The 72,089-nt window shown below is 40.6% G+C and overlaps 3 protein-coding genes across 3 annotated transcripts; all 3 read left to right on the forward strand.

Moving 5' to 3' along the window:
* Window positions 1–5,947: 5,947 nt before the first annotated feature.
* On the forward strand, window positions 5,948–39,949 carry LOC308321351 (alpha-protein kinase 3-like). Its single transcript, XM_080772197.1, has 18 exons — window positions 5,948–6,298; window positions 6,830–7,064; window positions 11,359–11,397; window positions 12,156–12,277; window positions 13,164–13,281; window positions 13,416–13,686; window positions 14,063–15,745; window positions 24,712–26,905; window positions 28,039–28,186; window positions 29,048–29,175; window positions 30,230–30,265; window positions 31,383–31,480; window positions 33,391–33,567; window positions 34,124–34,212; window positions 34,366–34,583; window positions 35,486–35,534; window positions 35,804–38,348; window positions 38,390–39,949. Exons 2-17 carry the CDS (start codon window positions 6,919–6,921, stop codon window positions 36,084–36,086), a joined length of 5,799 nt encoding a protein of 1,932 aa, XP_080628323.1. The 5' UTR covers window positions 5,948–6,298; window positions 6,830–6,918; the 3' UTR covers window positions 36,087–38,348; window positions 38,390–39,949.
* Window positions 39,950–48,234: 8,285 nt separating this feature from the next.
* On the forward strand, window positions 48,235–60,329 carry sec11a (SEC11 homolog A, signal peptidase complex subunit). The gene is made up of 6 exons (XM_080786205.1): window positions 48,235–48,403; window positions 51,601–51,710; window positions 55,855–56,004; window positions 56,384–56,503; window positions 59,137–59,194; window positions 59,892–60,329. Exons 1-6 carry the CDS (start codon window positions 48,341–48,343, stop codon window positions 59,940–59,942), a joined length of 552 nt encoding a protein of 183 aa, XP_080642331.1. The 5' UTR covers window positions 48,235–48,340; the 3' UTR covers window positions 59,943–60,329.
* Window positions 60,330–65,065: 4,736 nt separating this feature from the next.
* On the forward strand, window positions 65,066–69,373 carry nmbb (neuromedin Bb). The gene is made up of 3 exons (XM_080759994.1): window positions 65,066–65,274; window positions 66,431–66,612; window positions 68,575–69,373. Exons 1-3 carry the CDS (start codon window positions 65,091–65,093, stop codon window positions 68,629–68,631), a joined length of 423 nt encoding a protein of 140 aa, XP_080616120.1. The 5' UTR covers window positions 65,066–65,090; the 3' UTR covers window positions 68,632–69,373.
* Window positions 69,374–72,089: the final 2,716 nt, after the last annotated feature.

The following is a 72,089-nucleotide window of genomic DNA, read 5'->3' on the forward strand; positions in this document are numbered from 1 at the left end:
CTCTTTACTCTCTTCTCCCACTGTTCACATCACACAATCGATATTTATATCTTTTTTTCAGATAGTTTAAAATAAAACAGACCAAATTATATAAACATCAATAAACAAATCCCTCCCACAGGAAAAGTAAAAAATAAATAATATAAATATAAGTACTTTCTAATTTGTTCTTAAGCAAACAAAATGAAACATGTGACAAAGGCAGCCTCTTTGTCAGCGATATAAGCGAGGCTTGTTACTGCACCTGTCCGTCTGTCTGTGAGTCCCTCCGTCTGTGAGTTCCTCTGTCTGTAGTGTTCCTCTGTCTGTAGTGTTCCCAGATTGTGAGAGAAATTAGCAACCAGGTCTATGAAAACAAGTCCAAAAGAAGCGACTAGGCTATTTGAAAATACCAGATCTACAAGCTCACAATGTGTCACATCAATGTGACATGTGAGCTTGTAGATCTGCCTTTTTTTTTAAAGTGACAAATGTGGAATATTTTGGAAACATTTCAACAAATCTGGTAACCATAACAAAAAATGAAATAAAAACGTGATCACTAATAACAATTCTGTTATGGGATTCTCTGGCACGGAATATTTGTAGAGGGTCCTTGGACAAATACATTAATATGGGTCCTTGACATGGAAATCACTGGGAATCACTGGTTTATTGGAAACAAGCTTATAATAAGCGGACATGGCAACACTGTCTGTCCACAGATGCTGTTGTCCCCTCACCCACCACCCCCCAACCCTTGGACATTACCACTGTAATGTCCCAGCAGGCTTAGAACAGCATGTTCCACTGCAGCCTGTTATAGTTGTAATAGTGATTTACCGCATGCCATTAGGTTATCTGTGGCACAGGCAACACATTGTTGCTGTTGGCCTTTTTATGTATTTCCCGCTCATAAATGTGTTTACTTATGCAACAGTGTGTCACACAAAAGTTGCAAAAATAGCCCATCCACAAGCTCAATGCATTGCTTCACCTTAACCATAACTACATCCATATGAACTGCCTTTATGACGTATTGGTACAATAGTTCATATGGTGTGTATATTGTACATCTGTATGTCCAAACCTGTTCCTTTTAATCATATTTATAAAATGTATACATAACCTACTCTATACCATACAAATGTACTAGTTATATTGTATTAACATACTCTACCATATCGATGTACTACAGTAAGTATAATTGTATTAACTTACTATACAGATCTACTTGTAATTTTGCATTAACATGCTCTACAAGATTCGTTAAAATCACATTTTACTCGTTAACGTAATTCCCAATATTCTATTTTCAAACTAAAGAGGATTGAAGTGAAGCAACAACTATAGGCTTAAGTTTTTCTCTCTCTCACTCAACTGACTGCATGTTCTTTAGTTTCATGACACATCTGGATGTATATATTTTTTATCCATACTAATTATTGGTATAATGTTCTGCCTCAGGGGACCATGAATGACGACCAATGGAACTTGTGAAGTAGAAAAGCTGTCTTATTCAGTGCACAGAAGTTACTCATCACACCTGTTCCAAATGGAGCATAGTGGAATTGCCTAATTATACAGAAAAAGAAAACACTGATAGAATTTCCAGCCTTCATCATAACAAAAGGCTTTTATCAGGCTTTTTTATTTATTTTTCAACATAATTATTATAAAAATGTAAAAAGAACCACTTACGTACAAACTTACGTGAGGTGCTGGAGTCCCAAAGGGATAATGAAAAGAATAAAGGGAAGCTCCGTACACTCCGATCTGTGCACAATCAAGGTATTTCTACTGACCACCTTCAGGGATGCCTGAAGGTCAGTAAACAGAAAGCTTGCAAAATTAAATATCTGCTATTAAATTGATATATTATTACCGATTATTACCAATAACGATATTGCATTTTAAGGCCGATATCGGTCAATACCGATGTGATGACCTAGTAATTGCCCATCCCTACGAAGTACTAGTTATTGTATTAACATACTCTACCATGCAAATGCACTAGCTATTGTATATAATCTACCATACTGATGTAGTAGTTGTATACTAACATGATCCACCATACAGAAATATGAAAACATTTTATTTTTCTTCATTAAAATAAGTCCTGGATTACAGTTTTAACTGGCAGCAGCAGTTTAGGCCGTAGACAGTGTTCTTTCAGGTTGTGTTAACAGAGGTGTAACAGAGAAGCAGGACTCTGTCAGTGGACGGTTCATGGCTGCATATTGAAAGGTCACAATTTTTCTTTTTTTATGTCCCAAGAGATGGTGATCGTTGCCACTGTGGAGAACTGGAGATGAGATTACTTTAGGCATTGCATATTAGCCGTCTGCAATGCCTGCTTCTCAGCAAAATCCTCGCTGTGAATTTAACTCTAGGTCTACAAGTGGAATAAAATGGACTCCTAAAGAGTCCATTTTGTTCCATGTTACACTCTTTGAGTTATAGATGCACTCTGGACAATCCCAGTGTCCAGGAACTAAAATAACAGTGTGTGTGTGTGTGTGTGTGTGTGTGTGTAAAATAATCTAAACTAATACTGAAACTTTAAATAAACAAAAGTGAACGGAATCTGGCAAACCCACTCTTGAACCACACTCACTCTTACCGGTAAACTAAAATTGATGATTTATTTTTTACAAAATAAAAACAACACACTTAATAGTGTAATAATATACAAAGACATAATAATTTGCTTTCTCAAGGGCCAGGGTAACCACCCTATGTCCGATGGAGAGGCGTGTAGCATGGTGTTAGTGAAAGGTGATATGCATAATGCCAGAGCTTCCAGTCACGTCATCTGTATCCTTATCTATTAATACAATGTTATCTTGAGGCAATAGCAACATCAAATCTGCTCTCCACTCACCCACTTAATCTTATCTTAATTAGAGCGGAAATATGATACAAAAATAAAAATAGATATTTAATCAAAATCATCCAAAACATTTCTTCCAGGTAATTCCCATCAGGGGATAATCTGTTTCCATCTGGTTCTGTTCTCTGCATCTTCCACCTGTACAGTATGTCATCTCTCACAGCATCCATAAACCTCCTCTTTCCCCTTCCTCTTCTCCTCTTGCCTGGCAGCTCCATTTTCAGCATCCTTCTCCCAATGAATGTACCCCTCATCCCTCCTCTGCACATGTCCAAACCACAACCTCACCTCTTGCTTCATCCCAAACCTTCTAACCTGGGCTGACTGTAGTTATTTCTGATCTTATCCTTCCTTGTTACTCTTAATAAGAATCATATCATCCCAATGCCCCTCAGTAAAACTGAGGCTGAAGCTAACTACAGTAAGTAGTTGCTAGGTAGTAGCATGTTTTAACCACTTAAGCCCAATGTACTTTAGTTGTATAAAACTATAGGTTTGGGCTGCTATGCGGCCCTCACATCTAGAGTTTGGGCTGCTACGTGGCCCTCACACGTTGAACCGTAGATCCGACCAATATTATGTCTGAGTCACAGTGATGGGGTCTTTGCCAGAGTACCGTTTGTACCCAAAAAGCCAGAACAATGACCTGCACCCTTCAAGCAGCGACACCTCGTTGGCTCAACCCATTCTTTGCCCGTATTGACAGGGACAATGACAGTGAATGACACGGTTCCCTCACAGTGTGCAGTGCATGCTTGGCAGTGTGAACGCCACAAACGCTGCGGAGCGTGATGGAACACCTGGACGGTGTTCTCCAGGACTGTGCTGCTGTTCAGCAGGCGGACGTGTTTACCGCCGTTATCATCACTGTTATTAGCTACTGTTTCACATGCTTATAGTCAGTCACCATTGTTTCGGTGCCTAAACATATAGCATCCATCATAAGTGCCCGGTTGCATTGACACCCATGGTGACGAAGTCCTTTGAGAGAGTGGTCTCTGCATACCTATATTAAAATCACCATCCCGGCTACTTTAGACTAAACAATTGGCCGAGACCTGGGACACATTTTGGGAGTTTGGGACCAAACCCCATCACGTTTTGTCCAAAACACACTTTTTGCCACTACTCCCAAAACATTTTGTCCTAAATAATAATCTGGAGTGATCAGTCAGATCAGTATCAGTCAGATTATCATTGCCTTACAATGATGATAATAATAAACTTTATTATAGAGAGCTTTTCAAAACAAAACAAAGTGCTTTCTAGTGGCATATAAAAAGGCAATACATCAGTTAAGAGGCACTTACTGGAATAAAACAATAGAAATGAAGCGTTACAGCATTACACAGAAGAAATAATAATAGGATGGATGTCTCATTACTATGAAACAAGTCGTATTGGTAAACTTGTTGTTTAGTCGCCATATCAGCCTCCTGCCAGCAGTGAAAGTTCACCGAGAGACACTCATGATAGATGGATGGAAATTGGACGAGAAGAAATATGTATAGAATTACAAAATAGGCGTGCAGCTGGAACCTAATGTAGGCATGTGCAATCTGACGAGAGTCTTTGTAGTGTAACGTGAGGAGGAATTCTGATTGGTGTATTTGACACTTGATTTACAGGGAACAGATTCAGGGGAGCTGGAATCTGTAGTAGTACTGCCAGTTCCAAGTCTGTTGAGTTGTCGGCATGCAAGAAAATAAAAATTCAAGTTAAAGGTAACAAGGAAAGCATTTTGATTGACACTCAGCCAGTAGTGGAAGAAGTATAGGCCTACTCACATTTTTGTTAACTTAAGTAAAGGTAGCAATGCCACAATGTAGAGATCTTGACGGCTTGTGTTCAAAATGTTACTTGAGTAGAAGTACAAAAGTATTGGCATCAAAATGTAGGCCATTTACAGTACCAGAAAGTATGCACTCGTTAGTACAAAATAGGGCTTACGGCTTACGTTTTCAAAGAATTGTAGTGGAGTAAAATGTCCAATATTTGCTCTGAGATGTAGTGGAGTTTATTATAAATCTTTGAACAATGAGCATACTAAAGTAAAGTAAAAGAGCCTCAACATTTTAGTCAAGAACAGCACTTGAGTAAATGTACTTTGTTACTTTCAACCACTGCACTCAACCCTGTACTCCGTTGGTCTCAAGTAGGCAAGAAAATTGTAAAATCTATTGAATTACTCATGAAAACATTGCCATTACACAGTGCTGTGTGTGTGTGTGTGTGTGTGTGTGTGTGTGTGTGTGTGTGTGTGTGTGTGTGTGTGTGTGTGTGTGTGATATGAGGGGCCATAGCTGCCTGTGGGATTAGACTATATAAGGCTGTTCTATTTCTATTGCTTTTCCTCTGTGGGTTCAAAGCAATTGTACTGTAAGTCACATGACAATGCAAGCCAGAGAGGACTACACCCTTCTTAAAGTGGGGTCTGGGGGGCTTTGAGGGGGTTCCAGGGGGTCCCCAGCAAATTAGTCAATATAGCATCAAAATAACCACTTTAAGCCTACATGTATAGGCTATTTTCTAAAAGTTGTGAAGAAATTAACATCAACGTTACAGTATATGGGGGTCTCTAGCTGGCATACATTATTTTCAGATTGGGGTCAGTGGCCAAATACATAATTTGGGGGTTCTTGACATGAAAAAGTTCTAGTATTAGGCTACTTCACTACACCCTCTTATATGAAGGAGATGGATGACATCTTACAAAGACAGTACAAAGTAAACACAAGCATACTGTAGCTCTCCCATCTTAGACGGATGTCTTTTTAAAGGTATTACATATATTCTGCACAAACAAAATGCCCTGAAAGCCTTAGTCTAACTTAACACATTTATGTTTGGAAAGGAAGGCGCTGTGTGACTGGACACCAGCACGACTGCAATGAATTTACTGCTCTTATTAATGGACTTTTAAGGGTGGTGTCAGTACTCTGACTGACAGGCTCATATGAATCTTTTATTACCGTCCATATCCAGAGTTTAGGAGGCAGTTCGCTGCAAAGGATAGACCAGGGAGAGACACTTTGGCCCCCCTCGAAAGACTCATTTGCTTCCCAGAGGGTGTTTCAGCAGTAACTTTCTAAATCCCCTGTCCCTTGATTTGGAAGGGCACCAAATGTGGGATGACCTTGTATTTGACACAGAGATTATTAGTATGGATTCTTCTCTTTCAGATAGACTTCTTCATTGTCCTGGATTTGTCTTTTCGCTGCACAAGTATTGTTCTTGATCAAACGGTCCGAAGGCTGTTTTTGGGAAGTGTGATGTGCTCTCGTTGCCTATTTGTAGGCCGGCTATAAATAGTCAGACTGCCTACGCATGCTTGTGTGCTTTGATTGGAAATTGCCGTGCCCGGAGGGTCCACGGGCAGCGGGGGTCTGATCTATCAGACGGAGGACACAAAGAAATTTGAGAACGGTGAGTTAACTGCAGGCAACTTTTGGAAAAATAATTTGTTCAACAAATTGTATCGTTTGAACTCCTGGCTGAGTCATGAAGTAACTAAACAGTGCAGCGGAACGGGGAATAGATTTGTTTTGAGTTGACAATGCATCTCATGTGCTGTCCTGACTTGCTTTGTCTGATCTAATTCTTCTCTGACTTGCATTGTCTGTTCCAATTCTTCTCAATATGACAAAGGATGTTTGTATATATGACAACTAGCATCTCAACATTTTGGGTATGCCATTATAGGTTTAAATTGTCAGAAGAGTCCTTTACATTTGACTTCCAAACATTTAAATTATTATTATTACCTTTTTAATAGCACATCTACAAGCTTACAATGCATCGCAATGCAACGTGTTTTGAGGTTATAGATCTGCTATTTTTCTGTCATACAATCAAGTATATAGGACTTAGTGGTTAACCTCTCATGTCCATATAATGCATTATATCTTAAAAGTCTACTCTTTTGTCACTTTAACCCCCTCTTTGGATAAAATCAAGCCGGAAGCGATAGAGCTGCATTTCTGTGAGGAGCCTCTCTTGGAAAGCTTTGATCCATTCATCGTGAGTGTAAGTTCATCTGGTGGAAAATGAGTGCCAGGAGAATGATGCCACGCTCCTATTCTGGCGATGGGAGATCCAGCAGCTCCTACAATGGGGATGATGTCAGTGGGAGTAGCCGGCCCGCCAGTGCTGCTAGCCGCAGCTACCTCTCCAGTGTCAGGCCCGAAAACAGGTAGACTTTTCACACAAGAAGTGTACAGTACAACCTGTGTTTGTATTACACAGAAATACCCAACTAAACTAAAATCACTGACAGTTCAACCTGCACAGTACCTCCATCTTTAAAACTGGATTCATTTATTTTACCCTAAACCTAACCACAACCATAAGCCTAAACGTTACCCCTAAATGCCTAATCCTCACTCTCACCCCAAACTGTATCTTGTTCTAATTGTAACCTTGGGTCTAAACTTCTTTGTTGAATAGATAAACTGCATTTTTCATGTGGAGAATGGCATTTTGGAACTCACTAGAAGTCCATATTTTTTCCTCAAAAGTAGCCTATAGTAAAAACCTGTACTTTAGACAAACATGTCAGTCTGCAGGATTTAAGTGTTTTTCTTTGTTTGTGATCTCCATGGTAACCTGGGCAATGTAAACAAACACATTGTTGATCGAGTTATGTACAGGCTGACCTCTGGACTTCATTTCACAAATAACTTCTGCTTTTATATGGAAAAGAGCTCAATATAGACCAGCAAACTAAATCACATTTTGTGTAAAGAAAGATTACACACGAGCATAATGATTCAGTAAACTCTTGGCTGCAATACATGTGACAGAGAAACCTTTCAGACTGTATAATTACAGTACTTTACTAATATTTCCTAAATATTGCTGCATTAATCACATACCAATCTGAGAAGTTAGAACATCGTCAAAATATAAAGGAAAACAGCACCCTCTTTTCCTTTGAATTTGTCAACAGTCTCGAGAGACATACATACACATTTTTTCCAGAAAACAAGGAAACAGGATTTTACAATGTACAAGTTACAACTTTACAAACATTTTGTCAAAGAAACCATTGCATCATGGAATAATACTAATACTTTCTACATTTGTCACAAAACGTCCCATGTCCTTTGATACACACCCACAAGCATGCGTCTCTAATGGGCCTTTCATTCCGTTCATTTCTCACATGATGATTGTCATCGCAATCAAACCAGTTAGCAGAAATAGCAGGAGCATGACTGGCTGGATTACTGCCACGGCTGATGTCACTGTTTCCCAGCGTGACTGTCGCTGTCTAGTGCGAAGTCTGATTTGTAGTTGCGGGCCCGGCGGAAATAGCTGTGTGAGCTTGTAAATCTGCTATTTATGGCAAGGCTACATGATCGCCTGATAACGTTTATTTGGGATAATCGCAATTATTTTTGCATAATCATCAGAATCGCTTTCTTTTCGCAACTATTGAACATTTCCAATAACGGCAGATCTAAATACCCTGCTATTCCTAAAAAACAGCGAAGGTGCACGTTTACTCTGTGGTACTGGAAAATCCATAATAGAAATGTGATGGCCCTGACCCACCTCCTTCCCCAAATAGGTAATCGTAGCCTTTCCAAATTCTCATTTTGCCAGATTCACTATCAAATTAGCCTCACGTAGCGTAGTCAACCAAATATTTCATATAGGGTCTGGATATTTCATAACCTTTAATATCATAACATACCGTCTATCAGCGTCTCCGTGTCTAGGATAAAAACCGGAAGTTGTTCCGTCAGTAAAAAGGCTCGCCCTCGTTGACTTGAACGATAGCCGAAATCAATCCCAGATTCCGATTCTAATCAAAACAAGCTTTTATTTATACAGCCGATTCCGGTCGCAGTTAATAACAAAGAATGGATTGCTTATCCGCGAGTTAACTCCGGTTAAGGCCCGGGGTAATGTTTTCCCCTTGAATAAGGCACCTCACTTTAAAATACCCATGGCAGATGAATGGACAGAGACTGAAACAATCGTGGCAGTCAATGTGTTAAATAGAGCACCGAGGTCTGACGTCAATATCGGCAGAGCTGGGCGTTAAGTCCACAGTTTCAAAATATCCTGATTCCTGGTACCTTCTCTCTCTGCTATTGTCTGTGAGTCTGTCACTCACTTTCTCCTCCTCTCCTGTCTGACCTTAACCAAACTTGTAGGAATATTACCTGGTGCTGAATATGGTTCTGCTGTGTCGCCCTCTCTCTCTCTGTCCTGCTATCATTGAGTGACACCAGCTGACTGTATTTAAAAGTTCATTATGTGACACTGGCACACTGCAAAATAAACATGATCTCCACAATTAATTGTAGCCTAAATAAAGCGAGACACGAGACTACAGCCCCTGCCCCCTATTCAAGAACGGTGGCTTTAGTTTTCAATTGTTGGAAAAGCCACAATATTAGTTACACTAAAAAGACTAAAGAATACTCTGTGTGGATAAATCACTGTGTGACGATCATTTCCTTGTGGATTAGCCTATACCACAATATGGCTTGGAATTTGCAATAGCAATGGCATTGAAAATGAACTTAGATTTGGAGCTGGACTGTTTCTGATAGGAAACTGAGTAAGACAATGGAAAATGATGAATGAAATGCTACGCTGATGTATAGGCTATGAACTAGCTCTGGTCCATAGCTCTAATGCTGTTGCATTTAGAACTATGTTACTGATGACTTCCGGGGCTCGCATAAATGCAGACCAGCCTCTTTAGCGTGCTTCTCACCAATACAAAGGCGGGTTGTGTCATTAGAAAGCCTACTTTCCTTAGTGGAAGCACTCTGAGCCCCCCACCACACGTATAAAAGGTACTTTTTGGGCAAAAAGGGATTATTATTCCACCGGGGAAAAAAATATTTTAGTTACTCCACTGCGCCCTCTACCGATATTGCCCAGAGAAAACCCACATAGAGAATATTTTGCCTCCTGTGGAAAAAAATCCCTTTCTGGCCAAAAAGTACCTTTTATACGTGTGGTGGGGGGCTCAGAGTGCTTCCACTATAAGTACTAGGCTTTCTAATGACACAACCCACCTTTGTATTGGTGAGAACTTAAGCAAAAACGTTTTATTTACGCTAAAGACGAGAGGCTGGTCTGTATTTATGCAAGCCCCTGAAGTCATCGGTAACATAGCTCTAACTGCAACGGCATTAGAGCTATGGATCAGAGCTAGCTATGAACAATTGTTCAAAAATGGTCCACAACACTCTGCCTTGTGCGTGCCGTGCCTCTCTTTGGAAAGCAATTGAATGGACTTGCTTGTGTGTTGAAAAGCCAGCTTTTTTTGTTTGGTGGGTTGCAGGGCGGGAAAGGTCGTTGATTTACAGTATATATATTTTTTGTGGGGTGGGCGGGTCATTAAAAAAAACCTGACCCGTGCATCACTAGTTTGAACATTTGTATAGCTTGTTTTGGCCATATTTATTTTGAGTATTGGTATCGCTCAATATGTCAGTCATTTAAGTATTTTGTCATCTGCCCTTTTTATGTTCCAATGCATTGGTCAATGCCAGAAACACTGTGAATCACAATTATTTCTATGAGTCACATGTCAATTAATCTACAAATAAAATTGGTGTTGCACGTCGAAAATAGCTGTAAACTCGTAGATCTGCTATTTACAGTATGTGACCACGTATAAACGGAAGGCTTCTGTGTTTAATCATGGGTGATATGCAGTGGAGGGTAAAAGTTGGATCCCTGAATGGTGAAGTGACCCGACACTGAAAGGGCTGTCAACAGGCAAAGATCAACTGGCACAGGCACAGGAAATAATTATGTTGAATCGTACACATTCAACTCACTTAAAATCACATCATTATGAAAACACACATACATTGTGGTATGCATTGGGGTTTTCATGATCATAAATTATTGTTGACGATTAACTGTGTTTTTGGTGTTGAACATTAGGAACATACAGTATACATTTTAATTACATTCATATTAGCCTTTTAACCAAAACTGCACAGGGCAGATCTGACAAATAACTTAAAATATACAAAGAAATTACTGACAATAACCTTATATTTCCTATATTTTTGAAAATATATGAACATCTTTCAACAGATGAATTTATTGATGATTTATTTGTGCATGTAAACAATTTGGACAATTATGCAAAAATAATAATTGCGATTAGTGTGGTGATCAGGCAATTATGTAATAATTGTGACAGGCCTAATATGCATATGCTAAGATTCCACTCTTATCATGTCATTGTGTGTTGATTTGTCTGCATGTATGCATGTTGTGACCATTCAATACATTGCATCATGTGCACAGATTCATAAATGGAGTGTGGGTAATGAACGTGCTCAAACAGTCCATATGAATGTTCATAATTCATATTCAACCAAATACAACATGAATTTGGCTGAATTTAAACAGTCCATATGAATGTTCATATTTCATATTCAGTCATAACCAACATGCATTGTGGCTGATGAGTTGCTTCTGTTTGCTTCTTTTCTGCAAAGCTGTTCAGGTCACAGGTATTCTCAATACAGGCCAACAAGGTAATGTCATGTGTTTGTTCACAAATCCATAAATTAATACTTGGACGGAAAGCATGAGTGCAAATAGCAAATAGTGGTTGATTTATTTTTGTACAGAATTTGGTGGACTGGTTCGGGTGTACTCATTATTTTTGAATAGACCCTGTGTTCATTTTGGGAAGTATTACACAATGAGAGTAATATCATATGATGATTATTTGTATATTATCTAAAAATGGTGTCTTCGTTATAGGAGGCCTTTTGTTTCTTTTAGTGACACTTTAAAGTAATTAGACCGCATTTTACATCAAAGCTCATAGTTCAGCACACTTCATTATATCACAGAGGTCAGTCACAGACAGTGCACACAGGGAGCGTTCATGTGCATCGGCCGGTGCCTTGTTCAAGTGCACTTTAACAGCACTGTAGTGTACAGTATAGATGTAATGGCAGTTATGCCACACATACATGTTATTCACTGTAGATGTAATAATAACTTGAATGTATGTGGCATCTTTCAAAAACCGAAGATCGCTTGGATTTCACCAATTATAATTTTAATCATATTAACCCTGGTGTCAGTATTTTGGACACATTTTGAAACATTTCCAAATATATACTGCAAATAGCAGATCTACAATTTCACAACATCATGACAACGTAGGCCTATTGCTTACATGGTTAAATGAAGCTATAGCAACTGCATATACCCTCCTGTCGGCAGTGACAATATATCAAAATCAAGTCAGATAACACATTGAAGTGTTTTTTCTTTGCAGGAGCACTCTGTGCAGTGTGATGGCCCAGTTAACAGAGGAAACCCAGCCGTCCTTTGAGATAACCCTGAAGTCAAAAGCTGTGTCTGAGAGCTGCAATGTGAAATTTACCTGTATGGTCACGGGTAAGCGCACTGCGTAGCCTATCATTTGTTTTGTTTATCAGTGGTTCTCAAAGTGGGGTCTGGGGACCCCCAGGGGTCCTTAACAGGGTTCCAGGTGCTCCCCAGCTACATTTGTTAATATCAAATCAAGATGAGTTAAACTGCTTTAAAGGGGAAAACCACTCATTTTCAACATTGAACTATGCCATTAATATACGTTAGAGTTGTTATGTGGACATAGCCAGTAAGACGTCCTGAGGGCGAGAATCGGCGTGGCCCTAAAGTGCGAGGTCACGTGCACGCATCTGCCTGCTGAGAAGACTGCTGGGCGATCGCTGGCGCTTTGGCATGGGGGTTCAGCTCAACATATTGAATGAATTCTGTACTGGCCATGTATGGAGTGTGTCTTCAGTGTACAGGGTTTGATGAGGTCAGATCAACATAAGGAATGTCAGAACAGGTCAGCTCCATATATGAAGATCTATGGCTGGCAGCGGGGGCAATGTCTTGAGTGTACAGGGTTTGATGAGGTCTGGCCACATTCAAGGCTATTCATAACCTTGCCCCCCCATACCTGTCTGACCTTGTCCATGTCAACATTCCCACCCGGCCTCCTCCATCCTCCCAGCCCGTCTGTCCTATTTAGCCTAGAACTGGAGGTCTAGAACTTGGGGTCTTGTGATCACAAAGGCTTGCAATGTACTGTACATCTTCTTTGTGATGTCAGTGATCACATGAGGGGGGGGGGGGGGGGGGGGGGACTTTTTATTATTTCCACACAACTCTAATATATTACTGACATACACGTAGTTCAATGTTGAAAATGAGTGGTTTTCCCCTTTAACCGCTTTGAACCTAACCATCATCATCTGATTGTTTTGCATTTGGTTTTGGTTTTGTTCACCAGGTCATCCCACCCCTCGGGTTGTTTGGTATAGAGATGATGTGCAGTTAGACAGATACTGTGGACTGCCTAAATATGAAATATTCCACGATGGACAAAACCATTCCCTGCACATATTCAAGTACGTTGGAATGCCCATATGTTATTTGATTGTAGCACTGAACTTTAATTTAATTTATAGTACAGTATATTTTCACATTGTTTCTGTCAAACGTCAACTATCAGTTTTAAATGACCCTGATGCATTTGTCTTAGTTGCTCTGTGGATGATGCGGCCATCTACCAGGCATCGGCCAGTAACACTAAAGGCATTGTGTCGTGTTCCGGCGTCCTGGAGGTCGGCGTCATGAGCGAGTTCCTGATCCACCAGCGCTACTTCTCCAAACTCAAACAAAAAGCAGAGAACAAGCGCAGGGATCTGGACCGTAAGGAGAACCAGCAGGAGAACCAGCAGGAGAACCAGCAGGAGCAGCTCCGAACCATCAGTCCAGACCGCTACCAGAGGAAACGCCGCTCTCCCATGCAGGTTTGATTTGAATTTACTATAGCTTTATGTTGAACATACAGATCCAATTCAATAATTCTATCCATTTTTCCATTTTCAGATTAATTTAATAATAGATATTTATTATTGATGCATTTAATAACCACTTAAGACCTATTTTGCACTTTGTCTGACAACAGTGTCATGCGAAAATAGTGAAAATGGACCATCTGCAAACTCCGATCTTGTAGATCCCATATTTTCATTAACCATTTTGAAGATTTGCGTCTAGAAAGACGCAAATCTTTGAATGGTCGATGAATCGATCATTCATCAAATTGCTGCCCAAATAATGATGAACATGTTTTATAATCGATTACATTGACTTGTTAATTTAAATCTTCCACCCAATACACAGGTTACTCAGAGCACGCCAAGCTCCACAGAAGATGAAGAGGCAGAGGAAGGGATTCACTTCCCGGTTTCTCAGGCTGAGGTCAGGCTAAAGGATGCCAGTAATGTGGAGGCAGAAGAAAAGCTGACCCACGCCACCAACGGGACCGCATCTCCCATCACTAACGGGCAAACTCCTAACGAAAACGGCAGCACGTATGTATATGACTCCGTGCAGAAGACGTTCACCTCCCACCAACCCAAAGCGCCCTTCATCAAAAAGAAGATTAAGATCTCCAACAGTGCCGATGGCATGAAGCCTGACGCCCCGGTGGAGATGGTGTCCGTGGCGAGACTAGCGACGGAGCAGGCCTGTGAAATGTCGTCTCTCAAGGAGTCTTTACGACCTCAGGGGCCTTTAGAAGAAGTTATGGAAGTAGAGAGCGCTGTCGTCTCTTCAGCCTCGGCCTCAGAGAAAGAGACAAAACTGCACCAAATAACGGCAGCAGCAGAGACAAAAGCACAGTCACCCACCTGTGAGCCTTCGGAAAAATGCAGAAATGCAGAAGCTCCTTCACTAAAGAAGCAGGTTTCTGAGCCTGGACCTCCTGTATCCCCTGCTGTCGCTTCCCCTACATGTCACACATCCTCAGGGACTGACAGCACACAAACTGCAAAGCCTGAGAAGGGAGTTGGGAATACCGAAAGCCTCAGTCTTCCCATTGTGTCAACACAGCAAGCATTGCATCCCGTAACCTCCCCCAAGAACTCAAGTAAAGACGTGGTAAAGGAGGTTATCACTGTAACGCGACGAGTGGAAGTTACGGTCATGGATGTTGATGAGAAACCTTTAGTTTTTGAGCGTCAACACCACACCACCAAGGCTGAGAATATGAGGGTGGATACAGCAACCCCTCATGCACAGCGGCCTCCTGAAATGTCCGTTAATGGTACTAAAGTTCACAGGAACCTAAAGTCAGCTGGGGTCTCTTCTGCTTCTGCCTTGGACAAAGAGACAAAACAAAATCAAAGAACAGCAGCAGAGAAGAAAGTACGGCCACACCTCAATGCGCATTCAGATAAACAAAAGGCATGCGTTCCCGGAACTGAAGCTCCTTCACAAAAGAAACACATTGCTGTGCATGGACCTTCTGCTTCTGTATCCCCTGCTGTTAAGTCCCCTACGCGTCACATTTTGTCGGGGACTGAAAGTAAGCCAGCTGCAAAGCCTGAGAATGGAGTTGGAAATGTAGAAAGCCTCAGTCCTCCCATAACCTTCCCAGAGACCTCAAGTAAAGACACATTAAAGGAGCTAGTTGCTGTAACGCAACAAGCATCACATCCCGTAGCCTCCCCTGAGATCTCAATTAAAGACACCGTGAAGGAGGTTGTTGCTGTAACGCGACAAGAGGACGTTACGGCCATGGAGGTTGATGAGAAACCTTTGGTAACTGTGTATGAAAACCACAGTGCTCAGGCTGTGAATGTGAGGGTGGATGCAGCCACAGCACATCCACAGTGGCCTCCTGAAACCTCAGTCAACGGCGCATCGGTTCACAGGAGCCTAAATTCAGCAGGAGGTGGCGATGCTGTGCTCAGCAGGCCTCCGTGTGAACCACAAGATGTGTGTGGAGATCAGCTGTCTGGGAGGGAAAGCAGCTCCGGCCAGAAGAATGTGTGTGTGTCTGGGCCATCGCCACTGGGGAAGGTGAGTGGCTTTGTTCCCATGAGCTCATGTCATGAGTGCTTTGCATTGCCAACACAGGCCAGATCAGTAACACATGCAGCCATCCTGCTCCTATTTATAGCCTCTACAGTCTACACGTAATGCCCCACTAATGTGTATATCGTCACTGTCGGGCATGCCTTGTATGTTCAAAACTGGATACAGGAAATGGAAAAAAGAACCCAGTGGATATGTAGTTATTATTTAGTCACAAGAGCTTGTTATACTTGTCATTGGTTATATATTTAAAACACACACACACACACACACACACACACACACACACACACACACACACACACACACACACAAAAAGAGCCTAAAAAGAATGAAATGAAATATAGAGATATTGGGTTTCTGCCTGACAGTCATGTCATGACATGCATGCTGTCCCTATTTATAGACTTTACAGTTTACACGTATGCCCCACTGTGTTACAGTACATATCACTGTCAGGCAGACACCTTGTATCTCCATAATTGCAATGTTTAATGTTTTTCTTTTATGCTTTTTAGTTTGTTTTCTTTTCATATATTTATGTCCTATTTCAGTGGTTCTCAAAATGGGGTTGAGGGACCGTCAGGCTTTCTTGAGGGGGTTCCAAATGAACTCTTACAGCTCTGTAACTCTGAGACTGTAGAAATAGTGGCCAAAATAAGCTGAACTACAATGTTGTATATAGATCAGCTATTTTCACAAAATTGGAAATGTTTTCTCCTATAATGACATGCTCAAAAATAGGGAAGACCTAAAGTGGCTAAGGGTGTATTTAAGAGCTTTGTGACTAAAACAATTTGGACATAATTTCCACTGGCACTTACTTCATAAGAACGAAAATTCTTTGCATGGATGCACCTGGGACGTATCCTCAGTGATGTATCCCAAGGTAATTGGGGTTTCGGGTCTCGCGAACATCATATCCCTCACTCGGGTGACCCAGCCGGGGTGATCAAGTCCCGACTTATGTCCCAGTAGCTACCCTCGATTAGACCCCCTAGGGAAAGACCAGGGCCATGCACACAATCAGTTGGAACCACTACAGAACTACTCTAGTCCCTCATGTGGAGGGACTAGGCTCTGTGGGTTGCCTCCTGTCCTCATGTGGAGGGACTAGGCTCTGTGGGTTGCATGCCTCCTGTCCTCATGTGGAGGGACTATAGGCTCTGTGGGTTGCCTCCTGTCCTCATGTGGAGGGACTAGGCTCTGTGGGTTGCCTCCTGTCCTCATGTGGAGGGACTAGGCTCTGTGGGTTGCCTCCTGTCCTCATGTGGAGGGACTAGGCTCTGTGGGTTGCCTCCTGTCCTCATGTGGAGGGACTAGGCTCTGTGGGTTGCCTCCTGTCCTCATGTGGAGGGACTATAGGCTCTGTGGGTTGCCTCCTGTCCTCATGTGGAGGGACTATAGGCTCTGTGGGTTGCCTCCTGTCCTCATGTGGAGGGACTATAGGCTCTGTGGGTTGCCTCCTGTCCTCATGTGGAGGGACTAGGCTCTGTGGGTTGCCTCCTGTCCTCATGTGGAGGGACTATAGGCTCTGTGGGTTGCCTCCTGTCCTCATGTGGAGGGACTATAGGCTCTGTGGGTTGCCTCCTGTCCTCATGTGGAGGGACTAGGCTCTGTGGGTTGCCTCCTGTCCGGGCCCCTTCTACATCTCACCAGGTCCACTCCTGCTGTGCAGACAGTCTGTATGGACATTATTGTTATGTGCTCTCTCAGCAACAAGGCAATTGGCCTGTCAATGGAAAGCAAAATGGAACAGATGGTGTCTCAGTGGATACATTGATGATAAGTCTTCCCTCTATAAGCGACCATATCTATTCTTTGAGTTCCACATACTGCAATTTATAATAAATTATGAAAATGTATCATTGTCTGGGCAGCTATTGATAATTCAGAAACCAAGATCAGCCAGTCCAAACACAATATGTAGTGCATAAAAAGGTGAAATGAATGAACAAGCACTCACACTCACTGTTGCTTTATGATTATGAACTGTTATTTTGAACTGCTTATGTGATCATCGTGAACCTAGGCCATACATGGGTAACTGGCGGCCCCCACCCTCACTTAATGCCGCCTGCAGGTTAATATCGGGATACTTACTGATATATTATTGATTTCAGCTGAAAGTTTTGCGGCTGTTGGGTGGATAATATTGAGGGAAAAAAGACCTGGGCCAGAGCCCTGCATGACTGGAGCACCTCTTAAAATTATTTACATTCCATTCTAGACATGGTAAGACTTTAAATAGCCCCCTCTCCTAGTGAATATGCCCACCCAGCACCCATGGACCATGCCAGAGACGTAAAACCTTGTTTATGCTACTGTACGTCGTACGACGGTGTCACATGCCGAAAAGTTGCCGATTTAGAAGCTCATAAACACATATTATTGACTAAAACTAAAGCTATTTTCTCTATAATTTGTTATTTTTTTATAAAGCCTAATTCTGTTTAGTTTTTTCAATTCTAGTTTTAGTTATTTAGTTAGTTTTAGTCACCTATAAGAAGAGCGTAAAAGGGGAGTCCCGCACACTGGCCCTCATTTATCAATGTAACGTACAAACCAGCTTATATTTGAGCCCAGGAATGAGCTTATGCCCACGTCCAACTTCCAAGTGGGATTTATCAAGCGATCCTATACAGCCAATCCTAGTGTACATTCGGTCTGAGCTTTGATAAATGAGACGGCTGAAACCGAAACCGACCATCATTTAAATAACACGCCCTTAAATATTCTCGCCCAGACCAAACAAAATATGGAAAGCCAACAAGAAAGAGTTTCCCCTGCCCACCTCGCTGCCTGTCATGTCCGCGCACACGCACACACACACACACACACACACACACACACACACACAGGATTACCATGTATTCTGTGACGGTACAATCTTTATCAAGTACATGAATGACACCAATCACATCGTCATGAATGGAATACATTAGTATATTCATTTAACCCATTACAGAGAAGTGTGCAGTGTGTGTTAAAACAGTCATGAATCACAGGCTGCCATGCCACCACGTTAATGGCAAGGCAGTCTTAATCTGAAAGTTTATGGAGTGATTGGTGAATGAATGCATAAACATTAATGGATGAAGGCTGGTGTGTGCTGGGATAGGATGATTATACTGTATCTCCAATCTCCCGGTGGCCCAAATAAATCCATAGCGTGCGATCACCTGCGCTGCAGTTTTGGAGTGCAGGTTTTTATCCTTAATCCAGGTTGCACATTATAACTCCAGAGGACGTATAGCTACTGTAGGCCTCTATAAGTATGGATCGAGACCTCACTGAAAAGATTACAGTGGCGCCGGTCCCGACTCCCCAAAATGCTCTCGCATAAGCGCTCGTACGTAGGTCTGATACAGATCTGCAATATTCTCTGAATGACTATTAAAGCACTTGATTAAATGCGTGAATGATTAAGCACCTAACTTAGCATATAACATTGCAAATAGGCTATATGCTTGCATGTCCATGTATGCCTTTATACAATGTTATATTTTTACAGGGATTAATTATTAGTGTGTTAGATTATACATTTTGGAGTGGATACATGTGTCCCGATGCCTGTCAAATTATTATACAATGCTGCTCTGCATTTCTACAGGTGTAGACAAATCCTACACACGCTCAGACGTGATGTGATATCTGAGCAGGCCGTACGTCAATGTCACGATAGAATGATAAATGTCAACAATTTCCCTGATCTCGCCGTACGTTCACTATTTGGTTTACACCACTTTGATAAATGAGGGCTACTGTCACTTCACAACTAAAAATCTTCAGGCATTGCCTAATGAAGGTCCCAGTGACCGAAGCGTTGTATCATGCATAAACAATTTTAGTTGTTAAGTGAAGACATTGTGTGGGACTCCCCTTCTAAAGTTCATTACTCCAATGCACCTGTCCATTTAATTTCAGTAGGTGTGCAAAAAGACTAAGAACCTTGGATGCACTACCCTACAGTATGGGCAAAGAGACTGACCTTTGATCTATTTCCTGGCTTACTGTATCTCATGTGTGGATGGTATGTGACACATGGGACAGGGAGCCTCTGGTGCTATTGTAACTTAACCAGAGATTCAGCCCAGCCTAGGAAAGCAGTGAGGCACACAGAGATTTAATTAATTAAATGAATTAGCCAGGAGGCTAAGCTTGGGAGATAAATAAACTGTAGACTCATATTCAAAGCTCTATAGTTTACAATGTTTACTTGTTATTATTCAGTGTACCAAATACTACAATATGTCCAATAAATACATGTAATAAATATGTGCAGCGAATCCAATAATTTAAACGGTGAGCAATTATACCAATAGTGAATCAACCAAAATAAAGTGCAAATGCGATCAACAAAAGTATCTCTCAGCTCACCCTGCCTCCAAGTTCAAACCAGCCATCAGGTGAGCAGGTGAGAGCCATTACTTATAGCCGGTGGAGGCCACCCACAGTGGCAACTCCCATCAACTGTGGTGCCTCCACCCATTTATTGCACAAATACAAATATTAGCCCTGTTTGGCTCCTACAGTTTGTGATACCCAGAGTAATATAGTAAGAGAGTGGCGACACTAGCGTTGACTCCCGTTGTAACAATGGAATGCGGAAGTGCTCATTCTAACTCAATGGGATAATTCCAGCCATAGGAGCAATGTTTGGAACTATAGCCCGGGCCATAGGCACCCACTTTGTGCCTCCCCAGTGTCTCATTAGTGTCCCCCCCATTGCCTTTTTTGGGGGGGGAGCTTATCTTTATTACGTTCAGATTTCCTGCTTTCCTGTCCATTAGTGACATGATTTATCCAGGGTTGAGTCCTTTGTTTTTAGTGGAGCAACAGCATTTAAAATGTCAGCTCACTCCTAATCTTCCGCCGTAGTCTGAAAACCCACCTTTTCAGTCTCCATCATGGCCCGTATAGCACTTACCCTAGCCCCTTAGATAGAACTTTATGTAGACTTAGATAGCATTTTATACAGACTTATAGCATGTTACGTAGACAGCACTAGAATTGCATTTTATGTAGTCATACTGTAGCACTTCTTAGTAATAGTTAGCCAGTTAGGATGGAATATGAACTATCGGACAGATCCGTCTTGAGCACATGACTATAGATACTGTGTAACAATTTGCGGGATTTTTGGACAAAATCTGGAGGAGTAATATAAAAAAAAGTGTTTTACAAAAGTTGGTCTCCTTGTGCGGACAGATGGACGCATTGACGGACAAAACATACTCTTTCCCCATGCCTTCGGCCTGGTGGAGACAATTACATATAGGATGAGTTAGTTAGTTAGTTTCATTTATTGTCCACGTGTGGAAATTTGTCTTCGGTCTCAACAGTAAAAAACAGTTACAACAACAGCAACAACACTGGAGTAGATTTTAACCTCTGGCCTTTCACCTTTAACCTCCAGAGATGTATATAGTTACAACTTTGAATCTAGTCGTGTTTGTTTGCATGATTATTTCCATAAATTGTACCAACCTCAGGAATAAATACACATCAGAGAGTTATAATTATCAATTCGTTTTAATATAAAAGCCCTATAAAAGCTAATTTACAATTATGTTTGTACTCCTATAGTCTACAACATTATAAATGAGCCTATTACAATAGTAATGAATCAAATATGGATAAGGACAATGTTACCGACAGAGTTCCACGAATTAGCCACCGGTAGACCTCTGGACTCCTACGTTACTAGAGAGTAAAGATTTCATGGGATACCGAGATATTTATATATCCAAGGTGTGAATATAGTCCAATCAGAATAGTTCATTTCTTCATTTCTCATCTGTCGCGTGGGCCCTCTTCCTTAGAACTCTGCTCCCTGTGGGTGTATGTGATGTGTTCAATTAAATGTGCTAGTCATTATGAGATCATCTTTCTCATGTGTGTGTATGTGAGCTTTCTTAAAAATGCCAGTCATTATGTACTCTTACTTGGATCAACTAGCGCGTGTGTGCGTGTGTGTGTGTGTGTCCTGCCATTTCATTGTTTGCACAGTCCGGTCAAGAGGTCATGCTGCCCCTGCTTTGGGGACCAGAGAGAGAGAGAGAGAGAGTGTGCACACATACACGTGCGTGTATGTGCGGGGAGAAAGATGCTTCTGCCTATAATATCTTTAATTGTTTACTAATTCCATGATTTTAACTTGAGTGAGGCCTGGTAAATATGTATTAGTATCCTATATTAATACATATCCTTTTCCTTTTATGATTACCTGTTTATTCCCTATATATAAGGTAAATACTTTAATAATAGCTTGAGTGGTAAATATACCTTGGTAATACTATCTAGAGTGGTATTTATACCCTACATATTGTAATAATTCCTCCAACACTTACACAATTATTTTTCCATGGCAAAAAAAGTGCAGGACAACAGTGGCAAATACATTGAAAAACAACATTTCTAGTGAGAAATTGTATCATTTAGTGCCTTAATGGCATTTGGGATGAAGGAATTTAAAAAAAATGTTACGGTTAGCTTTTGGTACTTTGTACTGTCTACCAGAGGGAAGTAGTTCGAACTCCCTGCAGAGTGGATGAGAGGGGTCATTTGCTATCTTGACAGCTGGTTTTTTTCAACAAATGAAACATATCCTGGTCTAACTGGAATTAATTTGTATATATAAGGAGAAAAGTAAGGGGGATAAGATAGTCCTCTGCGGAGCACCGGTGTTAAGCACGTGCAGTGATGTATCATTAACACGGACCTGTTGAGGACGGTCATTGATTGATTGATTTATTAACAGTTTGCAGAATTACAGTACATTTCAAGTACAACTCAATACAACTGTTAACTGTGAGTGGACGACACCATAAAGCATTACAATTGTTTACAATAGGGCCCACCATTTTCAATTCATCAAAACAATTAGAGACGTACGAATATACACAACTATATAGTCAAAACAGGAAATCATCATAGGGGATGTAAAAAGGGAAAAGAAACATCAAACAGTGAGGGGAAAAAGGGGTGGGTGGGGTATTCAGATTTAACGGGGGCCAGTTTTGAATGGCAGCCGTCCGTAGGTTAAACAGGCTGATAGTTGCATCATCAGTTCCTCTCTGACTTTTATAAGCAAATTGGAGATGATCTAAGCTGTTAGAAACCATCACTGTGATTTGTCTGCTTATAACTCTTTCAAAACATTTTCCCAAAATGGAAGTAAGAGCAATGGGCCTGAAGTCTTTTAGTTCAGTGGCTCCAGGCTTCTTGGGGAGAGGCACAATACAAGACATTTTCCATAAATTGGGCATTGTTAGAGAGTCAAGCAAATACTGGAACAGCATCAACACAATACCTTTAAGTTCATGAACATTTTCTTTCAACACTCTGCCTCTAAGGCCATCTGGCCCAGGGGCCGAGTTGGGCTTAATACAGGAAATGCTAGCTACAATTTAATTTTCACTGAGTGTGATGGGGACATACTCCAGAATGGACCTACACACACTATCACGCTCAGCACTGAAGTCATTCTTATCAAAACAGCTGAAAAAGATATTTAGATCATTAGCAAAAGATGGAGACGGCCGGGTGCGACAGGACGGTACGCTTCTGCTTAGTTTCCCTGCCCATCATCACATTTAGACCTTCCCATGCTTTCTTGGCATTCCCTGAAAAATATTGTTACTCAACTTTATCTTTGTAATCTATTTTTGCTTGTCTCAGTTTAGATCTTAATTCACATCTTTTTTCTCTAACTAACTCAACATTTCCATTTTTAAAAGCACGTCTTTTCTCACGAATGCAACCCTTCAGATCACTAGAAAGTTGTTATTAGGGAATATTTTGACAGATTTAGTTTGCATGATTTTCTTTCATTAAACAACAGATAGGATGTAAAGGTGTCAATCAGTATCTGCAAAAAGGTGTCAATCAGTATCTGCAAACCATAACTTTTAAACTAACATATTGTAACTAAAAACAGGTCTCTGGCACAAAACATTTTGAGATGGGGTTCCTCAGCCAAATACATAATCATTGTGGGGGCCCTTGGCATGAAAAGGTTTGCACATAAGCATCAGATAAGTGCCTGGCAGTGAAAGGGTTTAACAAAGGGTTGAAATAAGTTTTACAAGCAGGAGAGATTCATGAGTTGGACATGAGAATGTGACAACCAACATGATAAGACAGACAACAAGGTCGAGAGTATGACAGTGATGTAGGTCAAATCTAATCATGACCATGAATGCAATACTGGGTAAAATAAAATTCTCCATCAAAGATTTAAGCTCTGAAGCTCTAGTCTACTGTATATACTTTGTCGTTCGAAAAAATGAAACATACTAAACTAGAAAAAGTAACCCTCGGGGCAGAGGTTCATTGATGGCATCCAGGGAGTGTGTGTGCAAAGTTTGGCATTGATCGGGTTAATGCCAGTATTATAAATACAGTCCATAAAGTCAGCGTCCCTCCCTCGATGCACGCACCATGGCTTTGATATACAGCTGTTCATTTTGACATATCACTGATTGAAATATCCATGCTCATGAAAAATAATCCACAGTTTACAGGCCAAATTTCTATTCTGTTCTGTACTTGTGCTGGACTGCCTGGACATGTGCATGCACCCGCTGCTTGTTTGTGCCTCAAGGTTATGCACTGGCTTATACACAGTTGTGGAAGTGCTTTCACCTTAGCTTACATGAGCATGCCCATTTTTTTGTCCATTTCTTTATATTTCTACTCCACTACATCTCAGGGGCAAATCTAATCAACTACAATTATTTGAAAACGTTAGTTACCAGTGTAACCAGTTACTAGATTTAGATTATTACAAAACATGCATTAACAAATTAAGCTCGATTATACTTTGCCTATTCAAAAATAGCAGATCTACAAGCGCACAATTTGTTGCAATGAGATGCATTGTGAGGTTGCAGATTTTTCCTTGTAACATAGTATTTCTACATTGTGCTGAATCTACTCCACCACAGGCCCATACACAGACGAGCAGGAATGATGCACCTGTCAACATTGAACCGCAACCCGTCTGGCGAGAGACTGCCACGCAGCCACTGCAGAGGCTGCGACAGCAGCGAGAGCCCGCGCCAGATGACAACCAGACCCCTGCTTTGCACCATCCTGTCCTCGCAGCCTCTGACGCAATGTCACAGGGAACATGGGCTCATTCCAGGAGATCAAATGGAAGCCGTTCAGTCCCTTTTACAGAGATACAAAAGTCACCCCTCGAAAGCCCCGCGGAGGGCGAGAAGACCCCAGGGTGTAACGTTTCACCCACTGTCCCGCAGTGTCATGTTGAGAAAGCTATAAAAGCCGTAGAACAGACAGAAATACAAGTTGACGAGAAACTAGTAGAGGGTAATAAGTTAACGTTACAAGTACATGGAGACTCTTTGGTCCCCCCTGAAAAGAAAGCTGAGATGGAAACTGACTTGCCACTAAATACAAGTGAGCACGGTAAAACAGAAAGTACAATAGGCGAAATGGGAAAGGAAGCCAGTGATATTTCCATGGCGGATGTGTCTAAAAGTGAAATGGATGAGAATGAACTTGTGTTAAAATGCCCGAAACTGAACCCAGAGAAACCAAGCATCCAAAAGACAAACTTGTTGGAGCAGCAAAATGAATTCAAGGAAATCCCAACACCCGCTGCCAAAGTCATATCCATAGCCGAACTATTGAGAGCGCAAATGACAGCTCTCAGCTCCTCTGTGTCAACTATGTCACCAATTTCTGTTGAAGATGAACAATGTCCCACTACACCCCAAGTACAAATAACAACAGAGAAAAGGCAGGAATTAGCAAGTGGCTACAGAGAATGTAGACTGTCACTGGAGGCAGAAAAGCCCAAACCTGACAGGGTAATGAAGATGAGCATTGATTCTAGTCCTGCTTCAAACATAAAATCTGAACATCTTCAGGCTCATCATGGAATAGTTCAAGCAGAATGTGAGCCCATACAATCCCCAAATGTCCCATCTCCAAACACACAGGATTTAAAAATCCCTCCTATCGCTGTCACAGACGCAGACAGCACTTTAAAAAACGCAATAATACTTCCTGGCAGCACAGCAAAGGAAAATGACAGCGTCATGGACACTGACCCGGATTCTGTAGCATCTGCACTCGTTCCCCTGGAAGCTAATCCTGACATTTGCCTTTTAGGGGCTGAAAATGTCCAAATAAATGTTACTCGCTCGGCTCCAAAGCAGCACACTGCGGATAATGTTTCCCTAACTTCAAGTCCGTTGGTGATCATCGCCCCAGAACACAGAATACCGCCGCCAAACGTCGAAATAGAGATGAGTTCTGTGCACTCACTGAGAGTTTCTGTCCTAGCAACAGAGACAAACTGTCATAGCAAAGACACAGAACTTCAAAATAAAAATGCTGCCCAAAACACAGACGTTATCAATAAAGGCCATTCGACGAGCACCACAAAAAGCGATCTTGGCACTGAAATACATGTGCTTCATTTTCCACCTTTACAAACTATACATTTGTTGGTTACGGAAAGTGTAAGTAAGGATGAATTGCAAGGGGTGAATGTTCAACATATCCAACAAGACAGTTATGTATCAGAGGCCGACAGATCTTCAGAGATTTCTTCTTTAACCCCCGATACTGAAGATAACCCACTGTTGAGGAAGGGAAATGGTACACCCCCCATCCCCTCTGCAACACCGCAAGAATTGGCCTCTGGTGCCCGACGCAAAATCTTCACTCCTAAACTGCAAACGGAGGACAGTGAAACGGTGTCTCCCTCAGATAACCAGCCTCAGAATGATGAGGCTTCCACCAAGAGCAACAAGCTTTGCCTCGAGAGAGACATCCCTGTGTCCCCGAGTCTATCAAGACGGTCACCTCTACTTCACCCCGGTCCAGAGAACATCCCTGTGTCCCCGAGTCTATCAAGACGGTCACCTCTACTTCACCCCGGTCCAGAGAACATCCCTGTGTCCCCGAGTCTATCAAGACGGTCACCTCTACTTCAGCCCAGCGGCCAGCGAACACCTCCCACAGAGAGGCGTTCTCCTCTGCTGAGCCGTAGGAAGATGACCGTGGACGTTGCAGAACCACAACCAAGCCAAGAGTCCAGTCAGCAGATACCCACTGTCCAGAAAGAGGAGAAACCAGTAGGGAAGGACAAGCAAGACCCATTCAAAGGTAATATATATCCTCCGTGGGTGTCTTGAAAGGCCCTACTGTATATACATTTAAGCTATTATTATTATTATTATTATTATTGTGGTTGTTGTTGTTGTTACCCTTATTATAAAACTGGAAATAAATACATTTACCATGATGACATTATGATCCTTCATTAGTCCTGCATAGTTGGACAATCAGCGATCTCCACCTATAATATGTGCAGAGGAACAGAGGAGAAAACCAATCCTGATACACTCCCAATATGAAGTCTTTCCATTGGTTCTGTGATGCTGTACATATCATCTGAGCAGATATTATCTCTCTCATCTGGCCTATAGTTATTCCTGTGTTTAAGAATTTAGATTTTCAGTGAAAAAAAGTTTGTTGCTGTCCGGAAGAAACAACCTAACTCAATGTTTTAGTTTATTTTTCTTTATTTTTTGAGGGCCTCCTATGTCCAGCTTTCCGTGTTTGTGTAAACACATACATTGAAGACAAAAGTGAGGACAGAAAAGTGAAGACGCAAATTGTGATTGGCTAGAATGACATTTGTGATTTGATTGCAATGCAAATGCAATTTGCATTTGCAGATTGTATTTATTTTTCAAAATTTGCAATTGAAAACAGCTTTTATTGTTTGAAGCATTGCCAGACAGTGCTGTCGGCTGTCAAGGCTGCGGCCTGCTACATGCTGTGAGGAAGTGGTCTTAATTAACAAATTGAGTCATTATCGGGTGCAGTTTTCTTTGGCTGACCTTCAGTGGGAAGTAACCCATCCTTCAAATCCTCCACATGGCCTTGGATCATTTGCTTTGGCGCTGCCCTGAAAGCGACGCATGCTGTGGCTGATTAATTGGACAGGCTTAACGGACGCATTCATTGCACATTAAGGAAGCTGATAGCTTAAGCCAGATTTATACTTAGTTGCACGCTGGTGTCGCACAGAGAAAATAGCAGATCTACAAGCACACAACGCGTTGTAGTGTGATCATGTGATGCGTTGTGAGCGTGTACATCAGCTATTTTTGCTACATGGCATGATGCGCCACCGAGCATAAATCAGGCATTAGAATGTGGATGAAACATTAGAAAGAGTATTATCTTTACCAACACTGGGGTGTCCCCCCCTCTCTCCCTGCTTCTCGCAGCTCCTCAGGTCATCCGTAAGATTAGGGGAGAGCCGTTCTCGGACGCCTCGGGACACTTGAAACTGTGGTGCCAGTTTTTCAACGTGCTTGCTGACTCCACCATCAAATGGTTCAGGGATGAAGTGGAGGTCGCTCAGCTTGAAAGAAGGTACTGGTGTGAGCTGGAGTGTGGTGACTGCCTGGTGAGATATCATATCTTCACTGGTTGCTCTCTCCATTGTTTAGAAATTGGTATTCCAGAAATTAGCATAGGCCTATATGCCTACAAGCCACTGTCTGAGGGAAACCACCTAACTCCATTTTTGAGGTTTTAGATTTTTTTCTTTTCATTTTCTTTCATAAATCAATGCTATTAAACACCCTTTACGTCTGTGTGTTGGTTAAAAAAAATATTGAACCAATAAAGTATTTAAAAGTGCTTCAGACAAAACCTTTGAACTCCATTGGACCCTCAAACTGTCTGCTAAAGCAGATAACTCGACCAGATCTCCCCCTCTGGTCTCTCATGCAAGTATATATAAAGTCACAATACCAACTTTGATGAGGCAGTATTACATTGTTTTAGTATTACATGGCCTCTGCCCGGGCTCTGCACAGGACCCCTGCCCAGGCTCCATATATAATGGAGCTGGCCTGTTCTGACATAACACTCCATATTTGGGCAAGTCTGACACAGAACTCCATATATAGGAATATAAAGGGACACAGACAGATGGGTGGAACGGGTACTATTACACGGGTACAAAAATTATTGCATAGCCGGGTGGGGCATGGATCTCCAACTTCTCTGTGCTCTACAGCCAGGCACCGGTCTAGTATAGATAATTGGATTGTTGAAGGACCGCTTTAAGGACTTTAGATTGGTTCTGCAATGCGCATTTGTTTTTGTTTTAACTCTCTAATTGTTTCCACCCATTTAGCGTAGCCAATTATGTTTACCACTTTTTTCTCCCAATTTAGTCAATATGCCGATTACTGTAATTATACGAAACATCTGTTTATTTCTCAGTGCCGGGGATGAGACTCCAGTCAATCTAGCCATTGTCCAGGCCTCCAGCAGAGATTGTGGGGTTTATGGGTGTTCCATCACAAACCAACATGGAACAGACTCAACAGACTTCTTACTGAGTGTGGACAGTATGTACTCATCCGTTGGCCTTCTCCTACCAAACCACTCCGTTAGAACACATCTCCCCATGCACACATCTCCCCATGCACACAACATCCTGCACGCTAACCAAATCCATATGCACTACATCGCTTCCCCACAACTGTCATATTGTTTCACTGTGATGCAAATTACATCACAAATTCCCCATTCCCGACCCCTCCCCTTTTCACTGCACACACACACACACACACACACACACACACACACACACACACACACACACACACACGTCCACACACATAAAAAGGGTGCAGCAGCACAGTACAGTATGGTACAGTACCGTACAGTATGGTACAGCACAGCACTGCACACTAGGGTACAGTACTGTACAGTATGGTAAGGCACAGTACTGTACAGTTCGCTACAGTACAGTATGGCACAAGGGCACAGTATGGTATGATTCGATAAAGTTGAACAGAGCTGAGCTGAGCTGAGATGAGAGTTAGAGAACAGAACAGAACAGTAGAGTACAGTACAGTACCGATCGACTACAGTACAGTATACTATTCTCGCTAGGTTTCTTGTGTGATAATAGGATTTATGTATTTATTTTAAGTCTGAAAATAGGCTACACATTAACATGTATTTAACGTGTTATTGGAAAGATCACGATTGTGTAAACAAACAAACAAAACAAATATTTAATTATGGTAGTGCTGTCAAACAGATCTATGAATCTATCAAAGCTGCAGCATGGACAACTCATAGTCACTTAAATACAAACATCTTTCCACATGTAGGCCGGCAGTCAACAAACATTGATAAGACAATCAGCTAGCTAGGTGTGCTTGCTTTGAAAGTCTCTTCAAAGCCCAAATCATCCAAGTTAAGGAAGGCTTTGTCAAAAACAAAAGGTTTTATAATAATTCTACACTATTTAGTGGGGTTCCATGTTTCATCTCTCTCTCTGTCGGCTAAGGGGATGGTGGCCTGAAAAACATTGAAGACCGCTGGTTAATTTAAACAAACATCCACACAGTTTGTCTCATTGTGTTGTCTCTCTACCTTTCTCTACTTCAGTCTTGGCTGGAATGTTCCTACGGGAGGAGCTTGGAGGTAAGATGATCATGATGGTTTGTTTAATTTGTGTTTATTAGGTCTGTAACATTATCAAACATTAATTTAATTGCAGTGGTAGTAAAAGTAGCTGACCATTTGGTTGCCCTACTCGTAGGATATTTGTGTTGCCCCCCTCCCGACGAGAGCACTGCTATTCCTCATGCAGATCGGCTATTTACACTGTTTGTGAGAACGCACACACAGCCGCTCGTCATTACACGGCGGAGCCGCAGAGAAATTTGTTCTTTTGAGGGTCTGCTTGGCACCTTTTGGCACATTTTGTTGCCCCCCTCTGTGTGTTGCCCTACTCACAGCGCGTACTGCGCGTATAGGTAGCGCCGGCACTGGTAAAAGTAGCAATATCACAATGTAGAAAATCTAGAAATACTATGTTAGGAGTAAAATTATTTTACTACTTGAGTAAATGTACTGGCTGGCAACAACAGCACCGTATTAATTGTACAGAATATCCCATTTCACACTCAAGTTTTAAAAACTGGTCAAAATCTTTCCAAAATAGCAGATATACAAACAGGTTGTGATGTGACACATTGTGAGCTTGTAGATTGACAGCTGAATAGACAGAGTATACATGTATAATAGTGCTTTCTTGCTTAAAGGTAGGGCAAGTGATATTTTTTGGTTAAAACAAATAAAATAACTTATTAAAAGGTTAAATCACTATTCTGACAGTAATGATTGCTATAGTGTTTGTTCAGTAACATGTCTCTCTAGCTCTTTAATAAACAGAAACTACATTTTCATTTACAGTAGGTGACAAAATTCCAGCCAATCAGGAGAGAGTAGCCATGTATCAGCTTAGTTTTGATAGTGTTGCAATACCAATTTTGTCTGCTCATTTCTCTGTGACTCCTGTTACTGAACAAACACTAGCAATGAGTACTATCAAAAAATATGTAACACTTAATTTAACCAAAGAAAATCAACTGTAGGGCCTACTTAACCCTATACCTTTAATGTATGTTTTGTAATAATAATCTAAATCTACAGAGTATCTTGTAACTAAAGTTTTGAAATAATTGTGGTAAAAAGTACAATAATTGACACAGTGCAGTACTTGAGTAAGTGTACTTGATTACTTTCCACCATGCAGTTGGGGAGGAGATTGAAATGACACCACTGGTGTTGAACAAGGGCGTGGCCTACGGCGGCATTTGGGCCAACAAACTCTTCGGCCGCATCATGATGCAGGTCATTATAGTTTTTAATTATTCATTAGTTTTTAATATTTATTTTGTTTTGACTTCATTTTTCAGTTAGTTCTGGTATTTTAGTCTATAGTTTAGTTTTTATTTTGAGAAAAGGCTTTGGTTTGGTTTGGTTTAGTATTTTATTATTTTTAGTGTTTGTTTTATTTAATTTTATTGTCTCCACCAGGCCGAAGGCATGTGGAGAGAGTATGTTTTGCACGTCCGTCCGTGTGTCTGTGTGTCCGTCCGTCCGTCCGTCTGTGAACAGCTAATCTCCGGCACCGTTAACCCAGTCGATGCCAAATATTGCACACACACCCCCTGGATGCCAACGATGAACCTCTGCCCCAAAATGTCCAAAACGGCCTGTTATAGCGCCACCAGGAGGCCGCTTTGTGCAAAACAAGTTTTTGGACAGTACACCTACAGATTTTGTCCAAACATCACGCAAATTGGTACACAGTCTCTCTAGACTCTAGAGCCATTCAACGAAACGACTCCATCCTGGTTCTTCAAAGTTCGCAGGTGTGCTCAGTTTCAAACAAAATGCTGCAAATCATGAACACATCGTGTGATTCCCCAGAAATGTTGCAGGCACATTCCCACTAGACAGAGGAAGAAATGCCACATGAACATTTTCAACTCAGCCTCATGGTGGCGCTATAACTGGCCGAAAAATGTATTTACCTCTAACTGCACGGATCTGTGGATAACTTTGTATGCCAACTCCCTTGAAGCCAAGGAAAAACCTTTGCCTGGAATTTTTCACATCTGCTCTTTATAGCGTCACCAGGAGGCCAACATATGTAAAACACATTTTCTAATATTACTCCTTCAGATTTTAGCCAATTTCATGCAAATCGGTACACATGCTCTCCATAGTTATGTGATCAAGGATTCTCAATTTTTGCAATTAAAAAAAAATATATATAGGCCTACAGTATATATATATATATATATATATATATATATATATATATTTATTTATTTTATTAACTAAAATGTTTTTTGGTTTTCAATTCCAGTTTTTTGTTATTTCACTAGTTTTATTTAAAGCGGGACTGACACGCCCCTCGGGAAGCTATTAAGGCTATTAACGCTAGCATCTAGATTGTGACGTACTTACGGGCCAGCTCAATTTGACCAATAAAATTGATCTTGTATCTGGTCTAAATGTCAGAGCGGCTCTTCATAGCTGGGTAAAAGTTTGGTGGAAAAAAGTATTATTTTTTTCCAAAATCTTCGTTAGAATGATACCGAGTTGACGTGTAAGTTTTAGGGAAAACTGTTGCATAATCGCAATTTCGCGTGACGGGTTCCATCGTACCTATCTTGTCTATCTGTCTCCCCCCCGCTGACACGCCCTCAGCCGGCTAAGTGCTGAACAGGGCTCACGGAGCCCTGGAGCTTCACGTAACGTTACCACTGCCTGTGACTACTCTAGCAAAACTGCGCCGGCCTAACCTGAGTCCACCCCTCTCTCTCTCTCTCTCTCTCTCTCACACACACACACACACCGATATAGGGGCGATCTCTCTCTCTCTCACACACACGGGGGACTTCGCAGCCAGTGTGTGGTGGGCTTCAGACGGACTAGTCACGCGAAATTGCGATTATGCAACAGTTCAGTTCAGTTCAGTGCAACAACTCAATGTCATTGTAAGGAAGATTTCCGAGCAATAAAATAATTTTTTTTATTATACTTTCACCTAGTATGACGCAAAAGGTTACCTCAAAACCATTAGCCTTTAGTGCGCTAGCCACTCAGCTCGGCTAGATGCTAGGTCACGTCAGAGCCTGAGATATAGTCACGTGTCGTTTGAAACTGTTTTCATTCAGACCACGTGATGTACCTTATCAGCAATGTTAATCTCGGGCTGTGACACTCCCCCTTTAACTAACATGATGCAGGAGTCCCACATTGGAGAAGGTTGTTCTCGCAAAGCCTGGAGGGCAAAGGTTATCTATGGTCTGGAGCCTGTGTTCGAGTCCGGGACCATGTGCATCATCAAAGTATGCAACACCATTACATACGGCGGGAAAGAGGAGAGACAACTGCTAGAGAAGAACCTGGAGGTTGTCCAACAGGCAAGTTAGAAATCTGTTCCACTGTTCAGCGTTTGTTGTTTGTTGTTCACGTACCTAGTTGCTGGAAACCTGTCCAAAATAGTTACTTCTCAGGAAATGTAAAAAAAAAAAAAAGAAAAGAAAAAAGAACTGTGTTCCAAATGCCACAAAACTCTTGTTACTTTTCATTGGTTCAATGTTTATAAATCCCAAAGACGGACTTAACCACTTTCATGTTCAAAATGGGCACGTTTTGAGCATTGAGACCCTGATGCCGGGTAGGACAGCTACTGGTAGACAAGTAGTACTGCCTGAAGGAAGCTTATAAGCATAATGTTCCACCAGGCCCAGCAGGCATTTCATCTTGGCTGTGCAATAAATGTTTGGTCTCTCGTGGGAAAACCGAGTTTGAATCCAGGGCAGGATATAAACGTTACGGATTGCAGCATTCCTCAAGACTGGAGTCAATGATTTCATATTTTATTATTTTATCATTTTGAATACACTATTAAAACACTATAAACTCACCTGTGCCAAACCTTACCCTAATGACATTCCTCCAATATTCTACAACCAGGAATGCAGGATTCAGAACATGGCTCGTGAATACTGCAAAATCTTTTCTGCTGAAGCCAGGGTGATTGAACACTTTGGTCACACACTGGAGTGAGTATCATAGATTTACTCCTGATAATAATAATGATAATGATAATGATGATGATGATGAGCTGAGCGTGGCTATTTTCTGTGGGCGACACGCATGATGTGCAAAAAGGTATAAATGAGGCGTAATAATAATTTTCTCACCTTGTCACACAGAGTGATTCCAGTCTATCTGATGTACCGGCCAGCAAATACTGTCCCCCACAGCACGGTAGAGACTGACCTTAACGGACTCTACCAGAAATACTGTGTGGTGGATGCCACAGGCAGGCTGGTCATGAGGACAGGCTCCGAGGCAGAACAGAAGTGCTGCACCCTGCAGCATTGGATCCACCAGTGGACCAACGGGAACCTGTTGTTTATTCGGCTGGAAGGTATGGTTGAGAAATGTTAACTGTCCAGAGTACTTGGGTTTGGACACATGTAAGGAGTTAAGGACTCTCTGGACTAATGGAATAGGGTACAAAGTTTATCAAATTAAATGGCATGTAAGTGATTTGTTTTTGTTAAAATAAGTGTGAAATATCTTTATATTACCATAGTAAATATTGATATCTAGACATAGAGTCTTCACTCTTCAGTACCACCAGGTGTCTGCCCATCTCTCCAGCTCTGTAGTGAACAGAAAATACATTTTCAAGTCGGGATACCAATTCCATCCAATCAGGAGAGAGAAACAAACAAAAGACAAATGTGAAGCTGATAAATGGGTGCTCTTTCCAGATTGTATGTAATTGATAGTCCACTGATAAACATTGATTAGCAATGATTACTATTAGAATATAGAGCTATCGTTTTGTTTAACGAACAAACCTATAATTTACCCTAGCCACCTTCAAGTACAGAATGTTTTAATTTAGACAGATGTCTACACACCCATAGACTACATGCAGGGTTCATCAGGGATTGTGGCCACGACCTGATTATATATTTTTGTGTTAAAATGTGTCAAAATTATTCAAAATGTTCCCACATTTTTTTCCAACGATTAAAAAAAAAATAGCCAATGTATAAGTGGGTAAACTATTTTTTATTCCATATTTAACTCATTTAGCTGGGGATCCTCTGGAGCCTCCTCAAGGACCCCTTGGGCTCCCGGGCCCCACTTTGAGAACCCTTTGCATTAGGGTATTCTAAGAAGAAATGCAAGCCAAATGTTGATGGAAATGACGTGTGTGTGACTAATGGGTGCAGGTCTCTGTAATGTAAAATAACAGACGTTTTCATCTGGGGGAAAAAGAAAGTTATAACATTGCTGTGTGTGATTGTCTTGCAGGTGTCGACACCAGAATTACGAATGTTGCAATTTCAATCAAATCACCAGGGTGGGTAATTTTTTATTTTTTAGTCAACTGTGAATACAACACAGAATATTGATAATGACTCGTTACACACACACACACACACACACGCACACACACACACACACACACACACACACACTGTGTAATTGATAATTACACAGTGTGCAATTTACATTATAGTTTTATTACAAAACAACAACAGCTGGTATACGTATAGGGTCTAAATGGGTTATATGAGGATAACATTGAAAATGGGTGAAGTGCTCCTTTAAGTAATACCATCATTGCAGGTATCAAGGTCTGCCCGTCGCTGCAAACCCCAGGGTCTTTGAGCAGTTCACCTCCCAGCATCAGTGCAACTATTACTGTGGTCTGCTGGGCCTACGGTCCCTGAAGGCCCTGGAATCCCTGCAGACGCCGACCAGGGCCAAGGGCCCCTCCAGGAGCCCGCTGCTCCAACGCAAGCTGACTGCCGGCTCCTCCAGCCCCCAGCCTGGCAGAAAACATGCCGGCAGCCCCAGGCTGCCAAGGAAGTCGGAATCGAATCAGGAAAAGACTGCCGCTAAGCAATAACCCATGCTGAGTCACCTATGGATCGTGTGTTGAGTCCAAATAAATGGGACTACATACAGTACTTTAAAATGGTCCAACCTACGTCCAAACTTTTTTTCGTCTGGCTGATCCGAAGAAAGTTCTGAGAGTTCTGAGTTCTGAATAATGTCATTTTGTAGTTATATACCCTGTCCGAAATAGGTTTGGCTGTTCGGTATGAACCAGGCTTAAGTGTCTGTTGCCATCGAATGCCACAGATTTTCTCAGTAGATCGCTATCTTGATGAAATGTTACAGATTTTCACAGTCGATCACTATCTTGATGAAATATGGTTTGTTTTTCAAAGACTTGAATCCATGAACTGGATCCGTCATGTCTTGGCTGGCCGTGTGAAGCTGGGAGCAGGGAGCTAGTCTAACAGAGAAGGTTGCTGACCCCTCCACAGAGCTGGCTATACCAGGGCAGAGAAAAAGGTCATATTAGAAGAAAATTGACTTAAGTTATTAACTTAAACTACCACCATTCCTCGCAGTCGTCACTTGTCACTAAATGTAGCTTGATGATTACCTAACGTGTTGCTTGAAGTGACAGCCACTGAAGACGTCTCTTCACACTGCAGAAAGTTGAAATTACTCTTGTGGTTAATCACTTGAACCCTAGCGTCGCTCTTTTGGGGCCGAACATTCGGTGAACATAGCAGATCTACAAGTCCATAACGTATCACGATATGACGCGTTGTGAACTTATACTATATAGGCTATATTTAGTATTGAGTGAATACTGGAGAGGGCTTAGTATAGACTGGAGCCTGGCAGTGACTCCGGTCACCTGGGGTTTAAGTTGTTAAAACGGCTATCTGCAGAGATTGAACTTTTAAAATGACACATGAGCATCATTGTAGGGTATTATTGTGTCAACTTGTGCTGCGATTGTGCTCCATGGATATCAAGGGCAAAGATAACTACTGATGGATGGGTGGAAACCCTGGATGTACAAAACGGTAACTTTTCCATTGGTTCAATGTTCATAAGACGCATACACACGCACTTTCACTTCCAATATTTTCCCAAAATAGTGAAAATAGCAGATCTACTGTCGTAGCGACGTCCTGACACGTCACTCATCCCCTGGGTCGTAGAAGTTTTTCTCTATGGATAACATTATTTGGGTCATCTTAAAATCTTCTCATAATAAGCATTGTGGTCCAAAAATAAACAAACTGTCTGGGCAATATTGTCAGGCATGTGGCTTTGTATGGTTTATGATAGTCAGTCATTTTTTTGTTTTTCTCGCCGTCAGTTGATGCTTCATAATCCATGAGTCTGAATGGGGGAAAAATGCGACCCAGGTAGGATGTGTAAATTACGTCAGACTCGGTGCAGTACAGTAAGTGATTTTTGTCTCTATATTGTTGATATATTGTGATAGTATCATTGCTATAGACTAGTATTTGTTCAGTAACAGTGGTCTCCCAGTCTCTCGAGCTCTTTAGTAAACAGTAAATTCATTTCCAGGTCTGGATACCAATTCATCCAATCAGGAAAAATAAGTCAATCACAGGATAAACAAGTGAAATTGGAAGTGATGACCCAAAGAAATGAGCAGACAAAATTGGTCCTGGAACACTGGAAGCTGATAAATGGGTCCTCTCTCCTGATTGGATGAAATTGACAACACACCTGAAAATGTATTTTGTGTTTATTAAAGAGCTGGAGAGACAAACAGACCCCTGTTACTGAACAAACATTCTACTGTAGCATGACTAAAATATCACTAAAGTAGGCCAGTCCAGGTCAGTCCAGGCCAGGTGTGAGTGGTGCACTTTTTTTTTGTTCACTTTATAGTAGATATTCAATAATAATTTGCTAGGCCTTATAAGGCACATGTATCATGAAGTCTATTATTGAGCTGTTGAGAGATTGCATCAAGACAAATGTTGCTTATCCATAAGACACTGTTGTACAGTGGTTAAATGGTGATGTGCTTTCATACTTCCACAATTCATGTATTGCATTCGTAGGAATTAACTGCAATTTTGGATGCAAATAAAATATTAATATGTGGCTTATTTGTCCGTCGATTCCGATAAACCAACATTTTTGAGTGTCTCAATACATTTTCAATATTGTTCTAGATGCCAATTGATATATGGTGTGGGTAGGCTATAAATCCTCATACAACTGTAACTCTTGAGGGTGTGCAAATGGAACCTGAATCCATTTGGTTCAATCTACACACAAAAATCACACCTGTGTGAAGTGAGTGGTACAACTCTGTGTGGGGGTTCCCGGTGGGGGGGGGGGGGGTGAGTTCCAGACCCACAGGAACGCGCCCAGGGGGCCGGGCCGGTTGAGAAATGACAGTTACTGTGTGGCGGTCCCTCTACTATACACTGTACTGTACTGGCACACCCGAAAGCATCATATACATAGTTAATACGTGCGTGTGTGTTAGGTTGCGCACTGGTGGTAAAAAACAACCATGCTGTTTTCGTGCTCATACCCAGCCACCGAGCCACCCACACACATAGCTCTGTAAGGGAGTGGTTGCACCACTCAAAAAAAGAAAAGAAAGAAATCACACTTTTTTACTGTGTGACCACAGGCATTATGCCTGGGCTGTTTGGCATTCATTTCCATCTAAGTTCTTTGTCTGCAAAGGTAAATAACTCATGTTATCTCGGTGACCTCTGTAACCTGAGAGGGCTGCAGCCTGTCATCACATTTATGTGACATACTGCACCACAGCGGCTAGGAATAGGACAGCTATATCCGACTCCACGGCTGATAACTCACATTCTTAATGTCGGAACTACTACAGGCATGCAACAATTTGTTGTTGAGCATTTTATTTTTTGAAATGTGCCTGAAGTGATTTTGTTTTACTTTTCTTTTAACAATGTTTTGTGTTAAAACATTTTATATATTCTGATATAAATGCTATGAGTGTTTTTCAGTAACATAGGGTCTCCCTGTCTCTACAGTTCTGAATAAAATACATTTTCAGGTAGTTTGCCAATTTCATCCAATGCAGGAGAGATAATCAGAATATACAGTAGTGTTCCATTAGTCCCTTTTTTGCACTTCCCATTGCATTTTCTCCACCAGGCCGAAGGCATAGGGAGAGAGTATGTTTTGAAGTCCTGACATCACTCGCTCATCTCCTGGATGTAGTCATATAGAAAATTGTCATAGAACAAGTCATTGGCACACTCAGTCAGTGGCATATAGAACTAAAGTTCTATGCCAATCAGACACATTGAAACCTGTGTTGGTCCCCAACATGGCAGGTGTAGGACTGAAACTCATGAATATTATGTTGACTAAAGAGCTGGAGAGACAGGTACCGTACACCTGTTCAGTAAACAGGACACCTGTTTACTGAACAAACGATGTATATAGCAATGATTACTCTCAGAACACTGAACACTTATCAATAGCACCGGTCTAGTTTACTTAAATGGCGACATTGGTCAGATAAGGTTCTGCAAAAGGAATCCAGATATTTTGGTCAGTGTTTTATTTTATTTTAATACCGTATGTGTGTTTGAATGTGAAGCTAGAAGCATTTGTGATAATTGAAGACCGTTTCAATCAGTGTTTTGTGGGGAAGCTTTCTAAAGGCTCTACCTGTAGAACAAATAATACGTTTTTTCTTTTTTCATTTAAGTTGTTGCTCTAAAAGTCTTGATATAGCCTAATCACAGTTACTGTATAACTACTGAATTTGATATAGGTATATTGATTCGTTTCACCATGTAATGAATTGGTTATCAATATCGGCTAAACCTTCAATATCATGCATCCTAATTGTATAACATCTTCTAGGTAATAGACATCAACACTGCTTTTACAATAATGACAAAACAAACATGCCAGGTCTCATTTGCAAAAGAGGTCTAGTCGAACCACAGTCTGACTGTCCTTAAATAAAAGTTACATACTATGTCATATTGATTGTATACTTATACTATGTATGTAGGCTTCTCTCCAGGGACAAGGCTGGTGAAATGGATCTGTCAAGAGAAGGTAAACCCTTCAAAACAAATCCAGTCTGTCCACTAGATGTCACTGTCACACAAAGACACACAGCAAATACTCAGAGAAACATTGTGACTGGCACAGTGGTGGAAGAAGTACTGTAGAAATACTCTCAGATACAACTTACAAGTCATGCATTCAAACTTTGGTTTGCATTAAAGTACAATGGTATTTGCATTGGCACCTGCAAAAAAACGAAAGATTTTAGCCTATTTCCACGTGGGAGACCAGGGTTCGTTCCTGGCTGTTACTAACATACAAAAGAAGACCTCAAAAAGATGAAAATGATTAAACAAATATACTATAGTGTGTAGTATTTTCATCGTCTAGTGGTTAAGATGTTGGCCTTCAGTGCAGGGGACATGTGTTCGATTCCTGGGTGTTACACTATACAAAACAACTCTTGAACAGCACTCAAAGCATCTGTTACTGAGTGATGATGTAGTAGGCGTTGATGCTATAGTTATTGAGCTTCATTTACTGCTATTCTAGCAGTGGCTCACAGCCTCAGCCTGACGACCTCAAAACTCTAATTGTCGTAGTGGTAATGACATGATGCTCGTACTTCACGAGCATAATCATTCATGACAGTCATGTTTCAGGACTATAGGTTAAACGGGACATCTTTGCGCTGTGTAAAATGAATATCCCTTCTCCGTCTCCAACTGTGTTTAGCTTCATTTGCTGCGGATTGCATTCCCATGCACCGGCTGCAGTGCACCGAATCGAAATCAAATGCGATCGTAAACGCCCCGTTTTTTGGCTGAGTGTGCTGTCAAAACCCCAAATTGGCCTAATTGGCATCAATCATTGGTGTCAATCACTGATCATGAGTAGTCAGCACCTGCATGGTGACAATCACTGATTGGGGCGAGGCACTGAAAACAGGAAGTGTTTGTCCAGTATGAGAGCAGCAGCAGTGGAGAACACAGCATGGAGAGAAGCAGAACAAACTGAAAGACTTTTCATGAACTGAACTGCAAACATTGGAGCTGGGAAGACCGAAACCTCAAGCCATCAAGCCAGGGGAATGCCACTGGTGCGTTAATTGTTTCTGCATTGCTGATTATTTTATTGCTTAAATTTATTATAAAAGTTATTTATGTTTTTGTGCTGCTAGGCCAAATTTAACTGCTATAATTAGCTATAAGTTTGATTTAAGTTGCATATAGGCTTGCTAAGTTGATGTGATGATCTTTAATTGAATACTGAATATAATGAGTTAAAACAAACTGTTTATTTAGATTACTGAAGTGACTAGTGATTCAGTCATGTAGGTTATATTAGTAACTATGGTTATTCGAGTGACATGAGTGAATTTCAGTTATTGTTTTTGTTTGATTATGACCTTACATAGTTAATGACAGCTTGTATTTGTTTTTTGTCTTTTTCTCTGTTTAAGGTTTTCAACCTAATACCTAACCTACTGTACAAGCCTGTACTGTACCACAACTAATCTCAAGTCAAAACAAACAAAAGAGGAAAGAAGTTGTCTTTTTGAGTTGACCACAGTACCCCCTGTCGGCTAAGCCGTTTTTCAAGTTTGGGCAAAAAGGTTTCTGAAGAAGATCGATTCTTTCATGTGCATTAGGATTCAAATGAGTATAGGCTTCACACCTGCCAAACGAAGCACACTTTCCGACACTCTGCAGCAGGATTAGTTTTAATCCAGTAAAGCTTTCTGGTGTGAAGGCGACCAGTCAAATAATTGTAGGCCTAGTAGAGAAAAATAATACAATACAATATAACAATAGAGCACCGAAGTCTGACGTCACTTTCAGTAGAGGGCGCCAGTACACAGGTTCATGTATTTTTTTATTTGCATTGAAATCCTAGGGCGATTTTATCTCTTCATATAAGAACTGTGTTTGAAAAATAAACCGATCATCCTTGTTCATTGTTTTTTTTTAAACAACGTAATTAACATGTTGTCAGTTTATGTTGTGCGACGGGCAGCTGCAGCCACCCCGCCTATACCCGGAAATGTATAGTCTCTGGGTTGTTCGACTGGTTTCCAGCGCTTATTGTGTTACTCTTTGGGTATATTTGTACATTTTCACCTTCAGTCGATGCTTCATATCCATATCAGTGAAAAGGCCGGGATGATCGGTTTATTTTTCAAACACAGTTCTTATATGAAGAGATTGAAATGGGGATTTCAATGCAAATAAACAGTACACAAACCTGTGGACTGACGCCCTCTACTGACAGCTACGTCAGGACTTCGGTGCTCTATGAGATCAAGGTTCGGGGAAAGACGATTCATGCATCTGTATAGCAGTTTTTATTTTAATTTTTTGTTTACTAGGGCTCTGAGGAGCATTTTAAATTCCAAAATGAAGTGGGTAAACTTTGGTAAATCCGTGTCTCATGGCTGATGATGTAAACAGTGACCTCATCACATGCAGGTGTGATGGACAGCGTTGCTTCTCACAAAAGCATACAGTACTGTGATGTCACTGCGGTGTTTCCTGTGACACGACGTCCACACAGTGGCTCGCAGGCTGTCACATCTGTCACACAAGCTGTCGTCACCACAAGCCATGTTTGACTAATTAGGCAGTGGTGGAGGAAGTAGGCCTACTGAGATTTTTACTTAACCACTTAAACCCCATATGTTGAGTGGAGTCTTTCAGGGCTCATATGCTAGTGTATTTTCTGTTATTGAAAAGAATTCAAAGAAAATAGCAAGGCGCTGCGAGACGTTGTGGGCGCTGCTTGTCGATCGCTTGTCGTTGGTGGTTTAACCCATTCTGGGCGGGAACCCCTTTTGGTGATTTACCCCTTCAGGCCGGGAACCCATCTTGGGGTTCTGTACAGTATATACAGTATTCAAAAATGTAAAAAATTTGATGTTGCTATATAAATATTTGAAGTTTTTCAGAAAACTTAGAGGCGTTTTTAAAGAATCGGCCTCAGGCCTAAATGGGTTTTATAAGTGAAGTGAAAGTAGCAATGACACAAATTGGGCCACAATGTAGAAATCCCTGAGGGGAAATTGATGCTCTCTTACTTAAGTAAAAGTCTATTCCAAATTTTTAAGTAATAATACTTAGGCCTATAGCCTACACATTTAATTTTTTTAAAGATATTTAAAAAAACGAATTCAGAAAATATAACATGTATAAGCTCATAACGTGGCGCATCGCGTATAATCAGCATAGAATATGGGTTTTGTATAAAAATGTGCAAAGTAGGCCTAGTAACGTGAACAAGATTGAACAAGCTAAAAATTGTATTTAAGCACGTACAGTACTTCAGTAAACGGTACTTATACATCTATAGTGGCAGACATAAATCACATCAGTGAATATTGTCTCTGATACTGTAGTGTAGTTAGTACCAACAAACATACTTTAATGTTATTTATCTATGATTATCTATCTCTTTATAGTCAGCTGTACAGTGACTCTACTTGGATCTCTGTACCTCTTCGGTCATTCTATTTCCCATTCTGAAACGCAAATTGATTCAATGACTTTTCTGTTATCCATCCGTTCATTCCATCTTGAAATGAAAATCAGTCCCCTTGTTCTGTTATGAAAGAGTCTATAACCACTTCAACAGTGACATCACAGCCATTTATTTTAATGTCTTTAATCACAATGAATCATGTTTCAGAGATGTTCCCTTTAATCGTGAATACGTTTAAAGGGAAGTCTCATTTCTGAGACGTGAACAGAGCTTTGTTTTGTAGTGAACCTTACAAAACTGAATTCACCTACAGTAGTGTCCCATATCTCTGCCATGTTTACATGTGTTATAGTTCATTATGGTGTATACTACTAACTGTATACACTGTACAGCATGTATTTGGCATGACGGTCAAGTAGGCCTATCCTTTCTAGGTCTCAACCTTTTCTGGATCTCTGCACTGTTTATTTTAATGATCAATAAAGCAATTGTGTTTACCTATATTGACTATAGGGATTGATTATTAATTTATAATTTGTAAAAATTATTTGTATGTCTTTTTCATTCGGCTGGGTGTTAAGATGTAAACACACACACACACACACACACAGTAATATTCCAAGTGAACCCTTCAGACAGTTACTCTTCATTGTCATCATTAGTTTCTGATCATAAGTAACAGTGCATCACAGTTATCTGAAGGCCTGCTCAGAAAATGAGACATTTTTAAATCTGATCAGATTCCTACAAGACATTACGACCAAAAGGGGGGAGGAAGCAAGAAAATGACTGAGAAATTTACATTCATTGACATACTTCCTCGCACTGTGCTGAGTACCTCTGATGGAACATAATTAGAGTTTGATTTGAGGATGAAGACCCATGGCAAAACGGGCCAAATGAGATATTTCCAACTATAAATCTGCTTACGACTAATGTCATATGTAGATTTTGGCTTAAATAAGTGCAGTTTAATTTATTAGGACATAACTTAACATTGAAGAGCTTGTAATTCATGTGAAGAGCTCACACTTGCATGAACTCCTTAAGCATGTCAGGTGCATTTTGAGCATTCACTGTTTTGGATTAAATGCATTAGTGTGTCTCAACTCTCAAACAAGGACCCAATGTCAACTCAGAGTTATACACATAAGGGTCCATTTGGAACCCCCTCAAGGAACTCTAGCAGTCCCTGGACCCCACTTTGAGAATGACCGAACCCTATAGTCTTCCTATTATGGGGCGAAAATTCAGCAAAAATAGCCAATCTATACAAGCACAAAATGCGGTAGAACACCATGCAACACAACACGTTCTGAGCTTGTAGATCAACTGTTTTCGACAAAGAGATTTGGGAAATAATAGTGGACCTATAGAGCCCTGGGGGACAAATAAGTAGGGTTAAAGTGCATAAGAAGATAAGCGAATACTTTTGTAATCCTGTGTTATACAATCATGACATGATTATATCAGAAAATAATATAATACATAAAATGATAAATGGTGCATTATAGCACCATTATCCAAAGCGCTTTCATGTATTCCAACATGAATATTTATTTCCCATTAGATCACACACGCACACACACACACACACACACACACACAGTACACACACACACACACACACACACACCAACAATTGGGGAGGGTGAAAAAGACCTAAATCGGTCTAAAATCCACACTGGCTGCCAGTCATTCTGACCTGCATTGTCGTGCATGATCTCAATTACAATTGGGGGGCAGAGGAGTTCTGACCATTCAGGCTGATTATATGAAAAGCACCACCTGTTCCTAAATGCCACAGACTAGCTGGCATTTGAATAAACTTTTATCTCCAATCCACCAAAAGTCGACTCGAAGGCAGCCATTGGACTGGCTGAGTTGACAGTCAATGACGAGGTAATCTACCCCAACACAGACAGCTTTTGCTGACGAGGAAATAATGACATTTATCTTGCACCACCTTTCACTCTTGTTGCATACATTAAAAGCTAAATTGGGTTGACTTAAAACAGTTCATGTCTAATTGGATATTGAAGCTATCTGAGGACATCAAATAAAATATGTGTGTTTAACCCTCCCTTCATTGTTGGTTGAAAATGCACAGTTGCCATGTTACAAATAAACGAATAGGCATATTCATCGTACTCGTAGTCATGACTCATGACTGAGCAGAAACCAAACAAACAATGCAAAGTCATTCTATGATAGGGGAATACAACAGTTCAGGAAGCTGTGTGTCCAGGCAGATTATTCCACACATACTGTAAACCAGAGATGATTACGTTTTAAAGGATGTAGGGAACAGATGTGGCAGTAAAATTAATTTGATGTTTACTCATCATGGCTGTGTAAATATTTCTAGCTGGTCGTAGTTGCGCAGTTGCTGATTAGCTTATCAATTACTCTGTCAATATACACTTCTACAGGAAATTAGACTCTATAGCTATGATCACAGCTACCTACTGCTAGATTTGGAAGATCCATCATTTTCTACAGTTATGTGCCTGCTAACTAGACTTGTCTTGCACCCGTATATATATATATATATATATATATATATATATATATATATATATATATATATATATACTTTTTTTTATTGATTTTACCTCAACAGCATGCAGATACACACCCTTCTGCAGAGACTCGTTGACATAGGGGTAAATGGAGGTATTATCCATCTTCTCAGAGACTTGGGGCAGAGGTTAGTCTTAACTCTTAACATCCAGGGAGTGTGTGTGCAGAGCAGAGTTTGGCATTGCCCGGGCCAACGAGCTATACACGGACAGACGGATGGACTTGGACGGACGGACGGACACACACGGAGTGCAAACTAGAAAAAGTGCCCCTCGGGACACAGGTCTCCACATGATAGGAGCGTTTTTTGAAAAATGTCAAGTGGAATTTCTTCCTCAGCCTGGGAATATAGTATGAGAGTATGAGACAGATCGGTGTAATATTTATTAGCATAATATAATATGTGACCATACCATTAACATCCTATACCTGTCCTGTATACCTTTTGATGAATTGAACAAGGTGGACCCTCTTGTAAACAAGTGTAATGCTTTATTGTACTGTCCACTCACAGTTAACAGTCTTTGTATTGAGTTGTGCTTGAAATGTAGCCTACTGTAATTCTGCAAACTTAATAAATATTCCAATCAATCAATCAATCAATCAATTGGCATTATTGGCAAATTCCGTAGTCTGGTTAATCAAAATTGTCTCCCAACTCTTTATTATAGCTTAATTTATCCATATCTTATATATTACAATATCATTTGGAGAGCTAATACACATCTTCACAAACTCCACAAGATTCTGCAGGATTGCCACAGTGTGTCTGCTCATTCTGCCCCTCTTCAAACAACTCAATATTTTACATTTACATATCCCAAAGTTCCGTACTGGTCTGTGTCAGTTCTCCATCAGATAGGGGGGCCCAGTTGGAACACCTATACAGCAATCTCATCAAATTCTACTTAATTATATTTCTTTATATCATCTTCTTTTTTCTAATCATGTACGGTAGATAACCAAGTATTCTAATCATGTTGTTGTTGTTTTGTTCTTGTTTTATATACTGCAATCATGTATTCTGTATTTCTTGTACAATGTTTCATTGTGTTTTACATAATAGAGGCCTCGTATAAGCCCCTTGGGCTTTTTCGCCTCAGCCTAGCACTTTACCCTTCTTATATTTATATGTTCACTGTATTGTTTTTATACTGTGCTGAATAAAAAATAAAAAAGATACTAAATCAATCTGTATTAGGCAAACCAGTTCAAATTTCATCATTCTTTAAGCAGCATGTGGCATATTAAACTAGGGGTTTTCATGATTCTGAATCCATTCCAAGCATTAATTTTGCTTCATCACAAATGTGATGAGGTCAGCACGCGAGTGGATATGGCCGAATTTTGCTCAAGGAGTGTTTTTTGTGCAAAACTAATGCTTGGAATGGATTCAGAATCATGAAAACTCCATAGATTCATATGTCACATGCTACTTAAAGAATGATGAAATGTGGACTTTTTTGCCTAATATAGGATGTTAAATGGTAGGCTATGGTCACATATTATGCTAATAACTAGGGATGCACGATTAATCGGTAGCATAATCGGAATCAGCCATATCGACCATAAAAATGCCAGATCGGTATCGGAAAGGTCTCAAAATAATACAGATTATTTTGGAAGAAAAAAAAATAAAAAATTATTGATTGATTGAATACTTTATTAACAGGCTGTGGCTTGTTTCCAGTCAGAATCGGTATCGGCAGATATGACCCTGCAAATAATCGGAGATCGGATATCGGTCATATAATTTCATAATCGTGCACCCCTACTAATAACTCAAATTTCCCAATGTGCAACTTTTAGCAACCAATTAAGCTGAATGTCATCCATTAGGCCTATAGATAACATTTCTATCATAAAAGTTTACATTTAATGATTTTAATCACCATTTCTGGGTTCATGGAATTTCCAGTACGTTATTATATATTATATATCAAAAACAAAATGGAAACACTCGTGTAGAGCAAACGTGCCTAGTCTGCCTCAAAACAGTAGACTACTTTAGTACTAGTCAGTTATACTGTCCACACAGTCCACTGCGCAGTGCGCACCGTATCCAGAAGTGACACCTCAACATTCGACAAAGCCGTTAGTGGCGGTGGGCGGGACTTCCTGCTCAGCGCAACCCGGAAGATTTGGATGCAAGTTTGTCTGTAGTATTGCATCCATATGTTGAACACTTTAACCGTTTTCATGTGATTTTGTACATATTCTGTATATAAATACATCCCCATGACCGCCAGCATGTTGTCTTTAGACTTCCTCGACGACGTCCGTCGCATGAACAAGCGGCAGGTAGGTCATTTTAAACCTGTAAAAACTGTTATTTATTTTTTCCTCTTGCTTCCTTCTATGGTCAGCCTGGAACCTAGCGAACTAGCTAACCAAAGCTAACGGCATCTTCCCTCCTCCTATAATAACACGTTGCACTTCATGGTCGCTTATTTATTCAGTATCTGTTCATTTAAAATGATGTACCGGTATGTATTATGTTGTTATCTAGCTGCCAGGGTTGTGATGGTGAATCATGAATATGTAGGTAGCCTATAGTAGCTGTTTTTTCTCAATGAATGCCATACATTGATTGAGAAATGATCACCCACAGTGATGGTAATGTAACTCTGTGCGGTTGCAAATGTAACCGCACAGATGTACATTTGTACCGCTCTCAAAGTTATCAATATATATAAATTATATTAGGATTTTGTTTTACTGTGTGCAGCATTGATGGTGTTCTCTAGTGTTGCTGTCAGTCAAAGGGGTGTAGTCAGAGGATGAGTGATGGATGGTCATGTTTGATTCATGTTTATATAACATGTTGACTTATGGTATTATTTTTTAAATATGTTTGATTCTAATTCACTTGTAAATAGCACTTTGGTTGAGTTATGATTATGATTTTGATGATGATTATTATTAAATCTATTTGCTTCACATATCCTGAAGAAATAGAATGCTCAATGATCTGATAAAATATAATTTATTTATTGACCATGTTTCTTTCATTATTATTAAATATAACTTTTTGGCTAGAAAGGGGTTTTTAAGTGGTGCAACCACGTGTGTGGTGTGTGTGTGTGTGTGTGTGTGTGTGGGGGGGGGGGGGGGGAATGTGTGTGTGTGGGGGTGTGTGAGCACGAAAACAGCATGGTTGTTTTTCACCACCTTGCAAAACCTAACACACACACACACAAACACACACGCACATATTAACTGTATATATGGTGATTTCGGGTGTGCCAGTACAGTACAGTACAGTACAGTACAGTACAGTACAGTACAGTAGAGGGACCCCCACACGGTAACTCTGTCATTTCTCAACCGTTTCGGACGCAGGGCTGCTCGCCGGAATCGGGCCGGCACCCTGGGCAATATCGGTAGAGGGCACAGTGGAGTAAATAAAAGTATTTTTTTCCAATGGAAAAACAAAGGAAAGTAGGCTTTCTAATTACACAAACCGCCTTTGTATTGGTGAGTAGGTAAAACGTTTTTTATATTTCTGCTACAGAGGAGAGGCTAGTCTGCATTTCAAGCGAGGGCTAGAAGCAAAGAGTGGCAGAGCCTTAATGCAACGGCAGCAAAGGGCATTTATGGCTATGGACCAGAGCGGTTACCTTTTCTGAATTTTGGACGGCGGTACCCTAGGGTGACTCCTGCTGCACAAGTTAATCCACTCTCCAAGAGATACAGCTGTACCACTGTCTGTTCATGGAGACCCGTGGGGTCGCTTGAGTGTGGAGTTTGCATGTTCTCCCCGTGTCCCCTAGGGTAGATACCATAGACTGTAAAAAATATGGACAAAGCGTTCCGCGGGTCTAACGTGAACGTAAAATGAAGCCTGTCAGTCCTTGCAATGGAAGTCGCCATCTTTCTAGATCCGTTTTGGCCCAGTTCAGGCCAGCTGGCCCATTGGCTGGCCCAGACAACGAGGCGGGACTTCCCCCTTCTTCTTCGTTGGTTTTTATTTTGACTCGAGTGGGTGGGGGATCCCGTTCATAGACTGTAACGGTAGCCACGCCCCTCAGAACATGCGCGACTTTATGGTCATTTTTTAAATAAATGGGACCATAATTTTCCAAAAAGAATATTATGACATTAGAAATGAGACTTTAAACTAGTGACTGGAAGCAAAAAGTATTCATGACCATGTTTATTAAGGTACAATTTACAATTTACAATTTAGGCATTTAGCAGACGCTCTTAATCCAGAGCGACTTACATTAAGCAAGAACAAAAGCATGGGAATACATCACATAAAAACATTCATCATGAAACATGCGTAAGCTAAGAAAGTAACAGTGGAATATCTATATAATGAAATTTATACGTATAAACTTTACATATATACTACTATGCTATACATATGTACTATGGCGTGCTATGACTATATACAATGCAATTCTAGTGCTGTCTACATAACATGCTATAAGTCTGTTTCAAATGCTATCTAAGTCTACAGAAGTGCTATCTAGGGTAGAGTAAGTGCTATGGGCCATGATGGAGTCTGAAAAGGTGGGTTTTCAGACTACGGCGGAAGATTGGGAGTGATGCTGCAGTTCTGACTGCCATGGGAAGTGCATTCCACAGTTTTGGAGCCAGAAGGGAGAAGAAACTGTGGAATGCACTTCCCATGGCAGTAGGTAATACAGGTAATACAGTCTAGGTGAAGTTGGGCCCAAATACATGGACTTCTATGGGCCTATGGGTTTTTTTGAGCCCAATGAGGGCGCCACAACAGGCCATTATATGAACTTTCATTTCCTTAGTGGCTTCACAAAATATCCGTCTGACTGCCCCCCTGGTAGATACGCTCACAAAAACATGCAGTAATCCTGGCCTGATGGAGGGGAAAGGAGCTGGTTGGAAAAACGTGTTCCTTCTACGCGCTATGTATGGCCGGGGAAACTCCCCTGTCAGGTTTTTTAAAAAGCAACATATTTTATTTAGAGCGCCCTCTACAGATCTGATCAAAATTAATTAATACACATTGACCAGATCTGTAGAGGGCGCTCTAGATAAAATATTTTATCTTATACAGAGAAGCTGGGGTGCTGAGGCTTCACATTCGGTGATTAGCGAAGTGATTTAGTTTATTTTTTGTAAAGTTGGACCCCTCGCACGGCAGTACATCTTTTACCAGTGTGCAGCAGAGGCCTCCTGCTGCACGTGGGCGTTAGTGAGAACTTCCATTGCATAATACAGTGAATACAAATAAAAGATCATCCCTAATGGCCTGGGCAGTGGGTACACAATACACATGCTTTCCACAGCTCAGTGTGTTTGAAGAAATATCAGTTTTTTGTGTTCAGCTGTACTGTACTGTCAATCACCTAATCGCAATTAGACGATTGTAAATGTAATTTTTATTCATATTTTAATGTTCAATGCCAAAACACAATTAAATTATCATAATTATTTGTATGATGCTAATTAGTCGTCAAGTGACTAATACTACCAAGTGTTTAACATTGTGCATTTGTTTTTGTGTTCAGCTGTACTACCAGGTGTTGAACTTTGGTATGATCGTGTCTTCAGCATTGATGATCTGGAAGGGATTGATGGTTGTCACTGGCAGTGAGAGTCCAATCGTTGTTGTTCTCAGGTACTTTAATTTTATTTTCCCCATTAACACCCCGAACGCCCAGGGTTATTTAATCCATTAAATCATAGCACCCAGCGATTTATAGCAGCGGAGCACTTTTACACACGGACCGGATGTTATCCCGGATGTTATCCCGGATGTTATCCCGGATGTGGCCGAAGCAGCTAGATGTAGCCAAAATTAGTGATCGACCAATATGGTTTTTGGCCGATATTTCCGATTACCGATTAGTGGAGAATCAAAAAGCCCGATAGCCGATATTATGACCGATATTAATTTAAGTAAAAATGATTTTTTTTACAGTAACATAAATTCTAACACAATAATTCCTTTAAATGCATTGGAGAACATTTATTGCTTATAAAAAGTTAGTGCAAGAATCACCAACATCGTTTTCAGTAACAACACCCCCCCCCCCCATCAAATGCAGCTTTAATTTAATTAAAATTCCAACATGTACTGTAGCAGAATATGGAACGCACCCGTATGAAGTGCAGGCACAGGCTTAAAACATTTATTTTAAAAAAAAAAGGGAAAAATAATCAGTTTATTTATCCAAATTTGTGATCTACAAGCCCACAGCACATTGCAGCATGACATGTTGAGAGCTTGTAGATCTGCTGCCCAAACTCCCCAAAGCCATGTGACCTTGTTGTTTTTACTCCACCACTGAAATTTGCCACTTTCAAGATCATAATTTTATAGCAATACAAGACAATAGCCTTGTATGTCTCAAAACACTGGCCTACCGTTAAATTATTGTCAACTAAATAAATATGAATTAGAAATTAAGACAAATATTGACAATGCTACTGATTGGTTAATTCTTCATTGGCTTGCAGTTAGTTATTGCACATAGCCAAAATGCAATAATAATAATAGGCTGGTCAGGATGGGGGGAAAAAGTTGTCCTTTTAGAAAACATTCAGTTGGCTCGCATGCATGCACGCACACACACACACACACACACGCACGCACACGGCATGCGTGCACGCACCCACGCGCGCACACACACACACACACACACACACACACACACACACACACACACACACACACACACACACACACACACACACACACACACACACACACACACACACACACACACAATCAAAGAACCGTTTACATCTGCTGTAAGTTTGCAGCGTTAGCATAGGAGCTAGCGTTGGCTAATGTAGGTCTACCACTGTTACACCTTCTGTCCCTCTCAGTGTGGATTTTATTTTTGTTAATGCAAGATGAAAACAGCAATGCTTATGGTTACAAGGTTAGTATTACTCCTTCTAGCCCTGGTCCTCTCTCTTTTTACTCCGTGTGTGTGGAACTGGGAGGGAGGGAGGAGCAGGCAGAGAGAGCGCTGTGCTCTGTCTACTCCTCCTCGGTGTTACAGACACGCAGCTAAGCTATATACATCTCCATACAACCGTACTCTACCGGATTTTCAATGAGAGTGGAGTGGTTGTTGTACTTTTTTGCGCATTTATGACAAAATATAATAATCGGTTCGATTATTAACTTTTACCACCGATACCGATATTAATAAAAAACATGAATATCGAAGCCGATAATCGGCCACGGCCGATTATCGGTCGATCACTAGCCAAAATACTCTGGAGGCGATCGACAACAACGGGAGGTATCATTAATTCTACCACGACTAGCGACGGGACCGATGGGCCGTCTAACACATAATCTTGGCTTAGAATTGGACGGAATGATTTACATCAAGAGTTATTAACGGTTTAAGATTTTCGGTCTCGTCGGCTAAACAGTGGAGGAACATTTTCGATGACATTCCACTGTTGCGCAACATCAAATGTTGCGCAACAGACGCATGCTCCCAGCCTGTGGAGTGATGCGATCGGTTTTGATATCAATAATCTTTGTCCTGGGAGTCGGGCGTTACTAATACGAAGAACTTCGCCCTGTGCGCTCAGGGTGTTAATGTCAAGGACCTCTATATAATTTGGATTTGGCGCTGGCCGCCATCTTAAAATATTTTGTTCCAGGGGGAGCAAAGATTTGAGTTCAAAAAATCTATTCAAAGATTTGCATATTGCACAAACTTTCACTATTTTTCAAAAATAGCAGATCTATAAGCTATTATTATATCTACTATTTTGGAATAGCCAAGAGTATAAAATAATGCTTTTCAGCTGAAATCTAAAACTTTTACGGTTTTAATGGGTTAATTTTACTCTGTCGCATGACCATGTCACTAGGTGCTTTTACATTAAGCTTTTGTGAAAATAGGAAGCGCATGTTCATTAAGGCCTCTTTTAGACTGCGACCATCTCCAGATAAAACGGCAAAGTCCCGTTGCGTTCTCATTGTTCATTGTAGGAACTAATAAACATGCGTTGTGTGAGCCAACGTGAGCCATGATGTCATAAGTTTTGCGGATTCGCTGTTTTCCCTGTTTAGATGGAGACTTGAGGAAACGGCATTCTCAAAGATGTCCACTCTGGAAGATAGTTTCACTTTGTTGCGTTATCACCTCCCCAAAACGCTGTTCTCGTCTAAAGGGACCCCAGCAGACGATACTTTATTTTGCCGTGTTCTATGAACACCGTTCTCGTGTAAACTGTTCAAAAGCTATATAATGCGGGTTTAATTCTTTCTAATTAAAAACAGTGTTTCCTTACCCCATTTGCGCATTTCCTTTTTGGCCAAATGCCTCAAATACCAACGGCAGCTTGAAAGTGAACAGTGTGGAATACGCACAGAAATAATAATCATGGAAGTATGACATTTCTGTAAATTTTCTCCATCTTCTTTCATACAGTTGATGATTAAATAAAATGGTGCATGAATGTCTAGCCTTTCTCCAAAGCACTTTACTATGTGCAGATTCATTTTCTTATTCTTATTTCTTCCAGCTCCTTTCAATACAGTCGATTAAATAAAATGGTATATTTATCTAGCCTTTGTCTAAAGCATTTTACTATGTGCGTTTCATCAATGATGTTGAACCATTCATGTGGGTCCCAGGGAAATCTAATGGATCCTGTTTTAGGTAGCTAGTAGCTACACATACATGACATGATTTTATATATATATATATATATATATATATATATATACCGGGGTGGGTGTGTGTGTGTGTATATATATATATATATTAGAGGCTGCACAATGTTTCCTAAAAGAACTGAAACTAAGCGATGGGCTCGAGTAAGGCAAACGCAGTTGGACTTGAAATGTGACATCGTGAAAAAAGAATCTTCTTCCCACTCTGCATGGAAGTGATATGTTTTAGGCTTCTTTGCCGCGCGCATCTTGCTATATGAACAATGATGGATAGATATCCTTTTAATTTGTTTGTTTAACAACATAACAGACCCGACGTTCAACACTTGAAAACAAGGCACTGCACTGCATTGTGGGGGGTTTTAAAGCCGCCTGCCCGAGGCGAGGATTGTTTTTTTGTTTTTTTTTCATGTCAGGGCCAAGCGGTCTACTTGCGCAGCGCTTGCGATCGACTGGTCGACCGCGATCGACGTAATGGGCACCCCTGATCTAGGATGATAGGCAGTGGTTTGTGTCCATGTCCACTTGATTAATACTTTGATGAGCGACAGTGATTGACGCAGAGAATGGAAGACCTGCAATAATGATCCAATACTGCAATAATATGATGAAGGGGTGTCTGGTCAGTATGAGACAACAAATTATTGGCTCAAGAATGCGACAAAAACAAATCTCCATGAATGGGGTGAGTAATTGATACTAGAAAATGAGTCAATCTTCAGGTGAACTACTTAATCACACAATGGTGTCACTTTCTTTGTTTTATAATAGCACATCTACAAGCTTGTAGATCAGCTATTTTCACAAATAAATCTGTTTGCCTGTAATTACATGCCCAAAGAAAAGAAGTAGGAGCACACACCAATAGTGAGCACGGGAGACGAGACGAGAAAAGATAGCTCGTAGTCACGATGCAAAAAACTTGAAGTATGAAACCAACGTTTCTTCAACAAAATGCCTTCAGGGTATGAATGATGTACTGTAATTACATGCCCAACATAGGAATGGCTGCTTCATCAATAATCTTATTAAATTATCGATTATTGATATTTGTTTATGATCAATTCATTGGATTAATTGTTGCACCCCTATTGCTGCATGTGTTTTCCAGTGGGAGTATGGAGCCAGCATTCCACAGAGGAGACCTGCTGTTTCTGACCAACAGGGTAGAGGACCCCATCAGGGTGGGAGAGATCGTAGTGTTCAGGATAGAGGGCCGGGAGATCCCCATAGTACACAGAGTTCTGAAGATTCACGAAAAGTATGTACTCCACTCTACTTCAAGCTCACAAGGCTTTTAAATAAACGTTAAAATGAAAGCATTAAATCAGGACACATTGGCTGGCTGTATATTTGCACATACAGATGTCGTCAAAAGTCAAATAATTGCCAATACATCGACAAAACCGATATATCGGTCGGCTCTAAATTCTTTGCCATGTAGAATAAGGTTTTCAGTTTTCACAAATTGGCTTGTATGCAGGAGACTGATGAGGAGTCTGTGTTCAGAATAGAATCATGTTCAGAAAGGCCTGTGTGATCCTTCAGTCATTCAGGAATCATCATTCAGGCGCAGACATCTTAAAGGAAAGCCGGGGTCTGCTGTGAGGTGTAAAACTGCCATTGTTCTTTATCTACAGGGAAAATGGAGACATTAAATTCTTGACCAAAGGGGACAACAACGCGGTGGATGACAGAGGACTGTACAAACCGGGACAACACTGGCTGGAGAAGAAAGACGTGGTTGGGAGAGCCCGGGGGTAGGTCATTCTTAACCACACAACCCACAATTCAGCAGTTCTTTGTAAACCTTTTAATTTAAAGGTTCCCCCAGTTTGGTATGCATTAGGCCACGAACCTCCCATAATTCTGACAGTGTACAAATGGACTATGTCTACCCTGGCACATGTTTTAGGGCAATATCCAGTTCACATCATGATTTATGGTATTTTCGGCAAAATGGGCAACTTTGGAAGCCAATTGGAATTAAATAAAATCTTGTGTGAGGTTTGATTGAAATATTTATTAACAGTTTGTAGAATGACAGTACATTTCAAGCATAAACTAAATACAAAGACTGTTAACTGTGAGTGGACGACCCAATTAAGCATTACACTTGTTTACATCAGGGTCCACATTGTTCAATTCATCAAAACATTTAGAGACATACAAATAGACACTTCTATGTAGTTAAGGAATAGAACAGGAATTCATCATATAGGAAGCAAAAAGGGGAAAGATACATATACAGTGAGGGGAAAAGGGGGGGGGGGGGGGGGGGGGGGGATTCAGATTTTACAGAGGCCAGTTGAGGACGCTGGTGAGGACTGTTCGCCGCTTCACCTCCCAATGTATGAATGAATGAACCATTGTAAAGCGCTTTGAGCACTTGGAAAAGCGCTATAAAAAATGCAATTCATTCATTATCGTTTAGTGTGGACGTTGCACCCTGAGTTATTGAATAAACGCTATAGCAGTACCAGTGATTGCTATGGGAATTTTACAAATGTTTTGACACCCCTGCTGTTGTTGACCTTTCATTGAATATAGTGACTGACTGCTTCACTTCACCTTCAGTTGTCCCTGACCCAGTTCCTTTTCATACCTCGTGTTCACCTGCCCTCCGTTCATAAACACATTAAGTTGTGCTTGTTGTGTAGTCCTGATAACATCTGTCCATGATGGGAGAATTTGCTTTGACCTTTTGTCATGTACTCCCCCTCAGTGAATATCATTTTTGCAATCTGCACTGACTGGTCAGCAGTGGTGGACAGTAACAAAGTACATTTACTTGAGTACATTACAGTATCTACAGTATCTATTCTGTACATTACTTGAGTGTTTGCAGTTTGGGATAGTTCACTTTCACTCCACTACATTGCAAACCAAATGTTGTACTTTTAACTCTATTTAACTATATTTCTAGGAATACTCCAGGACCTGAAGATATGTATGCACTTAATTTAGCGGAGAATATCTCAAATGTTCTTGGCTAATATGACCGCTGCGAACAACTTAGGAACTGTAAGTGAGAAATTCTCTATCTGGGGCGAAATAACCAGCAATGACCACACCCTTTTTAAATGACCGCTACTTCAAACATGGCTCTATCTTCTAAACTGTTTGTGCGGCAGATTTCCTGAGGTGCTTAAAATGTCCCGAATACTCATGTTTGAATACTCAATAGACCATATGCACACAGCTGTCATCTTTCCACAAGTTAATGGCAGGGTGGGAACTCGCCGCAATTTGCCATTGACCGCCCATACATGCAAAGTTGCAAACACAAACACAAAGTCCTATCTAATTGTATGAAATGACGTCAAACTCGCCAACATTGCAGCTGTACAAAAAGCTTGAATGATCCTCTTACTATCTGCAAAGTGTTCGCCTTCAGTAAAGCAACATCCTGCTGCCTCCTGCATTACGTGCAAATTCAAACCAGGTTGTATGCTGGGATGTTGAGTGATTATCCAACGAGCACTTCCAAACTCCAACACTTGCAAGGAATTTCTTGACATAAAGTAGCTCATAACATGTCTACCGTGCATTTTTATGAAACAAACACTTTGCAGATGAAGGATAATTAAAGCTTTTTGTACAGCTGCAATGTTGATGAGTTTGACATAATTTAATACAATTAGATAGGACTGTTTGGATGTATGGGCGGTCAATGGCAAATTGTGGCTAGTTCCCACCCTGCCATTAGCTCTGATCCATAGCTCTAATGCCGTTGGAGCTATGGACCAGAGCTACACTGCCATTATCTTATGGAAAGATGACCGCCGTGTACATATGGTATATTGAGTATTCAAACATGAGTATTCTCAACATTTTGAGCATCTCAGAATTTCTCTAGCTCCACGGTTTAGAAGATAGAGGCATGTTTTAACTGGCGGTTATTTTTTAAAGGTCGTACTCGTGGTCATTTGGGGGTATTTCGCCCCGGATAGAGAATTTCTCACAGTTCCTAAGTTGTTCGCGGGGGTCATATTAGCCAAGAACAGTTGAGAAATTCTCCACTAAATGAATTGCATGCATATCTTAGCCAGGTCCTGGAGTAGAAGGGAAATTTACATTATGAATTTACCACTTAAGCATTATTTCAAATATAGTGAAAATAGCAGATCTAGTACAAGCACAGCGCATCATGATATGACACGCAAGCTTTTAAATCCTATCATAACCCTAAGCCATTTGGGTGGTAAAGTCAAGCCTTAGATATAACGTATTTAAGATGAATGAGAATTTGAATTGTTCAAACTAAGTGTGATGACGTAAGACGTATACATGTAGGGCTTAAGTGGTTAATTGTATGACACTGCAATAAAATGAAGACGTAATGTTTGACGTAATTATTGTTGTGCTTTTCTGTTTACGTCCTCATCTCTAGGTTTGTGCCATACATTGGAATTGTTACTATTCTAATGAATGACTACCCCAAATTCAAGGTATGTCTTTTTTTTTTCTCCAAAAGCAACAGGGCAGTGACACCACTTCTTCATCATTCAAATGTTTGCTGTCCAGTAATAAATTAATATATTTAGGTGAGGCAAACCCACCATCTCGTTTAATTTGTGTCATTCTAGGTGAATTACTAGTCTATATACAGGATGATGATAGTTTATTTGGTCCATTTAAGCACAATACATCACAATAAATAACAAACAAAAAAATAACAGACCAAAAGGGTGTAGGCTGAAGCTAGAAGCTTTTTTTTGCCTACCCCGATTGTATACAGGAAAAAGATTACAAAATCAATCGACAGTATTCGACAAAAGAGAAAAAAGTAACAGAGGAAAACCGAAACCTCTAAAGGAAAATCAGGGTTTCATACCTTCGAGTGTTAGTATGGACCTGCGCAGTGTAGCAAAATGATAGTAATGCCACCTGGCTGCGCAAGACCATATACAGGAGTGAATTGAAAAACAAAAGGGGGAGGGTCTAGAAAAGGGAAAGAAGACATAGTTTTATGTTCCTTTTAATTGTTTCGATACAACCCATAAGTGAGAGATTCCATCTGATGATCTACAGTAGTTTAATCTTTTCAATTAGTTTTATGTAGTCTAACTCTCCTTTTATGGAGAGCTAAGTGAATGGCATACAGTCTCTGGGCCTCTAATATGTTTTGTACTGTTTCCCCCGCAGTATGCTGTCCTCTTCATGCTGGGTCTCTTCGTGCTGGTCCATCGGGAGTGAGGTTCCAATCTACCTAAAACACGTCCAGGAAACAAACCATGCCTTTTCAAACTGATGTTATGTTAGATTTCGTCAAAACCAACCGGCTTTTTGTACCATTTGTTTGGGCTTTTTTGTAGAAATGTGGAATAGGGTGTTTACATTTGAAACAAAAAAAATCCAAGCTTTAAAAAAGTATTTTTGTGAGGGAACTAGGTTAAATTCAAAATTTACAGTTCAATCTATTTGTAATTTTTCCTCAGAATGTGAACATGACATTCTTAATGGTTTATTGAATTGTGCTTTTTTTCTGTTCTTTTCTTGTTAATTCATTGTCTTTGAAAAAGAAGTATTTTATGACAAGTGAATATGAGTGTGACATTAAAAATGGAATCTGTTACCCTCCAATGTATGTATCAATTTGACTCCTTAAAACAACCACAATGCAGCAGATTCAATCAAACAAAGCTATGAGAAAATGAAACGGTCAGGCCACAAGCCACATTGTGGAAACGGTTATGGACAGTGCCTATACCAAAGGTAATGTGTTGAGGCCGAGTAACAGCGGTTCACCCTCAATTATTAGCAAATTTCACATTTCTTTTTAAGACATTGATGGACTGTAACTACTTTCACGTGTGACGTCTGTGCGCTCTTCAGCTGGAAATCGCTGAAAATGTCCAAATGTACTTTCAGGATTCAAATGTATAGCAGATCTACAATTACGGCGGGGCTCCACGCCCACACACACACGCACGCACGTGTGCCGCATGTGACGCGGGTAAAAAAAAACGAACCGGGGCGTCACCGAACGCATCGTAGGCAGTGGAGCCACCCTTCATTGATTAAAAAGGGAACATTCCCTGGCGGTGACAGGCGGCTGACGCAACGCTGACGCGTCCAGTGGTGCCCCCGCGTTATTGACTACTGATGACAAAGTAGTATTTTGGACTTTGGTTGCTGCCATTCTTTCTTTCTTCTTCTTTACACACCACTCTGGTTCTTTCATCTGGTCCTGCGTCTTCATTTTGTGTACAAAGTCATATTTGTAAACTCAGAGCTACAAACATACAGTAAAACGTCTGCCTTTTACAATGTTCTGGTTTCAGATGAGAACCTATTACTACCAACTACCTATTACTGTATGCCTGACTTTGTTTTTAGTAATACAAATGTGGTGTCCATTTTTAAAGCTCCCTTTGAAATCATTATATTGGGTTTTGTATACCTAGTATTTGTTGATCTAATTATCTAATTACATACTGATTAAATAAAAGCAAGTGCCTAATGATGGGTGACACAAAAAACAGTTTGGTGCAGTATAATACTTTTGCAATACATAAAACCTGTTCAAAGCTTCCCTGGTCAGTATGTGTCATCGGAATCTTGTTACGGCTGTGCTGCTCAATTACCTCTACTAAGCCTTCGAAAACAACCATTTTCTTGCAAGGTCTTTGAAAATTTTCAATTTGTTTTGAAGGTCAATCTGTAAGTAGGCCAAGTTGGACTTGTGTAAAGTCTGTTTAGGTCACTGGGGTTTGAAGTCCTGTGAATCTAAGTAAGACAAGTTGGACTTGTGTAAAGTCAGTTTATACAAATGTTTTTTATTGTAATTTTCGTTTGCAAAGAATTGATATAAGTGATGTGCTTCCATTTTCTTCCTTTTTTTTCATGATAAAACCAGGCCAAACATGAATTCAGTTTTGTGCAGCACTGGCGTGTAATCACTGACATCCAGAATGGATCAAGTGTACTACTAATCAAATGTTAAACTCTACACTTCGCTGTCTTGTACTTGAGGTTGAGTGGAAACGTTTGACTTGACCCACATTGATGAACCACAGGTGAATGGGATGATGCTTTTCTCCCTTTTACTATGAACACTAATGGCTATATAGCACAACAATGTTCATATACAGTATATGTTTACCAGGGGTGAAACTAAACTAATCTGGAAAAAAATGATTAATAGAAAAGAATAGACTTTTCCAAATATTGGAAATAGCCTGTCAACCAATACAAGGCTCGTTAACCATGAAGGCTTGATCGGCTATTTTCGCAATTTCTTGTGTGACATTGTACAAACAAGTACAAAAGAGCTTAAGTGGATAATCAGACTGATTGATTTATGGTCATTGATTTAGTATTCAATTAATGAAAATAGTAATTGATGGAATAATTCCTAAAGGAATTGTAGTTATAGCTAGTTGAAGTCCTGATGTGGTGTTGTAGATAACTATGCATTTCATACATGGGGTCAGCCCACTAAGAATCCCACACATTATTTGAAAAAAGACAGGATAGAAATCACATTCCATAGAATTAATGCGTTTGTCTCAAAGTGCATCAACTGTCATCATTTCAATTTCATTGCTGTCTGGCAGAAACCTTGTATTTCCATATTTCAACTTGTTTATCTGGAAAATTAATGCCCTGCTATTAAAAAAAGGAACGGTTTTGGACCTACAAGGTTTCCACGCGACAGCAACGATTTGAACTGTCCCCCTGTTGCTGTGATTGTTAGATCACCAAATGAGCCTGACATTCATCAGTGCAATCTGGAGATCGGAAGGTGTGTGTGTGTGTGTGTGTGTGTGTGTGTGTGTGTGTGTGTGTGTGTGTGTGTGTGTGTGTGTGTGTGAATGCGTGAATGCCAGAGGTCACGAAGAGGACAATGTTTTGAACTCTCATGCAGGTTTTGCACCCTGCTGGAGTTACATCATGCAGCATGCAGTGTGCCTTCTGCCCTTCTCAGCTAGTGTGCACATGTGCGAGAGAGAGACAGAAAGACAGAGAGAGCTGACAGAGCTCCGAATGAGCAGTGAGATCCAGCAGGTTCTCTAATGACTACACTGCCACAACTGGACAATAAATGTCACGAGCTGAGGAAGAAGCAAAGCATCACCGCTGAGGAATTTCAAAACATGCACCCCACATCCAGCATATCTGTTAGTAACCTTAAACGTGTGAGTGTGATGCCCAATGATATCCTCACACAAGCAGGCCTGTAGATTTAAGTGGTTGTTCTATGGCTAAAATTTAGTTTGGGGGAGTTATAGGCTTTAATACAATTAGGGAAAAGATTCAGTTTATGGTGGTAATTCTCCAGGACCTGGCTAAGATATGTATGCACTTCATTTAGCGGAGAATATTTCAACTGTTCTTGGCTAATATGACCGCTGCAAACTACTTAGGAACTGTGAGAAAATCTCTATCTGGGGCGATATACCCCAAAATGACCACACCCTTTCAAAAATAACCATAAGCCACTTAAAACATGCCTCTATCCGAGCTACTCCGAGCTGAGGACCATCATCACCGGCTCCCCCCAGGGCTGTGTCCTGCCTCCCCTTCTGTTTTCCCTCTACACCAACTGCTGCACCTCCAGCCACCAGTCGGTCAAACTTTTAAAGTTTGCAGACGACACCACAGTGTAGTCGCCACAGTGGAGTCATGCCGCTTCCTCGGGGTGACAGTCTCTCGGGACCTGAAGTGGGGGCCCAACATCGACACCCTCACAAAAAAGGCCCAGGTGAGGTGACCACCGGAGCTGAAATAACGTTGAACGGTGGTGAGTAAAAACAGAGAGAAGGGCTGGGGCGGTGGTTTGCTCTTCACCGCGGCTCGTGACGTCATGTTGTAGTTCGGTGGTCCGAAAATCCACCGAAAATCCAGACTGAATAATAACACTTTATTCATAGTCGAACTACAACATGACGTCACGAGCCGCGGTGAAGAGCAAACCACCGCCCCAGCCCTTCTCTCTGTTTTTACTCACCACCTAAACGCTATTTCAGCTCCGGTGGTCACCTCACCACCGAAAATCCAGACTATGAATGAGCCTTAAGAAAATCATTCAAGCTTTTCGTACAGCTGCAATGTTGATGATTTTGACGTGATTTAATACAATTAGATAGGACGGCAAATTGCAGCTAGTTTCCATACCTTCCATTAACTTAATATGGTCTATTGAGTATATTCAAACATGAGTATTTTGAATTTTTTGAGCACCTCAGGAAATCTGTCGCACAAACAGTTTAGAAGATAGAGCCATGTTTGAAGTTAGCGGTCATTTAAAAAATGGTGTGGCCATTTCCGGGTGAGAATTTCTCACAGTTCCTAAGTTCCTACGGTCATATTAGCCAAGAACAGTTGATTATATTCTCTGCTAAATGGTATATATCCGGAATAGTGCATGCATGCGGGCACCTATACTGTATATAAAATTGTGGTCACCCCCCAACATTAATAGGAAAAAGTATTAGGCTGGCCTGTAGGCATACTTGATTTGAACTTCGTTTGATATTTTAAAAGACTATATTTGTTGTTGTAAATATCTATCTAAATATCTAATATCTATCTATCTACAAAACCATGTGGCTATAGCCAGTTAATGGTAATAAGAAGTTTAACTGTGCATTTTGATGCTGCATGATGTCTGCTGACCATGCATGCATTTGTTTTTTCATTTTATATATCTCCAACAAATTATATATTTTATATAATATTTAGGTGCCCACTGCCCACTCTTCATGTATTCGTTATGGTCACGGACCGGTTATAGGGATTTTGAGCTTAGCTCAGGGGTTCGAGTTAGTTATTTGTGCCGAGTGGAAAGTGGAAAATGATTCCCATTCCCATTCCCGTCAGAAGTGTCATCCTCTTTCAGAAAGAGGGGGTCGAGACCGTCGAGTAGAGGAGATAAAGCCTTTGCTCTCTGCTGCCAAAGGCCAGGCCAGGGGAACTTTTGCTCTGCCTGCGTCGAGGACCGCTGCTTGCGCTCCTTGCGCTGCATTGGATTGGGGTTCGTAGAACTTCGTACCCAGGCTGACGGATGACGCAAGGGGAGAAATTTCTCTCACCCTCCGTTGCTATAGTTGGGGCTTCTTTGTCGCCTGCACTTATAGGTCTCATTCTATAATACTGGACCCTTATCAGTTTGTGTGACTCACATTTAAATGAACGCTGGGTGGCCACTTCAAAATGTTAAACTGAATGAACGGGCTCCACGCACGCACACACGCACACATACTCATCACACTTCTCGTAGCCTACGCACACAAAACCGAGTCCACCCAGGTCATCATGCATATAAAAAGCACGAACCGCCTCCGTTACTCCACCACGGACAATAAGAAGGGACGTTTTGACACTTGGAGAAATATTCGGATGAGCAGATTATTTCCCACAATGAGAGGCTTGACGATAGTGTGTCCTTCTGGCTTAGTACTGACCTACCTGGTGTTGTTCTCTTTCATTTCTTTAACCAGCGCGGTCACCTTCGACCTGACAGATCTTAGGAATAAAGTTGCGAAAATTAAAGTGAATCCGCGAGGCAATCTTTGGGCAACAGGTATGTATATCCTCTCGAAATGCGTTATTACGCATATTACGCGCGATATATTTTGGGCTATAGATTAATCATAACAACATGTCATCATGCATTTGTATGTCTTATTCTATTCTCCCGTCTTGTTTGTTTCATATATTATTTCCGCTAATAAATATTTGATATCCTTTCTTCAGAAGAAATTCATTTTACGCACGTTACGCGCAATATGTTTTGAACTGTCGTTCGTTCATTTTACACCATGGTGATCGGAGTGGGGTCCGGGAACCACCATCAGTCCTTGATGGAGTGCCCCAGGGGCTCCCCAGCAAAATGACCGAGGAACAACCAAATTAACCCTATTTTATATGGCTACTCAAAAATAGACATTTTTATTTAAAAGCTTGAGAAAAATAATAATACTATAAGTATATACTACTACTACTACTACTATTACTACTACTATAATAATAATAATAATAATAATAATAAACATTTTCGAATAACCTTGAAAATATTCTCTTAATATTTGGTGTGCATGCAGGTCACACCGAACTATATGCCTTTGTTTGGGCGAGGTTTTTGGCAGAAATCCGTGAATTAACAATTAACCGCTCGATTCCCATTGAAAAAGATTGCCAGAATCCACCCTCATAAGCTAAATCAAAGTTCGGTATTACAGCACCCCTCGACCCCTGTCCACTCTATATACACTAGCATGTCTGCATGAGAGGTCATTTGGACAGTTTTTTACATTTTATTTTGATGTTTATTATCTTTGCCCATGAAGCTTTCAGAATGTTCCCCTTCCATGACCATCATCATCATCACCATTCTATAATCTCAGAAACATTTTCTAAATATGAATTTAAGCACATGCTACTTGTGTCTCATTTTACTTCAGTCATGCTAGTGTTAATTAATTGGCATTTTAAAGGGTTCTGTGCGGACATATAATAGCCTATCCATCAGTTTGGACTGGAGGATCCTTGACAGTTGACATAAAAATGTTTGAGGACCATTGCCCATTAGCCTGAATATAAACTTAACTGTAGCGTTAATTAGCCTATAATCAATTATTAATTATTATATAAATGCAGGATTGTGCAGCACATATTTCTAAGCCTGTCCATCGCGCACGATTAACGGTCAATTAACTTTTTTATTTTTTATTTTAAAGGACATTTTATGGGCAAGAAGAGCGTGATGGACAGCCCCTTGCTGCCTTCCTCTGATGATGAAGATGGCAACGAAGAAGATGATGATGATGTCTCGAGGGAGAATTATCTTCTTGGGAATCTTTTTCAGGAGGTTTTGCGGGTCGGGTTGAAAGCGCAGCCAGACAGCCTCTCCAAGAGTCAGGTGAGGGGGAAGAAAACAACCATGAACACACTGTTTGTTTGTTTGTTTGTTTGATTGATTGATTGATTGATTGATTGATTGATTGATTGTTGATTGAATGCTTTATAACAGTTTGCTGAAAAAAGCACATAGGAAAGTAGGCCTTCAGTTCAATACAAGGTCTGCTATAGAGCATTGGTTCGCAACCTTTTTATAGGCCTACCACATCAGAAAATATGTGTCTCTCCATGTACCACTAATAACTGATAAAAGACAGGGGCGTATACCTGCCCTTTTTGTTCCATTACTAAACCAATAATGCTGCTGCTCTGACAAAACTCTGTCTAATCACTATAATCAGCACAACTGGTAAATGGTGCAATATAGCACCTTTCTCCAAGGCGCTTTACATAGATTGTGCATTACATTCACCCATTCACACACATTCATACACAATGGCAGCGGAAACCATGCAAGGCACCAACCAGCACATCGGGAGCAATTAGGGGTTCAGTGTCTTGCTCAAGGACACTTTGACACTAACTCTGGGGGAGCCCGGGTTCGAACTGGCAACCTTGGGGTTACCATCCAGCCACTCTACCCCTGAGCCACTGCCACCACTGATGATATTTCTAATGTGATTAATCGTTCTCAAATCTTCTATTAATGGCTAGGTGTGCTGTCATGCTCATTTCAGCATGGCTGGATATATTTTAACCAATTCCTAGTCAGAAGAACTACCTGTAGTAATGTGAATATTTCATTCCACTTTTGTCTCCTCTGTGTACCACCAGACGGGGGCACCAGAGGGTAGCCTACTATAGATGGGAACCTGCAGAACATGACAAATATACAGTATATGCAAAAACTTCATATAAATGGTTAGAAATCAAAAATCACACCCGTGTGAAGTGCTCTTATCATACATGTGAGGGGCTCTTATCATCATACATCATCATGACGTAACATGTCTATTTGCGCAGACACTATGACATAAAATTGTCCATTCATTGTCAATAGGAATGTAATCTTTGTGTAGGACGAAAATAGACACTAATGACACTAATGCTCAGACACATAATGCACATAAATTCTCCATTCATTGTCAATGGGAATTTAATGTTTGTGTAAGACGAAAATCTACACTAATAGCTGAATATATATATATATATAGGAGGGGCTAGCGCCCCTCAAAAAAAATATATATACAGTAGGCCTATAGCCTAAGGGAGCTTTTACTGGGGCCAGTTTCAATTGCAGCCAACCAAGTGCTCTTTGAGAGTGCAGGTTTTGAAGATAAATCCTCAGTGTTTACGTCATATGAGACTATAGAGTCAATCCTGCAGGCATATTGCAAATTTATTGTAACTTTATATTCATTTTTACTCAATTATATTTTTCATTTAATTCATGCTTTGTAATGAAAAGTATTGCAACATTACATGATTGACATTGGCATGATTCAGACTCACATGCTGATGCTGTTTTGGCATTATATAATTATGCTCCCAAATGAGTAAATAAATCATATAGTGTCTAGAAAAAGAAGTAGCCTACATGTCTTGCATACTTTTTTGTTTATATTCTATAGGCTATTATTATTATACAACCTGTAATCCTTGTTGTCATACATTGCTTCTAGGTCTACCTTGACAGCTTGTGCATCTGCTATATTTTAATGTAACCACATTTAAGAAAAAAGGAAAATATAAATGTTTTGGCCACAATAATTAAGAGTACCACAGACGAAAAACAGTCTAAGTCCAAATTTCTTTCTGACCCCTCCACGAAAAGGCCTCGTTGTCCTGAACCCTTATCTATCATTTATACATTATGGATCAATAGTGTGGACTTAGACTGTTTTTCGTCTGTGGCATTTTGATTATCTTTTATTAAAACGGTTTTTTTTAATTGATTATATCTATTAGTTTGATTAACTGTTTGTTTGTGTGTGTTTGTGTCTCTGCATTGTGTGTTCTGTAGGAGACAGGGCTGTTGATGAAGATATTACAGAACTACATTCAAAGCAGCAGAATGTGACATCATCAAACTGCACTGCCCACGCCCACGCGTGTGAACACGCTGAGGTCGCCATCCGAATCGATTATGTCTTTTAATGTCTCTGTTAAATGCTTTAACATGATTGTATGGTAAGCTCAGCTGCCTACAACACTGTCGCAGGTTTTTGTCAGAAAATAGCAGATCTACAAGCTCACCACATGTCGCCATGCAAAGTAGTATAGGATAAGTTAGCCAAATTTGTGACCAATCTGCAAAATAAACTTTCTTACCAATAACTTTCTTCAGAAATGTTCTCATAAAGGTGTCTCACCTCTAAATTTGTTCCAACCCAACTCCCATGGGAAACTTTGTGACAGCTGCATGCTGAAAGTTAGGGTACCATTAAAACAATCTATATGCAGGCAACATTTTCAAATCTTAATTCTGTGGTGGGTCAAATTAGGGATTTTTCATGATTCTGAATCCATTGCAAGCGTTTGTTTTGCACGAAAAACAATTTGTGGGCTAAAAACTGCCATAACCGTCACCACAAATCTGATGAGTCATTACATTTGGAACAGTTGCTATGGCTGTTGGCGTTTTTAGCCAATGAGTGTTTTTCGTAAGCATTTATTTAGCAGATTGGTCACAAAGTTGGCTAACTTTCCCTAACTAAAGTGTGAGCTTGTACATCTTGTAGATCTGCTATTGCAACGCCATTATAGACCATAGAAGATGCACAGGTTGCAATACCGTTGGTAAATCATGTGGGCGAAATTGTTTTCCTGTTACTTTATGATGTGTGTTGAAATTGCATTGTTTATAACAAATATATTTATATATTAAATAAAACATTGGTTTGCAAAGTCGGTGACCTCGATCTGCTGTATTATAAAGATGCTTTTTTATTTTGAAAATCATGTTTTTGTACGAGTCAAATGAAAAATACTTTAAAGCATATTTTCATATAGTAATTAGTAATTCACTCTTTGTCAAGTCCCACCCGTGGTTGTGCCCCTCTTCGCACCCATTGGTTGCCATTTCGTGGTTGGATACAAATCCTCTCTCTCCATCCACTACCATTGAAATAACATGTTTTTCAGTTGCTTCATATTGATATTCTGTGCACTCAATTCTTATGTGCACACACACACACACACACACACACACACACACACACACACACACACACACACACACACACACACACACACACACACATCACAGATACTTGATTGATTGAATACTTTATGCAAGACATTTTAACAACAAAAAGGGCATTTTATACGTGTGGTGGGGGGCTCAGAGTGCGTCCACTAAGGAAAGTAAGCTTTCTAATAATACAAGCTGCCTTTGTATTGGTGAGTAGGTAAAACGTTCTTTATATTTCCGCAACAGTATTTTTTCAACGTGCCATAAAACAAGACGTGAGGGGGAGCGCTTGTTTAATAGCGTCCCTCCCTCCCTAGGGCGTCGGCCTCTTCTTTGGGTGTCTTACCTGCGCAGGTAAGATTCTATTAAACAAGCGCTCCCCCTCACGTCTTGTTTTATGGCACATTGAAAAAATACAAAATGGCGGCTCGGAATGTGAATATTTTGGAGTTGGACAGAAAGTAGCTCATAACATGTCTACGGGGGATTTTTATGAAAAACAAGCTCGGCAGATTGAAAGAAGATAATTCAAGCTTGGACTGCAGCTGCAATATGTTGGTGAGTTTAACGTCATTTAAGACAAGCAGATCACAAACCAAAAAAGATAGGAAGTGGATGGAGGTTGTTGCAACTCTAGATTCAACCCAATTATTACTCTTCTTTCTTCTGTTTCTATAGATTGTATTGTACTATAGATAGGACTTATAGTAGTAGTAGTAGTAGTAGTAGAAGTAATATGGCATTGCATCGCAGCCTTCCAATCAGCCTTGTCAATGATTCAGCCTCATCCTGTACGTCCATTTACCTAGTTGGCAGCAGCTAATAGTCACTGCAGGTACTCGAGCTGTATTGTTTGGTTGTAATTGTTGCTGCTTTTGTGTATGTTTCTACTTGGCTGTGTATGCTGTTCATGCTTTGAAGTCCGATAATACACACTGAAATTATGACGATCCTTAAGGCCGCCCCTGGTTATAGGTGTGGTCTCTTATACTAGTGAATGGTTAATTTAACTCTGAAAGTGTACAGGATCAAATGGACCTGATGACCAATATTTGGTTCCAATTGTACACTCTTGGAATAAACACATTAGACATAGACACATTAACCATGCAGACTTTAATACACAGTCAAATATTATTATTATTTATTTATTTTTATTTATTTTCCAAGCGAACATTTTTACTAAAATATTTGCTTCTAGGGGTCCCTGGAACAAAGTATTTTAAGATGGGTCCGCGGCCAAATGCATATAATTAGTTGGGGGTCCTTGACATGAAAGTCTTAATGGGTTAATTGCTTTTGCACAATGTGTACAGCTCCAACTGGGCACAGATTAGAATTGCTCATTGTTTTTAGGCGAATGATCGTCTATGCAAATTAGCAAACACTAATTGTCCACAATAATGACCAAATGATCATATCCTGCTGATCAAAAATGATTATGTAGCTTGAATACGGTAGTTGCACTCTCCAATAGCCTACATGCATGAATTATTTGTTTGTGGAAGCCTCTTTTTCCACGCCCCTTCATCCTTTTGTATGCTGTGTGCTGTGTGTGCTGTGCTCTTAGGTGGTTATACTGTAGTGGTGTAGCCTATTCTGTAGCTTAGCTTTCCCCTAAAAGTGGTTGTTGCCCACTGGCAGCTGACTCTGTTTTTATATTGTAGTCTTTGATGTTTACCTCTGTTTTATTATGTTGTGGTAGATTGGCAGTATAGCAAACTGGTTCCTACGAGCTGTGACTGCAATGTGTGATTTTAATTAGTTAATAAATTCAGTATTTATGCCAGTATTTGTAGTTTTTAACAGTCTGTGTTCCACTAATAACTGTATTTGGGGGAAGTTCATGTCTCATGTCTCATTGTGTGAATTTGTTTGTGGGGAACCCAATTTAGAGTATTCACCTATCCCTTCTATTCCTTGATACCTCAAGGTGGCGTAGTCGTACAATTTTAATGTCAAAGTGTAAATTCCTTGCTGCACCTGGTTGCATTTAGGACAAGCCAATCAGCAAAAATATGACCAGGTTTGTATTAAAATAAATAATTCTTGATCCTTTCCTGTGGCCAATAGTGTGAGGCTGTGGTGTTGGGTATGCAGCTGTTCACCTAATTGTTCTTTGTCAAAAACATATTGTGTGCTCACAGCATCTTTATGAGTGGTTGTCAAGTTTTTCTCTTTTACATATTTCTGTTGGGTACCTCATTATATCCGAAACTGTTTGGACATAATGCTTTTCAGGACAAGCTAATAAGGTGTTGCTTCACTACAAGCTTGTAGATCTGCTATTTTCTGCAAAGGTTTCCCCAGGAATCAGGATATGGATGCTGCCATCTAAGTGGTTA

This window comes from Protomyctophum bolini (genome assembly GCF_963924005.1).
Source record: "Protomyctophum bolini genome assembly, chromosome: 1".
Taxonomy (NCBI): Eukaryota; Metazoa; Chordata; class Actinopteri; order Myctophiformes; family Myctophidae; genus Protomyctophum; species Protomyctophum bolini.

Bases quoted from the DNA above. Each gene is read 5' to 3' on its own strand.
- LOC308321351 (XM_080772197.1), top strand. From the start codon at position 6,919: ATGAGTGCCAGGAGAATGATGCCACGCTCCTATTCTGGCGATGGGAGA. The intron at 13,282-13,415 runs GTACGTTGGAAT...CATTTGTCTTAG, and splicing joins CATTCCCTGCACATATTCAA to TTGCTCTGTGGATGATGCGG. The intron at 34,584-35,485 runs GTATGGTTGAGA...ATTGTCTTGCAG, and splicing joins GTTGTTTATTCGGCTGGAAG to GTGTCGACACCAGAATTACG.
- sec11a (XM_080786205.1), top strand. From the start codon at position 48,341: ATGACCGCCAGCATGTTGTCTTTAGACTTCCTCGACGACGTCCGTCGC. The intron at 56,005-56,383 runs GTATGTACTCCA...CTTTATCTACAG, and splicing joins GTTCTGAAGATTCACGAAAA to GGAAAATGGAGACATTAAAT. The intron at 59,195-59,891 runs GTATGTCTTTTT...TTTCCCCCGCAG, and splicing joins ATGACTACCCCAAATTCAAG to TATGCTGTCCTCTTCATGCT.
- nmbb (XM_080759994.1), top strand. From the start codon at position 65,091: ATGAGCAGATTATTTCCCACAATGAGAGGCTTGACGATAGTGTGTCCT. The intron at 65,275-66,430 runs GTATGTATATCC...TTTATTTTAAAG, and splicing joins AGGCAATCTTTGGGCAACAG to GACATTTTATGGGCAAGAAG. The intron at 66,613-68,574 runs GTGAGGGGGAAG...TGTGTTCTGTAG, and splicing joins ACAGCCTCTCCAAGAGTCAG to GAGACAGGGCTGTTGATGAA.